The sequence below is a fragment of the Buteo buteo genome, chromosome 10 (assembly GCF_964188355.1).
Source record: "Buteo buteo chromosome 10, bButBut1.hap1.1, whole genome shotgun sequence".
Taxonomy (NCBI): Eukaryota; Metazoa; Chordata; class Aves; order Accipitriformes; family Accipitridae; genus Buteo; species Buteo buteo.
In genome coordinates, this window is record NC_134180.1 from 15451199 (window position 1) to 15523287 (window position 72089).

At 37.4% G+C, this 72089-nt stretch overlaps 1 long non-coding RNA gene across 4 annotated transcripts; it reads right to left on the bottom strand.

Annotated features, from left to right (window-relative positions):
- Nucleotides 1-29026: 29026 nt before the first annotated feature.
- LOC142035957 (uncharacterized) lies at nt 29027-46695 on the bottom strand. 4 transcript variants are annotated; one of them, XR_012652012.1, is made up of 7 exons: nt 46403-46695; nt 45405-45480; nt 42466-42557; nt 37478-37571; nt 32287-32519; nt 30362-30477; nt 29027-29264 (listed from the first exon to the last, which is right to left on the bottom strand). It is a non-coding gene; the product is annotated as an uncharacterized LOC142035957 (long non-coding RNA). The 4 variants fall into 4 exon arrangements; XR_012652011.1 differs by lacking the exon at nt 32287-32519 and having other exon boundaries at nt 46403-46664; XR_012652013.1 differs by lacking the exons at nt 32287-32519; nt 37478-37571 and having other exon boundaries at nt 46403-46664.
- Between the last annotated feature and the right edge of the window lie 25394 nt (nt 46696-72089).

The window sequence follows — 72089 nt, forward strand, 5'->3', positions numbered from 1 at the left end:
CTTACATTTTCTGTACTTACACTTTTCATATGTTTTATTTGCCTATAAATACATTCAAAACCAACATATAACACTGTTTAAGTAATAATGAATGTTCCGTGTTATACATATTGCAGTAGAACAATCATAATAAATTACCCTAATTAATTAATGGTCTAGGAGTGGAAATATGATCTGTTGTATTAAATTAGAACACTGCGATGGAAGTAGTCTAATAGTCATTCCTAGCATCTGCTAGCTTAGATTCAGTTTCTGTATTAACATGTCCAATGAGACATTGAGAATATTTTTTCCTTGCTTTTCCTTTCTGAAATCAACTCAGTCAGAGGCACTGTAGTATAGACTTAACTTACTGCAACTAAAGTCACCAAAAAGCTCACACAGATTTGAGTAATCAGCATCAAGTCCTATTACTGTTGCAGTTCTGGCCACATTGAAGTCCATGAACTTTGCCACTGACTTCTATCCAGTCAGGATTTCCATATGTAGAATACAGATAAAAATTCTATTTGGAAATATATTCTCCCTGTAATCCTAGACTTTTTGAGTCTAATATGTTTCAGGATCTTCCTTCCTTTAATATATTCTCTGTTACTTGTTGTACTCATGTTACAGGGAAGGTCACTGCAATTGTCTCTATTTTGTAACACATAAAACCTTGTTATAGGCAAAAATGGAACACATCCTATGTGAAAAGCAAGAGATCTAGTATTAATGAAATTAAAGTCTTAACAGTGTAAGCAAGGAGTTATTGTTAGTCCAGTTACAATGATATTAACACTCACAGTTCCAGATGTAATCACCTTTGGGGATTTGGGGGATTTTGTTGAACTTAAAAATGCAGAACATCTTTTTAAGATGATTGAATATAAATATTCTTTAAGATCCTTACTGGAATCACTGAGAGTAATGATGCTCATATGTTTGGTTAAGATCTGATTCTTATATTCACTAACTAGAAGAGGAAAAAAAAAAGAAATGCATAGTTGCACAGCTAGAAAATAACATAAAAACCTTAATGATGGCTCCTTTAAGACCAATGTTGCACTCAAACAAAAGGTCTTAAAATTCTCATCTTCCCTTGAAATGCCCCCAGTTCCTTAATTCTGTTTTCCCAAAGATGTCGTGATTCACAATTACTACATGCCTATGTTGCCTGATGTGTGTGGTCACTCACAACTAGAGAGTTCACTTTGACAGAATTTCTTAGAAAAGTCTACTTTGAACATATTGTTCTCCTGGACCAAAATTTAAATCTTTAACATTTTGAAAACTGGAGATTATATCTGAATAACAAAATTTTGTGAGTAGTAAAAAAAAGTCTTAAATATATTCTATATACAGAAGCAAGGAGATAAAAGAAAGTAAATCATTTAGTGAAAATTTGTTTGTTCTTGTCTACCAAGAACCCTGGATAAGCTTCGACTTTGGGTAAATTACCCATCTTTAGATCTTCCATTATTAAATTAAACACAAATTAGTTATTACATCTGTTTTAGAAAGTATCTAATAGAAAAATAAGCAACTGCAGAAATCTTTCTTCCACTTATTAGGATTTTTTTCAAGAACAATCAATAAGTGGTCTTCAGTTAAAAAATAGAATGTTCTGAAATAATGGTTTAAATCCTATTTTTTTCAGAAGCATTGGTAAATTTTAGAAAAAAATAGTACATATTTAGGTATTTTCAATAATAGACAATATGATATTTATATCAAATTTCATCCTAATGTTCTTCTGTTTTATTTTCAATCTAGTGGATCAAAGTCTTGGTAAAAAGAAAAGAAAGAACCAGAATTTTAGGAAGAATCGAAAAGGATAGGAGAAGAAAGATGGGGAAAAGGTAGAGAATACACATTCTTCACTTTTTTTCTGACTTTTTTTCTTTTCTTTCTTTTTTTTTTCCTTAACTGTACATTTCACCAGAAAAGTTGTCATGTGAAAAATTTCCCTCCAGGCAGAGCATCATGTAGCAATTCTCCAGAGTTTCAAAGAAAGATTTCAGTCCCTCACTGCTTTACAAACCTTTAAATTAAAACTTCCTAGAGAATACCTGAAGTGCATACAGTGAAGTCCAGAAATGTTTCTTTTGGGGAAAGTCAGAAAGGAAAAATATAAGCAGAAGATGGAACATATATTTGCTCTTACTGCCTTGTAACACTGGAACTCCTCACAAAGATTTTTATTCACATTTATCAAAGGGTTTTTTGTGCTTGTTTTGATATGTAATGAGTGTGTTGTCCCAAAACTTGCAGGATCATTCACCTGGTGTGCAAGCCAATAACACACAGGGTCAAGGTATTAGCTCTTCATTGCCAGTTCTGTACAGAAAGGGGTGCTAGGGGGTATCCCCGCAAAGCTAGCACAGCCAGCACTAAAACAATAATACATTTTTTACATTGTAAATTAGCATAACTACCATACTCATTATTTATCAACCTTCTACTATGCCCATAATTCCATATCTTAAAGCTGATTGGTGTATAGTGTTCTTGTTTTCATTTAAAGGTGCAGTATCTTTTAATTTTACTGTGCCAGCTCAGTGGGGGAGGGTCTTCAGGTGGAGGCAGGTGTCCTAACTTCTAGAGGTGTTGTCTTCATATTATAATTAGTTAAGTTCACCTAAAGAGCACATTTTTAACTGATTCATATGGTATAGCCAAACTTCTTGGGCAATCAGTCCACTAAAGTTTCTGTTTCCTAGTTTTAGGTTGATTTGTTCCTTCTATTCCATTGTCTTGTCAAGAGTTGCTTACCTAAGTGATTTACATTGATTACTTATCTTTTATTCCCTAAGTTCATAAAAAATTATGACCATAAAGATTTCAATATCAAGTGTACTTATATTTGAAATAAAGTACATATTTCAATGTTAAGGTTGTTCTTTGGGGTGGTGGTCGTATAAACAAAAGAACAACATGTTACCTAAGTAGTAACTGCCCTTTCTTTTCTTATTCCTAATGTTCACAGAAAACTCCCCCCTTGTGGCTATTTCAAAGTAAAAAGCATCAATCTTTTCAGAACAAAATGCATCAGTATCTCACATGATTTTTATAAATTCTTTATTAGAATAAGTATATTATATACATATTCATTCTAAAGCATATTTCAGAGATCTAAGCTGAGCGATGCTCATGTGATGCTTGACCTAATATTTTGTCTCCCTTTGCAAAATCCATGTAATTATTTCAGTTCTTTTTTTGAAGAAGTTCAGTATTTTTATAACATCCAGGCAAAAATAACAAAAAATAGTGTTCTATTCCTGATTTATAATAAATGAAAATACAACAGATGATAGAGGAAAAGTGTTCAGAATAAACCCAGTTTTTAATTTCCAAAGAGATTAAACAGTTTGCTTTTGTTATGTATGACATATATATATATACGATGAAGAAATTCCACAACAAATAGACTATCTAAATTAATATGCTTTTTCATTTAAAAGTAAGTAGTTAAAATACAATGGTTAACAAAATTGAATGGTTATATATACAGGTTTTCTTCTGGTTATTTGAGAGTGACTAAGTTTATAGAGCAGAAAACTGAGTGTTTGACAATTTCTTATTTTAATGCATTCATTTCATTCGTGCTTGTGAAGGAAATTGTCTTCATGGGTGAGAAGTATTTACCTGCTTTTTCATAGTCTGTGAGATACTGTGTCTAGGAGACAATGGCAATCACTGTAATAGACCACTTTAAAAGCACATTAAACCTTTCTCAAAAGGAAAAGCTTACTTGAGATGGTTTGCTTTTAAGTGTGGGGTTTTTTTTCTTTTTTTGACACATTTTTCTGCTATCTGTAATGTAGCTCAGACATGAATTCATCTCAAAGGGCTCTCAGCTGAAGTCTTACTTCATATATTTTGGCATACCTTAGATAAATGGTATTGAAGTCCGTGACAGTAAAATTTGGGCAGGAGAAAGCTCAACTCTTTCTGTTATGAAGGATATCCACATTCTCTTTGGGGGATTGTTGAAACTGAATATATCATTCTCTGTATATGTATTAGGGAATTAGCAATTGCTGTGATGGTATTGTTTAGAAGACTGACAAATCAAGCCAATTTTAAACTGTGAAATAAAACATTACTAAATTCCTTCATTAACAGCAGACTTCTTTTTAATGGTCAATACCTGCATAATATTAATCATCAGCATTACATATAGAAGACTTACTATTTTAACAATGACATTCAAAATAGCTGTGAGCCTACAATACCACAAAATTGATGCCATGTTGTTAGCTTTGATGACTGTAGTCCACATTGGATCTCAGTTACAGTGGTCAAGGTGCTCTGCTGAAGAGCATGTTGATGAGAGAAGTTGGAGCCCAAGTAGGCTTTTCTTCATCCATCATCTTTCTTTGCTTATGTCTGATGGTATTATGTTATTTCCTCCCTCACCAAAATAGGACTCCCCTCTACTCCTAATACTTCTTACCTTGTTTTCTTTTGTCTTGCCAGTCTTCCTTCTGTGTGTTTGGGAGGATGTTCTGCCTGTTGTCAGTCCCTTGTGCTTACTTTGTCCTTGTCTGGCAACTTTTGTTACTTGGATGCCTCCTACATGCAGCTATGCCTGTCTTTGTCCCTTTGATATTCACCTTGATCACATACTTAGGTAAAACTGTTTCTGCTGATACAGTCACATTATGTATTGTGAGTTACACCATTCTAGAATACTTGTAATTTGCAGGATTCAGAGGCCTCTTTTTTAGCTACAGGACCGTTTGATTTTTGGGCACAGTTAATGCTTCTGTTCACTTAGCAGATTCTACCCTGCTCACCCACCCTATGTTGCTTAAGTAAACTTACAATTTTTTTTAAGCACTGACTAGACGTGTATTCTAGGAGTGAAGTACAATCAGTGCATTTCAATAGGTGCTATAAGCAAAGCATCATGAAAGTGCTTAAAATCCTTTCTATATCAGTTTATAAATTTATTTTGTAACGTAAATCAGTATTTGGTAGCACTAGTTTTTCTAAAGGCCAACCTGCTGCAAGACCAGGACATTCTTACACTTGTTTTCTAAAAATGCTATCAAATAACAGTATCTGTCATAATCTCAGAAACTGAAATACACAAAGATGTGCCATTGGAAAAATGACTTGAATCAAAGATAATTCAGGCCTGAGATTAATACATCCTTAAAGATGATTTAAGCAACTGAAGATAAAGAAATCTTTTCACAAGGTAAATATTCATGTAGTAAGAATAATAACAGCTAACAGTTAAACATGTAGCTTTTCATTCTAAAAATCTTCATCCTGATAAGTTGTAAGACTGTCTACTATTTTTGAACAGTCAGCATACAAAACCAAAATAAAGTCTTTTTATTAGGAACCATAGTCGCATAACAGATTTATGTAACAAAATATCTTGACCTTTTACTATAAAGATTTGGTTTGACTCCAGCTTTAATAGAAGTGACTGAAAGTCATTCCAAAGTAGTAATTATGAAAGGTCAGAGAAAAGTAGCTTAAAAGATGACTAGCCAATTGTTGATCATGCAATTAAAAGTGGAGGTTGGGTGGGAGAAAGAGTAGGTGGCTATTTTAGTGGTAGTCTTGTGAAATGACATAGGTAATTGACTTTTCTTTGTATTGACAAATTCATTTCTAGACAACTGACAGTAAGAGTGATTTCTACATGAAGTTAGAAGATATGATCTTGAAAAACTATAAAGTTACAAATATTTTAAAACTTTAAAAAAACACTTTAAAAACTCTGTCCTCGAGATGTATTGCTTGTCTCCTACAAGTTCTACAGGAAACTAATACTATATGACCTTACTGTAAATCGTATTAAAATATACTTATCCTTGAAAAAAATACTGGAGCTTACAGAAAATATATCTAAATTAAGGACTAGCAAATAAATTCATAAGAGTGATTTTTTTTTTCTTTTGAGCACGTGGTGCTTTATAATTCTTTTAAAATACTCATTAGAAATTGTAAAAAGTGTCAAAAAAATCCAGTGTGAACCTGTTTTAAACTAGTGTGTTGGTTTTCTCTGGGATAGAGTTAATTTCCTTGATAGTAGCTAGTATGTGGTTATGTTTTGAATTTGTGCTGAAAACAGTGTTGATAATACAGAGATGTTTTCCTTACTGCTGAGCAGTGTGTATACAGAGCCAAGGCCTTTTCTGCTTCTCACCCCACCCCACCAGCGAGTAGGCTGGGGGTACACAAGAAGTTGGGAGGAGACACAGCTGGGACAGCTGACCCCAACTGACCAAAGGGATATTCCAGACCACATGACATCATGCTCAGCATATAAAGCTGGGGAAAGAAGAAGGAAGGGTGGGGCGTTCAGAGTTATGGTGTTCATCTTTCCAAGTAGCTGTTACGTGTGATGGAGCCCTGCTTCCCTGGAGATGGCTAAACACCTCCCTGCTAATGGGAAGTAGTGAATGAATTCTTTGTTTTGCTTTGCTTGTGTGTACAGTTTTTGCTTTACCTGTTAAACTGTCTTTATTTCAACCCACGAGTTTTCTCACTTTTACTCTTCCAATTCCCTGCCCTGTCCCACCAGAGGGGAGTGAGCTAGTGGCTGTGTGGGGCTTAGTTGCCAGCTGGGGTTAAACCACGACAACTAGAAATAAATTTCAGTTAACATGCTGTAGTGGTTTAAGCCCAGCCAGCAACAAAGCACCACAAGGCTGCTAGTTCACTCCTCCCCACCCCCTCTGGTGGGATGGGGAGGAGAATCAGAAAGGAGAAAGAAAAAAAAAAAAAGAACCTCATGGGTTGAGATAAGGACAGTTTACTGGGACAACACAAGAAGAGAAGTTACAACAACAACAATAGTACTAAGAAAAGAATATACAAAATAAGCAATGCACAGTGCAACTGCTTATCACCTGGAACCTGACACTCCACCACTTCCCCCACAGAGACAACACCCCCCAGACCACTCCCCACTTGTATACTAAGCATGACATCATAGGGTATGGAATATCCCCTTGGGTAGTTCACGTCAGCTGTCCTGCCTGTGCCCCCTCCCATCTTCCTGTGAAAATTAACTCTATCCCAAACAAACCCAGGACACATGCCTCTCACAAACAGAGGTACCAAGAATACTTTGTCTTGGCATTATACATCAAGATCGTTTTCTTGGTCTGTTTACTAGAAGATAGCAAATGGTATCTGTTATTAGCAACTTGCAACTTTTGAGTATAATGAAAAATCTTTTGCATCATCCTTTCTTTTGGATGGTTGCCTTAAATTCACAGTTATCTTTGTTTCAGCTTAATTTGGTAGTATCAACAGGTTATAACCATAAAATTGATATTTATAAACTTCTTTTTTGTTGTATGGGTGCTTGTTTTATTTTATTAGGTATGCTACTATTTCCCCTCCAAATACAAGCTTTCAAAAAAAGATGCAGGTGGTTTTTTTGATGTAAATTTTCCCATGTATTTCTACCTTGATAAATGTTCATGGGATAGCACATGCCCTGTTCTTTAGAAACCTATATGAACACAATTTTCTTATACAATTACTTTCATTTATACAGAGAAGCAGTTCCTATGCTATTCATTTGGTATCACCAATTTATAGAAACAAAACCCAACAGGTTGGATTAGAATTTCATTGTATAAGATGCTATAAGATTGTATTCTTATACTTTGTGTATAATGCTTTTATGTGGAACTTAAAGCTGTCATGAAGTAATAAGAAATCCACTGGGTTTTCATGGAGATTTATGTGATTTGGCAATAGCCATTTTATTTGACCTTTGTCAAGCCATATAATTTCTTTGATATTCTATTCATTGTAAATCATATTAGGGTAATAAGATTTCCTTTATTCTATCCTTTATGAGCTTTGTGTAGTGTGCAAGCTATTCTGAAAAAGGGCTGTTGCTTGCTAATGTATTTAGTTACCTTAGATCTCGAATTCTGCTAGTATCTGTAAAAACCTGGTAATAGAATTAATAATGTTATAAATATTTAAAATAGCACTCACTCACCAGGTAGAACTTCAGAGCTCTTTGCTCTGAAGGATATGAGGGTAGAAATATAAGGTAAAAAAGATATTTAGCTCCTCCAGTGGAGCAGAGCAAGTTGTAGAAAGGGATGCAATATCTTTTAGATCAAAATTACATGTCATCTTTTCATAAGAAGAGTTTGTCATTGATTCTGGGATAAGTGCACTAAAACCCAGAGTTTCTTTGCCACTACCACCTCCCTGCTTCCCTTATATCATCTGTGGAACATCATTGTTATTTTTGGTGTTGTTTTAGGCAAATTGATCATTAACTGAGAGGTTTTTACATAGAAGACACTCAATGAAATACATTCCAATTGTAAAAAAGTGATTCTACTAGAACTAGTTTTAAGCAAAGGAGGAACTATAGTGCATGACAGTAGAAGCCTTAATGGGAAACCTTTTAGATGGAATCTCAGTCATGCAAACTGTACTTTTACAAATGTTATTTCTTTGCACCATTGTCCTGGGTTTGGCTGGGATAGAGTTAATTTTCAGAGGAAGCTGGAGGGGACACAGCCAGGACAGCTGACCCGAACTAGCCAAGGGGATATTCCATACCACATGATGTCATGCTCAGTGTATAACTGGGGAGTGGGCTGGGGGGTCGAGGTGGTATCGCAGCAGGGGAAGCAGTGAAGCGTCAGGTTTGGGGTGGCGAGCAATTGCATTGCACATCACTCATTTTGTATATTCTTGTATTCATACTATTGTTATTATTGTAATTTCTCTCCTCGTGTTGTCCCAATAAACTGTCCTTATCTCAACCCATGAGGTTCTACCTTCTTTTTTTTCTCCTTTCTCATTCTCCTTCCTCCTCACCCCACTGGAGAGGGCAGGGAGGGGCTGAGGAGTCAGCGAGTGGCCTTGTGGTGCTTTGTTGCCAGCTTGGCTTAAACCATGACACCCATCCTTCTGCATGTTTATTATTATTATTATTGTTGGTGTTGTTTAAAAGAACCTTTTATAAAGAAATTAGAGAATTGAAAAACATAACTTGCTGTTGTTTCCAGGAAAACTTAAACTAGGTATTTTTACCTATGGTACAGTCTCAACTGTTATAATATTTTAAAAGCCTGATTGAATGTCAGCAAAATAAGTCATAAGTAATTTTGGAGACCTAGTTAAAATACTAAGTCAGGAAGGTTATACATAATCTTCAAGTGATATATTTTACATCAGATATTTTTTCTGGAAAAATGGCAAAAATAACCATGATCATTAGTGAATTTAGTGGATTTTCCTACAATACTCATGTCAGAAATGTTAAAAAAATCACTGAATAATCTGTAATTAGCTTCAAAGATGACAGGTTTAGATGATAAATATTGTATTCCAAACAAAAAAGTTATGTTCAGTTTCTTTTCTTGATTTTAAAATGAAGAAACCATAAAGGATTTCCTTATTTTGTAGGGCCTCAGACTAATACTACATAGACTTGCTAAAAGGATTAATAGGAGTCATATGTGACTGAACTCCAGATTGGAGACATCTCTTACATGTAACAGCAGAACTCAAAAAACTTTCCAGGAGCTATTAATATAACTGCAGCTTGTGTTTGTCGTTGATAGATAATGAGATGTTGTTGTTGTTGAAATTGGTATACTGATTTGTTTCTATGTAACCATTCAGAAGGAGGGGGAAAACCACAAAAATGCAGGATGGGGGTGAGCGGAGAGTATAGGCTTCCCACAGGAAAAGAATGAGGATTTTTTAGCACATTCTGAATCTGCAAAGCACAAAAAAAATAGTAGTTGGTTACATATTTGCACACTCTACAGCCTTCACACTCCTGACTGAATTATTGCTGTCTCTAAACTCTGACTAACACCAGCTATAAAAGCTGACATTAATTTATGTTAGTTCACACCAAAATGTGTGAAGAAAGAAAACCTAACCCCTTCCACATCAGCATATCTTATGAGAACTTACATGAATGTGGATTATGGAAAATGACTTCTGATTTCCAAAACTGCCAACTAAGCTACTAGCATCTAACAAGGGAAAATCAGACTTGGAAAGTTCCTCTCAACCACAGCAACAAAAATTTTAACAACAACAGGCCTGGAGCCTCTTGCCCGGAGTTATTGGCATGATTGTTCTTCATCAGTTCCTACTAGAATCAAATCTATAAATAAGTTTCTCAAAATTAATGTTACAAGTAGAATTCATTTAATCCTAAAATGGAAATGTTGACATGGTTAGGCCCTGAGTCAGAAGGAGCTGAAAGATAGAAGAAGTTTAATTATCATGCAGATCTGTGCATAATATATGTTGTGTTGTAGGAAAAGCAGTGGTAAATATGCTTTTTTCCCCCTGAGGTTCCCCAAATTTGCAGGAAGTTTAATGACTTTCCCATAGTGAGGCTTAGCTCAGCTATAAGGTATGAGCTCGAATTTGTATCTCCCCATATCATACAGCTCATTAAAGCAGAAAGTTTTCCACTTACTACATGACTAAATGCATTCTTAATCAGAGTAGCAGTTATTGAATAAATCTTTTTAAATTATCAGTGATACTGAAGAAGACAATTGTTCTTCATTTTGTCCGGTGGTTAATGCTGGACTATTTCTTACATAACCTGCCAAAGAAGTCACAGCTACAAAGCATCATTAAACCCAGTTAAACCATTCATCGTCTTTCAGGGAAAAATATTCATCAGATGAGAGGACACATGGATTTCATCCATTTCTTTCTCGGTGCAGAAATGGATGGGAATTAATTTAGCATCCTCTCCTCCTTGCTGTCCTATGCAGTTTAATATTAAACTTTAAGAAATCACTAACATCAGGGGTGACTGTTTTGGTTTCTAGAGTATACTTCAACCCCCAAAGCTGTCAATAATAGGGATAAGCTTGGTATGAATATAGGCTACCTGAGCAACTTCCTTAGCTATTTCCTTGTCTATAACAGCAAATTGCCATGACGTTAACAGTAAGTCATTGACTTACACTAAGTAGTTCAGTGTCTAGCCTCAGTCCCCCACACCAACTTTTTTTTCTCTCTGCAGTTTCTCCACTGTTCTATGTAGTAGTAAGATCCTGTTGTAATTCTCTGCTGACACACAGTATGATATTGCTATAATAAAAGTGCAAGGTGAGGCATGAATGTTACAATTCATTTGAATACAACTATCAGTTTGCTTGTTGGATAGCTATTATGGTTGAGGAACAAAATTTTTTAATGTGAGATCCATATAACTAAGCCTATTTTTTAGTTGGGACTTCTCTTATAGCCAGTTAATTTAATTTTTTTTTTTTAAAGGGGAGGAAACTGAAGTACAGCAATACCACAGTGACAGCATATTTGTAAGAAAAAAATATGTATTGGCATGCAAGGCCTTTTATTAAATCTGTGTTTCTTGTGTGTTCTTGTAAACAAAATGCCAGAAATTGGTAGAATACAAAAGATTGTTTAAAAAGTCCTTTTCTTGTTTATTCTTTTATTCAAATGTCAGGTTTTTAACTGGTTAGGATAGCTTAGATAGTCCTAACTTTTGTACCATTATTGAAGTGTTTAAAATTTATTTATTTTTAAACATAGATGGGATTTTTTTTGTCAGTTTTAGTTCTTCAAATAGTTCTCCTTGCCCTTCAGAATAAAAGTTTAATAATTAACAGGCTACTCTAAAAAAAAACTAAATAAAAACATGCAAAAATGCAGACTTAAGCTTACCTTTTTAAAAACAGTCAAAGTGGGGAGAGATTGTTAACTGACACACTAAGTGGAAAAAAAAACCAAGCATTTTTAGAACTCATAATTCTTCAAATTTTCTTTGTTCAAACCTTCAATTTCTTTTTCAAAAGAAAAAGCAATTATAATGGAAGTACCTTTCTTTCTTTTCCCTTTCTTTTTGAAATTTTGATATTCTGACTTCTGGAATATACTCTATACACCTCTCACATCTGAATTACATGATACAAGTTACTTACAGGCATCCAATATTTTGGTCTATTTAAATACAGCTGTGTCCCTGAAAGGCCACTGCATCTTTTTATAGTAGTATATCCAAAAGTGAGAGCAATTTCAAGCTCTTATATCAAGACCTATATCAAGACCCTGAATTTTAGGAGAGCAAAATTCCAGTTGTTTAAGGAATTAGCAGATGGGACCCCCTGGGAAACTGCCCTCAGGAGCAAAGGAGCAGAACTGCAGCTGTCAGTTCTTTAAGGACATTTTTCTTAGAGCACAAGAGTTCTTGATTCCCGTGTGTAAGAAATCAGGCACGGAAGGCAGGAGACCAGCATGTCTTCTGGTCAAATTAAAATATAAGAACAAAAATGCTTAGGCAGTGGAAGCAAGGACATCTATCCTGGGAGGAATAAAGGGATGCTACCCATGTGTGTAGGGATGGCGTCAAGAAAACTAAGGAAAGGTTAGAGCTGAATTTGGCACGGAATGTGAAAAATAATAAGAAGGGCTTCTATAGGTATGTTGGTCAGAAAAGGAAGAAGAAAGAAAATGTACCCAAAGGCACTCAAATGAAACCAATATTAGTGATGCAGGTGGTTCACTAGTGGAAAGGGATGCCATCCAGAGGAACCTTGGCAGGCTTGAGGAGTGGGCCCATGTGAACATCACGAAGCTCAACAAAGCCAAGTGCAAGGTCCTGCACCTAGGTCAGGGCAATCTCTAATATCGATACCGAGTGGGGGATGAATGGATTGAGAGCAGCCCTGCAGAGAAGGACTTGAGGGTACTGATGGATGAAAAACTAGACATGAGTCAGAACTGTGCACATGTAGCCCAGAAAGCAAATCATATCCCAGACTGCATCAAAAGAAGTGTGGCCAGCAAGTCAAGGGAGGTGATGGTCCCCCTCTACTCTGCTCTCCTGAGATACTACCTGTATTACTGCATCCAGCTCTGGAGTCCCTAGTGCAAGAGAGACATGGACCTGATCCAGAGGAGGGTCATAGAAATGGTCAGAGGGCTGTAAAACCTCTCCCATGAAGAAAACCTGAGGGACTTAAGGTTGTTCAGCCTGGAGAAGAGAAGGCTCCGGGGAGACCTTATTGTGACCTTTTGATACATAAAAGGGGCTTCTAAGAAAGACAGAGAAAGAATTTTACCATGGCCTGTAGTGACAGGACAAGGGGCAACAGTTTTAAACTGAAAGAGAGTAGATTTACATCAGACATAAGGAAGAAATTTTTTATGATGAGGGTAGTGAGACATTGGAACAGGTTGTCCAGGGAAATTGTGGATGCCCCATCACTAGAAATCTTCAACGTCAGGTTGGACAGGGCTTTGAGCAACCTGATCTAGTGAAAGATGTCCCTGCGTGTGCCAGGGGGGTTAGAGTAGATAACCTTTAAAAGGTCCCTTCCAATCTAATCTGTTCTGTGATTCTGTGATCACCCAAAGCTGACTCCAAGATTCACTGTAAAATTCTTTTCTGATTCTTGTAGCTAGTTGAGCTTGAATATATTTCCTAGAGTTTGGAAGTATTGAAATCCAGTCTCCACAGGTAACTGTTATTTCATTTCTTCTATAACTTCCAGCATTTTTTTCTTTAATATTCCAGACAGACACTTAAGCCTAGAATTGAAATTTTGCAGCTGTTTAGCAATACCTTTTCCTACTACATAGCTATGTTCATGATGTTAGTCTATATCAAAAGAAAGCCTATGCATTTGTACTGGTTTTGGCTGGGATAGTGTTAAATTTCTTCATAATAACTTATATGGGGTTATGTTTTGGATTTGTGCTGAAAACAGTCTTGATAACACAGCAATGTTTTCATTACTGCTGAGCAGTGCTTACACAGCGTCAAGGCCTTTTCTGTTTCTCACCTCACCAGCGAGGAATCTGGGGGGACACAAGAAGCTGGGAGGGGACACATCCAGGACAGCTGACCCCAGCTGACCAAAAGGATATTCCAGACCACATGACATCATGCTCAGCAATAAAAGCTGGGAGGAAGAAGAAGGAAGAGGGGGACATTCAGAGTTATGGCGTTTGTCCTCTCAAGTAATCATTAAGCATGATGAAGCCTCGCTTTCTGGGAGATGGCTGAACACCTGCCTGAGAATGGGAAGTAATGAATTGTCCTGGTTTCAGCTGGGAGAGAGTTAACTGTCTTCCTAGTAGCTGGTACAGTGCTATGTTTTGAGTTCAGTATGCGAAGAATGTTGATAACACGATGATGTTTTCAGTTGTTGCTAAGTAGTGTTTAGTCTAAAGTCAAGGATTTTGCAGCTTCTCATGCCCAGCCAGTGAGAAAGCTGGAGGGGCACAAGAAGTTGGGAGGGGACACTGCCAGGGCACCTGACCCAAACTGGCCAACGGTGTATTCCATACCATGGGACGTCACATCTAGTATAGGAACTGGGAAGTGGGGGCGGGGAATCGCCGCTCAGGGACTAGCTGGTTGTCGGTCGGCGGGTGGTGAGCAATTGCCCTGCGCATCATTTGTACATTCCAATGCTTTTATTGCTACTGTTGTCATTTTATTAGTGTTATCATTATCATTATTAGTTTCTTCTTTTCTTTTCTATTAAACCATTCTTATCTCAACCCACAAGTTTTACTTTTTTTTCCCAATTTTTTCCCCCATCCCACTGGATGGGGGGAGTGAGTGAGCAGCTGCGTGGTGCTTAGTTGCTGGCTGTAGTTAAACCACGACATGAATGAATTCCTTATTTTGCTTTGCTTGTGCGTGCAGCTTTTGCTTTACCTATTCAACTGTTTCTATCTCGACCCACGAGTTTTCTCACTTTAACCTTTCTGATACTCTCCCCTGTCCCACCAGTGGGGAGTAAGCGAGCAGCTGTGTGGTGCTTAGCTGCCTACCGGGGTTAAACCACAACTTCATTTAAGACCTTAGTTATTAACTATTCATCTATTTGTGCAGCCATCACAATGAAGATTTTATTTAATGAACAATCTTTGCAACAGAAATTCAACAAGAGTTTGTGACAAAAGAAAATAAATACTATTATAAATACAAGCTATCATTAAAGTCCATTAAATAGAAGTTAAAATAGTGACCAGGAGGGCATGTGTCAACCCTTGGCCATTGTGGAGTAGTTTTCTACAGAAAGTGGAAAAGGGAAACAAGAAGGGCAAAAAAGTATACATCTGCCTACTTGGAATCCTGAGTCATTCATTAGGGCAACAAAGGGAAGGAATGCAAAGCTGGAGTCCTGGGTTCACCAAGAATCTCTTCAGCCTCTACCTCCTCTCCTGCGGATGCAGCAGCCTGTGCTCAAGGCCAGCTCTGAGATGCTGAAGCTACCACTTTCTTGGCAGCTGCATATAAGCCCAGGCTTTTGCCGTACACTTTGTCTGAGCTGTACTGTTGTTGCCTTTACCACTCTGACCCTTACAGTGGTTTAACTTCATGGCTTGACCTTAGCCATTCTTGATCAGTGCAGACTTGTCTGGTGATCACTAGGCTGTCAGGTGACTCTGATTACTGTCACCAAAGCTGTTCTGCTTTTCTCACTCAGGTTCAGCCACTCCACCCCTTGTCAGTGAAGACACTGCATCTGCATCTGCCTTGCTGTCATCCAGCTCACTTTTCCTTGTGGAACATCTCATTCTCACTCAGTCACAAATTTTCTTCTTGCAGAGTAGTTCTGATCCCCAAATGTTGAAGCCCCATCCCTTGCTAACATTATAATTTTCCTATTGCCTAATAAATTGTCCCCTCTCAATAAAATGAATTATTCTATTTTCCCCCTCTTTACTTTTTTCTTTTGTTTTTCTTACTTTGCTATGCTGCCTGCCTTTTGCTGTCATAAACATTCATCTTTATCTGATATTGGCAGTTATACTCAATTTCACTTGTAGAAAATTCTGCTTCTTTCTTCCTGTGCATTATATTAACATCAAAGCTTTTATTTTTGTGAGGCCTAGGAAGCTATAAAATGAGAGAGAAATGGGAAAAGTTTAGGGAATACAACATGCCACTAAACAGAGTCACCATAAAATTGTACACAGAAAGACAGTGCGAATGTTAAAAGACTGCATTAGAGTACTTACTTTAGGAATTAAAATAAGCTTATGAGAAGTTTTCTGAGATCTCTGAGAATTTCTATGCTCTCAGAAAGATCTGGTAAAATAGTCTGAGACAGATCTATTTTTTTAACATTTTAGTTTTGTTTTCTGATTATATGTACCATCTTTTTTTGTTTTATTGTGTTATCTGCATGATTATTTCATAATCATTAAAGAATGTTGGGGGGGTTCAATCTTGAAATTTTTACTTTATTCTCAACTTAATTTGTACAGTTTTTTGTGTACAAATGTTGGTTGCTGCTGGTTAATATCACATTTTGGGAATTAAAAATTGTATACAACAGTCCTGTGTAGGTTGACTGTTGTGTTGTGTTACTGTTTTTCACTCTTTGTTGAATATATAATCTATTTCAAACTATCATGAATTTATTGCAATATTTTGAAGTAATATTTTTTCAATAAAGCTATTGTGCATTTGCACTTCTATATGGGTTTCCTCCACCACCTTCTTTTTGCTAATGTACATTAAAACCTAAAGTCAGTCATTTTTGTTGTGCAAGTGTTAGCTTTTCCTTTGAGAACTGGGTGCTTTCTTGACTTTTTTAAAAAAATGCATATTGTGATGACAATTTTGTCATATCTGCCAATCTTGTCACTTCAGATGATTTAACTGGGCTGAAAATGAAATGTACATATAGGTCTAGCTGTTTTGAAACAGAGGTTATTGCTTTATATAACAAAATGCCAATTAGAAATATAATAGATCTAAAGACAGTGATTTCATTGTATCACCTTGGAATATTGAACTTAGTATAGGGACATATAATTTACCTTTCTATATGGCTTATCAAACATTGAATCCTGGAGCAGCCTGCCCTCAAGGTTCCCCAGCTATGACTTTCCCTTTCCCCTTCCCTTAGAGTACTGCTAGACTCATTCCGCAAACAACTGATTTTGAATGAAATTTCACAAGGGTTGGCTATTGCCAGCTGTGTGATGTTTTCAGTCTAGCATGTGCCCCTCCTTACAGAAAGTGCATTCAGTTGTTCTCAAAGCCTCCAGAACAGATACATTTAAAGAAAAGGCTTGCTGTATGCTTCACTGGGGAATTTTATTAAGTAAAGGTGGTGCACATTGAAATGTTCAGTGAAATAAGATCTTCAGTTTATATGAAGGACTCAGCTATACATATAGTTGCCACTGAAGGAAGATAAGGTGATGGAAAACTACTGATTTTGCAAATAGCACTCGATCCCTTGCATGTGTTTTCTTTTGTTTTAATAAGAGTTGGATTTTTAGTTCACCAAAGCATTAAGCAGATGAGGTCTGTCTTTATTCATCGAGACATGCAGTTACATGTTGTACTTTTAGAAATTCTGAATTTTTATTGAAAAAAGTAGAAATTCAGTACTGTCTCACTGTTAAGCATGACTGTAAATATTTAACTGAATACAAGAGCCCAGTGGTACTATTAGAAACAGGAAAAGAGTCAAGATATCAGAATGGAAATGATAATGAAACTGTTTATTATATGGGAACAGATAGTATGAGTAGCATCAACTGAAGAAGTTATTACTCTGTAAAAACATTACTTGACCACTGTTTTCAGTCATAATGTAGTAATACTACTTATTATGACCCTAATATGTCCTTGATATGTGGGAAAGCGCCATTGCTGCTAATTCTTCTTTTCAAATACAAGCTAAACTTTGGATTTTGTCATTTCATCCATTAGCTGCTATTGTATAAGTCCCTATTTTTCTTAATGATCATAAAATTTCTACCTAATAAATGTGCTCATGAACTGTAGATATTCAATGGCAATTACTTTCTGACTTTCCTTAGGAGCATTGAAAATACTGCTAGCAAAAATCAAAATTTCAAGAATTCTTTGCCATCATCATATTCAGGCTTCTGTCTTTCTCAGTTGTTACATGTGCTTCCAATAAAGTATCTTCAAATTAACTGTTTTCTTACTTTTGGATTTGGAAAAGATATACTAAATACCTTTGTTGTTCAATACTGGTTTTGCTTTCAAGGGGATAGTTTTATTTCCTGTTAGACTGGTCTATAGACAGCTGTTAGTGATTACAAATAAAAGCCACCTAAGTTTACTATTACTTTAAAGAGTATGCTTTAAATCCAGCAAGTGATCAAACTCCAGGTTTGATATAGTTTTGGGTTTGGGGGGTTTCTTTGGGGTTTTTTGTTTGTTTGTTTGTTCTGCTCTCTGAGATGTTTGAAAGCTATACATTTTGCCTGTAAATTTAATCATTTGACAATCCATAGTTTAAAAAATCCATTCTTCAGCCTTACTCTGTCAGGGTATGAGCAACTTTCACCACCTTCGGCACAAATCTTTTCTGTTCCATGGCAAGTAAGAGGAACTCACAAGTTTTACTTTACATGTCTGCATTATATAACTTTAGCTATTCTGCTTTTGCAAAGATTTGTAACTTTGCCATCTGCAGCAACTAAGTAATTAAAAAGTATTTTTACTGCCATTCAGTCCAAGCAAGTATTGAAACTGTAGTGGTAGAAGTTTCTCTGTCAACACTTTGATTTTGACTCATCTTCCAGTGTAGTGTGGAGTTGATATTTTGACTTATTTTAACCAAACGGTGAAATAACATACAGTTTTCTCTATGGGGTTAGTAGTCTTTCAATGCAGATGCTATGTAGGATGCTGTGGCTAAGCTAAATGTAGAATTTCCCATTTCTGAAAAAACAATCATTGGGGCTATGCCTTTGAACCATACTGTATTAGGAAAAACTAAACTGATATTAAGGTAATATTTTGTATAAATCTGATGGGTATGGGGGAAAAAGAACGCCCATCATCTTCAGAGTTAAGCCCAGGAATTATGCCGATCCTAGAGTTCAAACCATGTTCCTTTACGGTGTGGGAAGCAAAACCAAAAAAAAGACCACCACCAACAAAGCACATGCAGAAGGTTAATGGTTGGACTCGATGATCTTGAAGGTCTTTTCCAACCTAAATGATTCTATGATTTTATGATTCTAAGTCTACACAGTATTTTACACACAAAGGCATATTTCTTCTACACATAAAGATGGTTCAGACTATTTTAACTGGTTGATATGTGGGACCACCTCATCTGAAGCTAAAAGAAAGAACAAGAGATGAACATATATTCACAAAATATTCATATTACAGGAAAGTGGAACAAGGAAGAACATGTGTAGTAGCATCCTAAGTTTCCTTGATCATTTGGATCTTTGCACTTCTACTGACAAGGCAATGTAAATATATGAAATTCATATTCTTGTAAATTTTGATATATACGTGTATACACGTATGTTATAGAACAGAAAAAAAATATTATTTTTGCTAGTTATGTACGTATTTTCACAGATTTCATGATAACACGATAGTTTCACCATACATTGTGCTGTTCATTTTGTTATTGCATAGATCTAAAACAACATGCAGTATGTTTTATATGTGTCCTATGAGACTGGAAATATTGGAAATAAACATTTTTTAAAATGACACTTTTTTTTTCCACCTACTAAACAGCTGTGTTTCAGTCCAATTTCTTCAGAGCTTCTTATCCAATGAGCTTTATATCCAATGTTTGTTCTGCATATACATGAACATGAGAATAATTCAAATATGTCTCGAATTTTAGTGGTTAGCTAGAAAGGATTTGTTGTCCTCTGTTCATTTTTAAGAACTTAGAATTATATGTGGTTATTTGAGGAAATATACCATTTTCAGAGTTAAGTTTTCAGTGGCTTTGAGTGGCAATGTCAAAGAAGAAGAAATACTAAAAAAATAATTGGGAAGCTAAGCAGACTATATTGTCAATAAATGTAAAAGTTGTTTTCAAAACAGAAGGGTAGCTTTTCAAGTGTTGTAGAAAGAAAAATGGCAAGATTTGGGATGTATCTGGATGAGCATGGAGAGGGAATAATTATTATGAACAAATGTGCATCTGAAAAATATTATTTTATTAAGAAATTAAAACTGTAACAAATATTCAATGAAGCTTTTTATTACTTTTCCTAGTCACATAACAAAGGAATGGCTCTCACCAGCCTTGCATATAATTGCTAATATTTTCTGGAAATATTTTAGAGGATTTCTTACATGCTAAATTTCTTTATTCTATGCCTTTTTTTCAGAAATAACATACTGGGTTTTCATCCTTATTGACTTAACCACTGCATGTCTTTCCCCACTTTCTTTTCACCTGTCACTGTACAACAGGTGAAATCAGTGGAAGTTGGAAACATTATACATCTGCAAGAAAGGATGGAAAAATACTCAGCCAAGCATTTTCTGCCACTGGAATTTTTTGCAAGAAGCAAGGGAGAAAAACTGCTTTATTACAAATAAGGTTTATGCATCTTGAAACATAGGACTGAATACATTTTCATGGAACTTTAAAGACTTACAGATTTGCTAGACTAGAGGGTACATGAAGATTTTTAAAGGCAAAAAATAAACTGATCATTGATCAAGTTGAGGTGAGAATAGAAGATGAAAAAACTGTCCCAATAAAGAGGAGTACATTGTATTAGTGGAAGACAGAAATGTTGAGGATATAATAAAGGATTCTGGTATAGAAAGTTAAGGGATCTGAAGGGAAAGTAACCATTCTCCCTTGCCTGAGGCTCAAAAAAGGCTTTTGGTCCTCCCTTATTATCTCTAGAGAAAATGAAACCTTTTAGATTCTTCTCTATCAAGACACCTCCAAATTGTGCTCTATGAGAGGGAGAAAAGAAACCTGACAGCTCTTCTGAGAGTTTAATTCAAATTTATTTCAGTACTGATAGAGGCATAGAGTATTAACTCTCATGAAAGAAGAAAACATGGCAGACTATCATTATAAACAAATGCACTTTTGCTCAGATTAAATTAAATCTTCCTCTTGTTGACTGACTTTATATTTTTGGCTCAATTTTTCTAACACATAGACCAATGGTGAAGTGTGACCTTATTTTGATAGGTGCCAGACTGTAGAAATGGACAAGTCAGGCATTTTTAGAATCTATTCATGTAAGTATGACTTGTGTAATAACAGCCATAACCACTGTCTTCTTTTAATCTCCCCCCCCAAGCCTGTGCCTCTTTTTAATGTCAATTCCATGCTGATGCACTGTTGTGTCTGTTTGGAGTGAATTACAGAACTGAGGTCTATATTTCAGTGTTCTTGTTTTCTGAAAGACCTCTCTGGCTGATCTGGTGCTGAGCCTGATATGTCTCTGAACAGTTTTCTTACCAGAAAAAAAATGAAAGGAGTTCAAAACAGTGGTCATCTAAATTTCAGTTTGCAAAGAAGTGAGAAGTTTATGGAAGTTTGAGCTAGGGTTCTGCCTCTTTCTAATCACAGTGTGAGGTTCAAGCCAAACTCTCAGAAATCTTGATTGGTAGCTGGTTTTGGCACAGGCATAACTGTCACATGTTGAAGCCTTTGTCTTTTCAGAATTTCGTTAAGACCCTCCAACTCTTGTTTCCATAGTTTAAAAGCTTGAGACAAATGCAAACTTGTGCCATGGGGTTTGCCTAACTGAATCACAAGAGGGAGTGTCAGCAAATACTAGCAGCAGGCCAGTCCACATATCGTTGACACAGAAAAGAAATTAGTTTGGTAGAGGAAAAGAATTGTCATGAATAAACTAACTCATGTACATGCACACACAAAGACACTCAAATACAGCATATATGTACATTCACACAAAGACACACAAATACAGCATATATGTACATTTATATATAAATCAGTTTACAGAGTCACAGAATATTTGAGATTGGAAGGGAGCTCTGAAGATCATCTAGCTCAACAATCCTCAAGCATAGTCAGCTAGAACAGGCTGCATGGGGCAAAGCTGCTTTCCAGCTAGTTGGCCCCCAGTGTATTCAGGTGCATGAGGTTATTCCTCCCCAAGGGCAGGACTTTGCATTTCCCATTGTGATGGGTTGACCCTGGCTGAATGCCAGGTGCCCACCAAAGCTGTTCTATCACTCCCCCATCCTCAGCTGGACAGGGGAGAGAAAAATATAACAAAAACTTGCGGGTCGAGATAAGGACAGGAGAGATCATTCACTAATTACCGTCATGGGCAAAACAGACTCAGCTTAGGGAAAATTAACTCAATTTATTACAAATCAGCCAGAGTAAGGTAATGAGAAGTAAAACGAAATCTCAGAACACCTTCCCACCACCCCTCCCTTCTTCCCGGGCACAACTTCACTCCCGGATTTCTCCACCAAGCCCCCCCAGCGGCACAAGAGGGACAGGGATGGGGTTTACGGTCATCACACATTATTTTCTGCCGCTTCACCTCCTCAGGGTGAGGGCTGATCACACTCTTCCCCCGCTCCAGCGTGGGGTCCCACCCACGGGGTCAGTCCTCCACGAACGTCTCCAACGTGGGCCATTCCCACAGGCTGCAGTTCTTCACGAACTGTTCCAGCATGGGTCCTTTCCACGGTGTGCAGTCCTTCAGGAGCAGACTGCTCCAGCGCGGGTCCCCCACGGGGTCACAAGTCCTGCCAGAAAACCTGCTCCACGGGCTCCTCTCTCTGCAGATCTGCAGGTCCTGCCAGGAACCTGCTCCAGCGCGGGTTTCCCACGGGGTCACAGCCTCCTTCAGGAACCCACCTGCTCTGGCGTGAGGTCCTCCACGGACTGCAGGTGGAGATCTGCTCCACCGTGGACCTCCCTGGACTGCAGGAGGACAGCCTGCCTCACCAGGGTCTTCACCACGGGCTGCAGGGGAATCTTCGCTCCGGCGCCTGGAGCATCTCCTCCCCCTCCTTCTTCACTGACCTTGGTGTCCGCAGGCTTGTTTCTCTTACATGTTCTCACTCCTCTCTCCAGCAGCTGTTTCTCACTCTCCCAACTTTTTTTTCCTTCTTAAAAATGTTATCACAGAGGCGTTACCACTATCACTGATTGGCTCGGCCTTGGCCGGCGGCGGGTCCGTCTTAGAGCCGGCTGGTATGGGCTCACTCTCTCTCGAACACAGGGGAAGCTTCCAGCAGCTTCTTACAGAAGCCACCCCTGTAACTCCCCCCCGCTACCAAAACCTTGCCACATAAAACCAATACACCCATTATTACATTTCATAAGTTTCCTGTCTGCCCATTTATTCAGCATGTTGAGGTGCCTCTGAATAACAGCACATCCACCCAGTATATCTAGCAATGCTGCAAGTTTTCTATCATCTGCAAACTTGTTGACAGTGCACTCATCATCCAGATCATTAATTAAAAGGTTAAACAGTGTATGATCCAGTATTGACTCCTGAGGCACACCAATAGTGCTCCTGATCACAAGGCCTGGCAGTTCAGTCAGTTTTCAATTCACCTTAGTATCTAACTGTACTTCATTGGCTTGTCTATGAGAATGTCATGGGAGACAGTGTCAAAAGTGATGGTAAAGTTGAGAAACAATATTCACTGCTCTCCTCTCAACCACCAAGCCAGTCATCTTAAGGTAGAAGGCTGTCAGATTGCTCAAGTACAATTTCCCCTTCGTAAATCCATGCTGACTGCTCCCAAACACCTTGTCCTTTATCTGTTTCAAAATGGTTTCCAGGATAAGTTGCTCCATTACTTATTTTGCCACTCATTGAGATGAGGCTGGCTGGCTTGTAGTTCCCTAGACCTCCTTCTTGCCCTTCTTAAAGGTAGGAGTGACATTTATTTTCTTCCAGTCCTCAGGTGCTTCCCCTGATCGCTACGGGCCTTCAAAGATAATTGAGAGTGGCCTCACAATGACATCAGCCAGCTGTCAGCACTCGTGGGTGCATCCCATCAGGCCCCAGGTATTTGTTTATGTTCAGTTTGTTTAAGTGTTCTCTGACCTGATCCTTCTCCAGCTAGGGTAAGTACTCCTTGCTGCAGACTTCTCCTCTGGTCGTAGGGGCCTTGGATTTCTGAAGGCTACCAGCCTTCAGACGAATGAGGAGAAGGCGGCATTAAGTAACTTGGCCTTGCCCATGTCTTTTGCTACAAAGGCCTCAGTCCCGTTCAGCAGTAGGTACATATTTCCCCTGGCCTTCACTTTGCTGCTGATGGACATTTAAAAGCCTTTCATGTTGCCATGTTGCCCTTCACATCCCACATCAGATTCAACTCCAGATGGGCTTTGAGTTTCCTAACCACATTTACCGGTCCCTGAGAAATCTTCCTAATTAAGGAATTAGAGATTACTGTTATGAAGATGCTTAAAAAAAAAACCTGAAAAACCCCCCATCAAACCAGTTTTTAGGAAATAGGAACTGAAGCAGGACTGTCTTCTTCCTTTTCTCATTTTCCTTGCTTATGCCTGATGGCTTGATGCTAATGCATCCCTCACAGAAAGGGAGTCTCTTCGTTCCTGTTACTTGATTTGCTTTTGCTAGTCATCCCTCCTGTCCTGCTTTTTTGCAGTCTCTTATGCTTTTATTGTCCTTTCCCTGTCAATTTGTTGTTACTTGAATGACTTCTATGTGCACCTACACCCATCTATGTTTGCAACTTTGGCAGTCAAGTTACTCACATACTTATGTGAAATACATATATGGTGTGTTTGGCTCTGCCATTAGAGAGTTACAAAATACATATATACTGTTGCTGGTTACACTGCTTTAATATGCTTATAATTGGGTTTAAGGCAAAATAGTTTTAATCTTAACCTAAATAATACCTATGTAAACTACAGGTGTCACAGGCCTCATAGGCTGCAGAATGCACTCAGTGGTGAGGCAAGGAGAAAAACCCCCGTGAGACACTTCCACTGATAAACTAAGGGGAGGAAGAGAGGCCAGTTTCTGTACTGTTTGTGAATATTCTGCATGACAACAAATATTTGCAAAATCAGCCTAAGATTCAAAGTAAATTTCTATTTGAAAATGAGGACATTTCATGGAAATGCTTAATAGTTCAGCAGAATCATGTATCATGGTCTGATTAATGTTTATTTGAATGTGATATTAGCTACTTTTCTACTGTAGTTTGACTCTTTTTTTTTTTTAAGTGACCTTGAGTCTTTCTGTCTGAAAACAAATGTTGAACATTTTGCAAACAAAACAGTGGGCATAAGTGTGAGCAGATGGCAAACTCTGCTGGAAAGTTTGAGTGCTGCTTTCTGAAAAGTGACAGATGAAAATGTGGCTTCTATTACAAACTCAAAAGCAAGACAGTCCTCTGAAAGTTCCTCCCTTTTTCCTCAACAGACTGATAACCTTTCAAGTGCAAATATATTCAGCATTTCTCTGTCGTGCTGTAGAACTGGATGCTGTCCCGATCCAATGTCAGGGAAGGTTTCAATATGATCCCAAGAGTGAGATTAAGACACAAATGAGGTCAAATGCCGTGTACCCAAAAGAGTTATTATCAACAGTATTAAAAGTAGAAAATAGTAGCGATAGGATAGAATGGTAGAAAAAGGCAGAAATCAAGAAAGCAGTCAGAATAGAGTTGCAAGAATAGTCACCACCACGGATCCAGTGGCGTCCCTTTGGTCCTCAGTCTTCAATTCTTCGATGGTGGGTGCACACCACGGCTTGTCTCCATGGTTTTTTATGGGGCATAGCCCGATGCATGCACATTCACACTGTTCATGCATTGTTCATGCACTACAGGTTTCATCTATCACATGACCTTCGTGTGATCAACACCAGAAACCAGTACCTTATCTCAAAGACTACAGTTTCCATGAGAATGGTAGTGTCCACATTCCTGCATGCTTTGCCAGTTCTGGCCTGTCTGGTCCCCTGGATGCCTCAGTGGCCTGGCAATCGTCCTTATTGGACAGGGGAGTGTCCTGCTTAAACAAGCCATCCCAGAGACAAATGGCTAGAGATAAACAGTTCACATTTCAGTCTTTCACAGCAAACAATACTTCAGACAAATGGCTTGAGATAACAATTCAGTCTCTCACAGATGCTGATGCAATGGTTTTATTTTATTGAGAGGCCAAGATATTTTTTTAAAACCTCATTAACCCATAGAATAAGGCTCAGATATTAGAACTCGGAGAAATACAATCAGTCATGGTAATAGAAAGAAGACCAACCTAAGAATTGTCTGTTGTGAATCAATGGTGTGTGTTGCACTCCATGAATGATCAAACTGGTTAATATATTTTAAGAATTCATAAAGCAACCTGTTCTGTCAGATTCAATTCTTAACTAAAAATTATCTCTTTAAAAAATGAGAAAACTGTTACACTAACAGGATGTGCCACGTCATGCAATTATTTTCTTAGCATCTTTGGGAGCTGCAAATTTATCACAACTGGAATCTCAAGTTCTGTCATGTTCTTGCTTGATACAGACTTTCCCATAACACTTGAAAAAATGTGTATCTTGTTGTAAAGCCAAGTCATAGGGACACATTCAATATAATACAAATAAATGCCACTGCTGCTACTAAGAATAAAGATACTATTAGTACTAAACCAGCCACATGACAAGCTAGATCTTACCTCTCTAGTGTGTCTTAAAGTTTGGGGTCTGCAGAATGATTGTGGAAAGTGACTCTGTATTTAGTTGGGGAGAATTAGATGCTCTCTCTATTTTTTTTTTTTTTCCAGTGAGAAGTATATAATGTTTCAGCCCTGTTTTGAACTTATTTATTTATGTACTGATTTACTCTTCAGCTGAAATATTTCAAGGACATGAAATACAGCTTGACTCTCAATGTGGCATTAAAAGCAATAATGTCATAGTAAAATCACTATTTTTAGATTTTGATCCTACAAATGTTACTGGACAAGCAGGCAGTTGTAGGGATATAGCAGATCCTTTGCCACATATTGCTTGAACTCTTAAAAGGACTTTTCTTCATAAATTGTTAATTTCATCATTGTGCTTTTAATAGTTTTTGTAAAATATCTCTTATGATTGTACTTTGGTATTGAAAAGAATGCTTGGACATCACTGTATCAATATATTCAAAAACCACATGCAGTTATGCACTGATGTTTAGGTAGATCAATTATCTGTATCTCTTAGGAAGTTTGTTAGAACTTGTTCATTATTAAAGGTGAGATGCTGAATTTCTAGCAAAAGGCAGAGGATGGCAGTGAAAGAAAGAAGAAATTAATAGAGTTTTATACAGTCTTTCTTGGATATTTCATTCAAAAACACTGCTTCACTCTTTTTCATTACTTTTAAACAATTTTAAGAGTTGAAAATATTCAGTGGAAATTCAAGATTATATGTGAAAAGGGTGCCAACTCCCTCCTTTTCTTGGGAAAAAAGAAAGGAGAAATGTTTGGTTTAGGAACACTTCAGTTGCTCAGTAATGAGAAAAGATCAGACCCATCGGTAAATTGTAGAAATGAACTATGTTTATACTGCAGGTCTGAAAGATGTTGAGAAGGAGAACACTGAAAAGAGAAATAAAAAGTTAAGAATACTTTGCATGTCCCAGTGTAAAGTTTTGTCATCAAGAAATAACTAGGAGATGGTCGGGTAAAGGCAAACAAGAATAACATTAGTGTTGAAAGTGCCAGACTTACCACACATTTGAACCAGTTGACCCTCTTATGGCTTTAGTGAAGTAAATTCCACTGAGTTTCATTTATTTTATTAGAGGCTGCTGAATCCAGAAAGTTAATGGAGGTGAGGCTACTGCAGCTCCATTTATTCCTAACAGGCACATGCAGAAAAACAGATGTACAACACATATACACATGGCCCACCACACAGAGCAATACACATAGAAAACACATCATTCTCTCAAACACAAACAGTGCCAACTGCCTCATTATTTCTCTTCTTTGGCTGAGCTGTGTGAAGGTCCACTAATGTATATATATACATATGTACAAGGTGGGTCCCTCCAGCAGCTGGGCTCAGACACTCAGCCTGCCTAGTAGCTGACCTTGGAATCCAGTCTCCCCAGTTGTTGGCCCCTGGACATAGGAGCCCCTGAGGCCTCATTTCTACTCCAGGTGCTGGTACAGACCCCCCTTACACACACATACACTGTGAATCCCTCCAGTAGCTGGCCTTAGACACACAGTCTGTCCAGTTGCTGATCCTAGATCCTTGCTCTTCTCATTTACTTCCCTCACAAAAGCATAAGTACGTGTGCAAATGGATGCAAACTGGGGCACACAGTCCCTCAGACCCTGCAGTCTCTCCAGCAGCTGGCCAGGATCCCATCACCCCTCTGATAACCAATTCCTCCTGTGCTCACACTCACAGAGACATAACCACACACACTTGCTCCCAGGCCACTTCACCCACTTGCCACTTGTCTGGCTTGATCCTTGATAGTGACCACACACTCACACACACCCCCCACTGTCTCCAGTCATTGGCACCACAGATGCACGGTCCCCTTTGAACCATGGTCCCACTGCAATCGCTGGACTCAGCGTCCCCACCAAAACACACATGTGCGTACTGCACAGGGAACCTTCACCAGAGAGCCCTTCCCCACGATAGCCAGGAAACAATTTAATAGGGAGACAGGACAGACAGCAGTGGTGAGGCGCAGGGCACAGTCAAGCAAGCATATCAATGTGCCATGTGCTTACACAAGACCCACCACTTTTACCTCCTTTTCTCTGTTTTCCCATGCTTGTTCCTTCCTGAACCACCTTAATTCCCCCCCTTTCTCTATCTTCCACTCCTCCTCTAAGTAGCCCATAAAAAGTTCTTGTGCAATCCCAAAATTCTCTTCCCCTACATCCCCTAATGTGTCCCATACTCCTGGGCAGTGACCCCTCTCAGTTTGTGAGGCGATGCAGGGAGCTGCTCCACTGCCTTCCATTCCATTCATATTTCTTGATGATCTATTTTAGAACATTGTGTTAGTATCTCAGTACTATATCTAAAGTCTCCTTAACTCACTGTGTCCTAGTTAATTTAAGCTTGCAGTTGGCATAGAAAACCCTGCAGTAAACTAAACAAGGACGTAGTTAAGATACAAACAGGAAAGGTCTGATTTCTGAGTGCTAAGTACAGATATTTCATGGTCTCCTTGGCCTCTAGTCACAAGCAAATATTTCAACTGTTGCAATAGGCAAATATGACAGGGCAACTACTAGTAGAGTAGAAGAAACTCTCTCAATGGAAAAGCAAATGATACACGCACACAATGTGACACTGCTAAATTTAGTTTATTAGGCCACCAGGGTCACCAGCCCACTTGATATCATGTTACACCTTTCCAGGAGCTTCAGGTATTGCTTTCTCACCAGGTGCTGGTCCATGGCCCATCCCAAGGCTCTCAGTCAGTTCCTGGGCACATTGTCCTTTTGGCCATGGATCTGTTTGCATGGAGCACTGCTCCTGGACAAAGCTCCCACATCAGAAAGTTTTTCAGAGCAAAAAAGCATCTAAACCAACACAAAGGAAAAGCCCATTAGAATTACACCATAGCCCTTTTTTAAAAGCAAAGTGGGAATTTTGCAGTCTTCAGAGTTTTCTTGGGGTTTCTCGTTTTTTTTGTGGTTTTTGCTGGAAAGCATTATTGGTGATAAAAATGGTAAACACACCAATAATGAAATGAAGGGCCAATAATAGCCAGAGCATCTGCTGTTATATTTTAAATTTAAAGAAAACCTTATAGGTTTTTTTTCATATGCCTGCAATTAACACAAGTAAGTTTTCCCCTCCTTGGTAACCCTTATAATTTCTTTAAATATAAATTAAAAAAATATTTAACATAAAATAATTTTTTGCTTTTTCTGTGATATGGCAGTTTATTGTTTGTGTTTACATCTCTGTATTCTGAGTCAAAGATGCAACATTAATTTTAGCTTCCATGCAGAGCAATGAATCTTTCCATAAAGGAAAGTACAATCGTTAAAACTGAAACTACTGCTCGCAAAATAAAGATTGGTGGGACTAGAGTTAGACTAAAATCATACAAGGTTTCTAACTCAGTATAGTTAAGGACTATTGCAGGAACAGTGTGCTGGCTGAACCTTTGTGTTGTATCTATAGCTCTGATAGTATGAGGACACTGTATAATGGTATATCACTATATTTACCTTTCATGCTAATCCTCATACATTTTTGTAGCTTTCTACACAAAACACAGCATCCAGTTCCTATAGTGATTTAATAATTTCTGTCAGTGGTGGGATTTTTACATAAATAGCTTAATCAGCACAACTCCCAAACATATAAGTGGTTATTTTAATGAAAGCTATTCATATTTGCTATAGTTCATTTCTGGTACAGAAAGATGTTTAGAACATTGACCACAGGAGTATGCTGTCCAAGTCTAATGACATCATGCCATCTATCTAAGGCAAAAAAACTAATCTTTAGTGTAACCGGACAAAACCAGTTTTTGAGGAAACTTTTAATTTTCTCAAAATAGGGTCATCCCTATTTTATTAATTAGAGTCAATTTTGCTAAGTAATTTTTGCCTTTTGGTTTATAATGGTAACGATAATGTCCTTCATTTTACCACTGAGCACTCACCTGATATGTGAGATATTCTAGCTCACTTCTCTCCTTTGCCTGAAAGGACTCAAATTCATTATAACTTCACAGTCATTGCAGTTCCTCTGGGAGACATGGACCTTGGGTAATGATGTCTATGATAATGAAGGATACAGTTAACATAAAATAGGAGAAAGTCTGGAGGAGAAATCAATATCAACACAAATACAGATACTTCATAGAGTCCAGGGCATTTTCCTAAGACAGATACTGAAACTGAAATCTACTTTCTGTTTGATTTGAGAGCAAGCATTTTGACAAAGGCAACCTGCATAACTGACAAACACCAGATTTCTAAGCTAGTGTATCATTCTACTTTTCTGTCTCAGGAAAGGATATCACCTTTAGACTCTGAATCTGTGCCTTTGTTTCCAAATAATGTTTGTGTTAATTCTGAAGTAACTTTACCAGTTCTTCATTTTGCTGAAAGAAGTTAAAAAAAAAAAATGGACTCAAGTCTCATCCTTAATTACACTTAATTAGCCAGACCAGACCAAATAATCATGAATTGATACTTCTCCAGCATAGGCAGCTCCCTAGAATTCATTCCAGTCCAAGAATTCCTGCCTTTCTGACATTGCCTTGGGACAACTGATGTGAAGAGAGACATCCATGTCTAGACTGAACTGTGTGAATTTTCCTTTTTGATTTTAAGTGTCCATCATGGTAGAAGACTGGACTATCTGGAGTGCATTGATGATAATTTCTGCCTCCAAGTGTTGGAGGACCCAACAAGGAGAGGTGCTCTGTGGGACCTTGACCTCACCAACGAGGGCCTTGTTGGGCATGTGAAAGTCAAAGGCAGGCTTGGCTGCAGTGCCCACACAATGGTGGAGTTCAGGATCCTGAGGAAAGGGAGGAGGGTAAAAAGCAAGATCACAGCTCTGGGCTTCAGGAGAAAAGACTCTGGCCTCTTCGGAGATCTGTTTGGAAGAGTCCTGTGGGCTAAGGCCCTGGAAGGAAGAGGGGCCCAGGAAATCTGGTTGATATTGAAGAATCACCTCCAAGCTCAAAAGCAGTCCATACCACTGAGCGGGAAATAGGGCAAAAATATCAGGAGGCCTGCATGGATGAACAAGGAGCTCCTGGCCAGGCTCAAACACAAAAATGAAGCATACAGAGGGTGGAAGCAAGGACAGGTAAACTGGGAGGAATACAGAGACATTTTCTCATTGTCTGAGCATGCAGGGATGAGGTTAGGAAGGCCAAAGCCCAAATGGAATTGAATCTGGTCAGGGATTTCAGACATCGGGAAGGCTTCCCTAAGTACATAGATGAAACAAGGAAGACGAGGGAAATGTGGGCCCATTGCTGAATGAGTTGGGGGATCTGGTTATACAACACAAGGAAAAGGCTGATGTATGTTGCGGAGGATCCACAGGGGACATCACACACAAACCAATGTGATCAAGTGAAGCCCATTTACTACAACGTTTGACACAGTTATATATCTTATGCCCTTGTGCACGCGCCTTATACAATACTCTAATTGGTACAATACCCCATTTCACACAACACTATCTTATTCTCTATTGGCTGCGCAAGCTTCTTCACGAGGTGTCCAGCCGTTACTTATCTCATTCTTCAGTATCCAGGTGTTGTTTGTCAGGCTTTTCTTATCTTCTTTTTTCCCAGCGTACAAGGACACAGTGTCCTTGTCTGCTCCAGCATTTTGTAAACTTATGCTTTGTTCCCACCTAATGGCTGGATTGCTCACATGCCTTCGCCCAGCCAAGAAATCCTCAACAGATGTACTGAGTACTTTCTTTGCCTCAGCCCTTAGTAGTGAGACTGGCCTTCAGGAATCCCAGAACCCAGAGACCAGGGGGAAAGTCTGGAGCAAAGATGACATAACCTTCATAGAAGAGGATTGGTCAGGGAATACTTAAGCAAACTGGACACACCCAAGTCCATGCAGTCTGATCCGAGTCACGAAGTGTTGAGGTAGCTGGCTGATGTCATTGTGAGTCCACTCTCGATAATCTTTGATCAGTTGTGATGATTGGAAGAAGTGCCCAAAGACTGGAGGAAAGCAAATGTCACTTCTATCTTCAAGAAGGGGAAGAAGGAGGATCCATGGGACTACAGACCAGTCTGCCTCACCTTAGTCCCTAGGAAGGCAATGGAGCAGCTAACCCTGGAAACCATTTTCAGGCACATGAAAGACAAGAAAATCATCAGGATTAGTCAGAATAAATTCACCAAGGAGAAGTCATGCTTGATCAAAACGATAAACTTCTATGTTGTAGTTACTGGCCTGGTAGATGAGAGGAGAGCAGTGGACATTGTCTATCTGGACTTCAGCACGGCTGTTGACACTGTCTCCCATAAGATCCTTCTAGAGAAGGAAGTATGAACTGTATGAGCAGACAGTGAGGGAGATTGAATACTGGCTGAATGCCTAGGCCCACAAGTTGGTGATCAGTGGCACAGTCTAGTTGGAGGCCAGTAACTAGTAGTGCACCCCAGGGGTCAATACTGAGTCCAGTCTCATTTAATATCTTCACTAATGATCTTAATGATGGGGTAGAGTGACAGGAGTAGCTGATATGCCAGAGGGTCATGCTACCACCCAGAGGGACCTCAACAGCCTGGAGAAATAGGCTGACAGGAACCTCATGAAGTTTAATAAAGGGAAGCCCGAAGTCCTGCACTTGGGGAAGAACAACCCCTGGGACCAATACATGCTGGGTGCTGACCAGCTGGAAAGCAGCTTGGCAGAAAAGGCCCTAGGGGTCCTGGTACACATGAAGTTGAAAATGAACTAGCAATATGCCCTCACGGCGAAGGTGGCTAACAGTATCTTGGGCTCCATTTGACAAAGTATTGCCACCAGGTCGAGGGAGGTGATCCTTCTGCTCTACTCAGCACTGGTGAGGCCACACCCAGAGAGCTATGTCCAGTTCTGGGGTCCCCAGTGTTGTCCCAAAAGCTGGGTTCTTTCACCCGCTGTGCAATAAGCCAATCAACACATCAATTTGAGATACTTGTCTTTATTGCTATACTGCAGTATAGGGTGCCAGGTCTCCAAATATCTGCACACCTTTAGAAAGAAAGGTTGAAGTTTGTATACAATTTTGTTACAAGGAAACACATACAACAAAAACTGTGATAGGCTTCACAAACTTGTATAATGAAAATATCTTCTGAGCATGTCATGCTCTTGTCCAGTTCATTATACCAAGGTGGTTTCACATTTACATACTCATTATGCACAAGTGGGTGTTGATTTTAGTATTAAAATTAAGCAAGGTAAGGCAAGGACAGGGTCTTTATTTGATTCTCATCCAGCATTGACTAATATACCGTTATCTATTCCTAATGAATAATATGTTCTCGGCTATACATACTGAACATATTCTAACTCTGCTTATCTTAAGTTTACATGATCACCTATCAGCATCTCCTAGCAGCGTCTCCATGGTATTGTATTTCTTCATACCAACTATTTCAAAATTTGTTAAGTTTTCCCAACCTTGTGAGGTAATTCTGTGAGTTACTATAACACACATGAGAGACATGGACATAGTGGAGAGAATCCAGCAAAGGTCCATGAAGATGATAAAGGGACTGCAACATCTCTCCTATGAGGGAAGGCTGAGAACACTGGGACTGTTCAGCCTTGAGAAGAGAAGGCTCAAGGGAGATCTTGCCAATGTATATAAATACCTGAAGTGAGGGTGCAAAGAGAACAGAGCTAGATCTTTTCAGTTGTGTACAGTGACAGGACAAGAAGCAATGGGCACAAATTGAAACACCTGAGGTTCTCTCTTAACATCAGGAAACACTTTTTTACTGTGAGGTTGAGTGAGCACAGGTTGCTTGGAGAGCTTGTGGAGTGTTCCACATTGGAGGTATTCAAAAGCCATCTGGACATGGTCCTGGGCAGCCAGCTCTAGGTGGTCCTGCTTGAGCCAGGGAGTTGGACGAGATGACCTCCAGAGGCTACTTCCAACCCTAACCATTCTGTCGTTCTGTGTTTCTGTGATCTATAACTAAAAAAACCCCATACAGCTATTGCCACTGAAAAACAAGCTGCAGAACTTCATAGTGTTTTCAGGAAGATATTGCATCTAGTCATCCAGATAAGCCAATTCTTAAAATGATTATTGTTTATCCTACTTTCCAGATCCTGAAATCTAGGCATACCATGCTACTTCTTAAACCTTACCAAAATAAAGAAAAAATAAAAAATTGACGAGCTGAAGAAAAAAATTGGAAAAAAATGAAGCTTAGGAACTTGGAGATGGACAAAGACTACTCGGTTTATATTTATACTTGCTGCATTTTAGTAAATCACAGACCTGAGTAATCGCACTCAAGGTTTTTCTGGGGTTTTGTGTTTTTTCCTTAGGGCTGAAAACACTGATAAAAGCCTGAAGTGTACTGCAATTCATTAAATGTTCTGAAGAGCACTGCTTTCTCTGAGGATTAAAAAGATTTGCTAAATACATAGGATTCTATTCAGCATTAATAATATGATGCAGAGACCTATCTTATATTTTTCATGGTGCCCAAATATAAGCAGAATTATGATGGTTTTCAAAAAGGGGTATTCGCCTCATAAAATCAGTTGACTATTTTTTACCCAAAATAAAATCTCAGAATGATTGAGAATGCTTTCGCAGTATTTACTCTTATAGAAATCAATGTGTTATATAAAGAGATTCTAAGATGGGCTTAGAAATGCTTGTAATCTCCTATGAGAGATTGCAATAAACATAAATAAGCATACAGAATCACTTTGTCCTTTCCTCTATATTCCTTCCTGAGAAAGTATGGGGCTTCTGCTATCTACCATCAGTTTTATCACCTATGGAAACTATCCAGATTTCCTTTAGATGTGCTGAAATTCCAGCTGTTGGAAGCTATTGGTTGGAAGGTGCAGTGAGCCACTACACACCTTTTATTACTGATTGGGCTGCGATGATGACTGCTGGGCCTTTCAGTGGAGAGAAGTTTGTTACTAATTTATACCATTGCAACTCTTTTCTAGAACGACTTACTACCACAGAATTTTAGACTTCTTAAACCAATTCTATGAAACTCGATACTGTACTAACTGGAGTGCAAGAATGACAGTATCTTCAGTGAAAATAATTCATTAATTTAAAAATATTAGTAAAAAAAAATGATAAAATAAATTTCCTAGAGTTGTAAACTTGAAATGGAGTGAGGCATAATAATCCTATCATACATAAGGAAACCTCAACAATGCGTGCTACTCAGCCAGTACTAGCTGACTGTTTATTCATTAATCTTCAAAAAAACCTACATTGCCTCAAGATACAGAAGGTAGATGAATATAAAATGCACAAACAATTTATATAATCAGCTCCACAGGTTTCTACAGTAGATAACAGGTTGTCATGAAGCAAGTTTGAAAGGCTGAAGAATAAATGAAACAAAATCATTTTGAAATTCAGTGTGGGTCATAACTGAATCAGACAGTGCTTTTTAATTTTATGCAAGTCAAAGTTAAGACAGTGCTTATTAATTTTATGCAAGTTTATGTCACAATTTTATTTAGCATAGATTGATCCTCAGTGAAACATTATTATTCTGGACTAATATTCACCACCGCCCAAAAATGAATGTTCTGGCAACAAGTTCTTTAGCATCTATTGAAAAAAGGCATTCAGACGCAAACTAAAACTTTACTAGAGTGAGGCTGATTGTGATGTTTTTGAAATGCAGTTTAGCAAGAGTTATATGTTGTCTCACAGTCTCTTTAATATTCATTGTGCAAAATTGATAGCAATTTTTTTAATGGCTCAGCTCTGTTTAGGTGCTTACATTTAAGATAATTATCAGCAAATGACAGTTCTCTTCAGGACTCTTAGATCCTAAACTCTCTAAATAATTTGATACCCCACATTTGAGATTTCTAAGAAATCTGATTACATTGTCTATTGCCTAAATAAAACTTAAATTATTTTGAAAATCTTGTTCCAGTCATATGTGCTTATTTTGAAAGTCTGTCTATATTCCAATGTGTTGGTCCTTTAAATGTGTTCCAGTTGCTTTTCTGTCTTCTAATCCACAGAAGAATGAGATTACTCATTCTCCTAATTTTACATGAAGCTTGGATTTTTCACAGAGGTCCTCTACTGACTCTACCGGGAGTTTGAAGAACCTCACCTTGACTAAGACCTGAGTGCAATGTAAACTGTGATGAGTATAATAAGCCATGACCAAGAAGACAAGATCAACAGGATCAGACTATGAGCGATGGTTTGCGCCATGCTCCAGCACGTTACAGGAGAGCATGAAGTTGTTGGAAAGATGCACTAGGATGTCAACATGGGCTGTTCACACTGGTGTCCTGGGCTGAGAACTCTGAAGGCCTTCAGAGGCAGAGATTGGGGGACTGATGGTATGCAGCTTTCAGACCCCACATGGAACCCAATGCCCAAGATGGTGCTGCTACATTTGGGAGCTGAACCATGACCTATGGGCTGACAGTCTGACCAGAGGGAGTCACTAGTTCCTCTGGCTCAGCTATGCCATCTCACAGAAGTGGTAGCCCAGGCATGTCCTTGTCAGTGGTGTGTCTGTGTGTGTGTGTGTAAGTGTGCAAAGGTGAGTGAAACACTCCCTTTGACACAGCCTATGCCATACTTGGTCTATTAATAAATGGAGCTTAGCAGTGTCACAGTTTTTTATGTTCCATTTCCTTCCATGACCTGAATAGCTTCACGTGAGTTGTCTTAGTAGCTTTTTAGAAATCTTTTTTGTGGATAATTTTAGTATATTTTCTACCTACTTTTTGAACAAGCTACTTTTTAAGTTTAGTATGTTTTCTCCTTACATAAGTTGTAAAGAAAGTTTTAAACATAATTCTTGTCTTCCAGTCAGCTACTCAAACATTCCCACCTAATCCTTTTATAAACTTCTCTAACTTGTACCTTTGTTTCTTCTTCAAAACTACCTGCATTTTTCCACTTGGTAGACGAACTAGCTTCCTTTTGCATTCAATTCTATTTGTAACATATGTTCTCCAAAGAGCATTGCATTCTTTGTTTACATAATGTTTAATCAAATTTTAGGTGTTTCAATCAAAGAGACCATTTTGGAGATGATAAGTATACTTACAGCCTTTTTCCCTCTCCTGGTCTAGTATTGCCTTTGCAGCACAATTGTTCACATTTTCCCAGCACTGGAGACTCACGTTCTTCAAGGCAGATGTCTTGGGTATTGAAATATGATAAAACAGTAGTGATTAAATCTTGTGAATATTTGGGTTTCATATAAGAATTTGCATTGCTGAAATATTAAAGAATGATGTTGACAGCACTAGTGAGAAGAGTTTGCATGCTGCTAATAAACAGCTTTTGGATCAGTTTCCTAACATGGTGATAAAAGGTAAAATGGTGACCAAAATTGTGTCATTTCAGAGATTTTTAGCAACATATAGGTGAAAAATCCCTATTAATTTTTTCCCTAAAAGATAAGGAGATTTTTTTGTAATCAATATAACAAAAATTTTCATCTCTTCACTAAAGTGCTTCACTAGTGTTATGAGTGTGAGGCTGGGTGAGTGATAAGAAGGCATTAGAAGAAGAGGCATGAATTCTGACCCCTCAAAATAAAAAAAAAAAAGAAAAAAAGAGCCTTCATTCTTCCATGGTAAGGCACTTCCAAAAATCGAAGTATTTCAAAATCTTTAGTTAAACAAGGAAAATAAATAGCAAGTCAGTAGAAATAATATTAAGTATCAACCTAAATGATTGTTGGAAACCATTCAAGAGAAGTGCTGAGAATTATGATGTAAGCATCAAACTTCTGAATATAAACATGGGCTGATGTAAACCGACTCCTGCCTGTCCCCAGAACTTTCAGCTTTGAAAGGTAAAGCCCTGTTTTCAGTTGGATGTGGAAATGAAGAGGCGTTACATTCCATTATTTTGGGTTACAAATTATAATGACATAATTTCAGGAGTAATTGAGTTTTCCACTGCACTAATTAAAACCTGAAATATAGATTAAATGAAAGAAATCAGATTCTTTAGGGACCTGCAAGTTTATTATGTGTAACATTTATAATCTGGTTCATGTAAGTAGAGTCAATTAAAGTTTCTGAGCAATATGTTTTTGTTTTTATGCCCTCTTTCTGCAGGACTTTATAACTTGGGAAATATTGGAGCTGGCTCCAATTAAGACACATTTAGCATTGGATTCTTTACAGTTTAGACATTTAATTTATTTGCTAAACCCACAATGTTTCAGGGAGCTTATTAATTGTGCCTTTGTAGAATAAATGCACTTTTATTTTAAAGCACAGTAATTCCTGAAGATGTGAAATAAGAGACAAGTTTGTAAACTGAAACCTGATGCAGATGAATAGTTCACAGAGATTAATTTAATGAGCCTTCCATCCTAACTCTCCCTCTATAGCTGGAAACAGGAAGAGAAAAGATAGTGACCTTCCTAAATACAGTTTAAAGGTGTAAGTTCTACTCCCTGTCTGAATCACCCTGGTGAAGTGAGTCTCTCCTGTAGCCAACAGAAGGATTCTATAGAGATTGGCATAATTAAGATGAAGTTATTAGCTATTTTGGACAGTTACTTATCCTAACCTCATTTATCATTCTTACTTATCATTCTTGGCTATTTTTAAATATTTGTATGATCATGCTAGTAATTAAAAGAGAATTTTTAATGGCTCATACTGCTATAGTAACATATATACATATGTTATATATGCTATAGTAACACATATTACAGACATATATATAAATCACTGTGATAGAATGCTCAAAATATACATACATTTTAAGGAAAGCAATATTTGTGTATGCCATTGTATAAGAATATATACAGCATAAGAATCTGGACAGCATATCCAGCAGATATGTTTGCATGCACATTGCTTGTTTAAATATTTTCCTGTGATAATCCCCAAAACATTTTAAGTATGTACAAAATGTATAAAAAAAACCCTAAAAGATAATAGGAAATATTTTTATTTTACTTTCCAAACATTTTTCCAATCCTTATGAAAATTATTTTCTGAACCATTTTGATTGTTATCCATGGGTGCCTTCTGCAAATAACTGATAAGTGACAGAGACAACCTAATAGCCTGTTAATGAGCTCTTTCCCCAGTGGAACTTTAAGTCTGATTCAGGAGGGGCACTGCAAGCCAAGTGTTGAATTATTAAGTATGGTAATTAATCCAGCCAAAGGCACCTATTTGTAACATTTTGAACTTGGAGATTACCAGACAGACTTGAATAAATTGTACTTTGTTTCTAGTTTGCAATGGAATTAACAAAATTAATTACTGTAGGGTAGTCAGATATTTAATTTAGACTATAAGTGAGTTGATATTTTGGTATTTTCAGTAACTCCAAGAAACATTTCTATTGTTCATTTATTAATCAAAGTAAGAAGAAAAGAGTAAGCTGGATATTCTTTTTCAGTCTTTCCTGTTTGTAAGGTGACTTTAGCAATAGATCCTAAACAGTTGCTGTTACCTGAAAATATTCAAAATTAAATTTAGCATCTGTAGGTATTTGTGTGTTTGTGTGTGCACACATTTTTCAGATTTACCAGCATCCCGTGTCTCATGGAAAAAGTAGTAATGATTTGCTGGATGCTTAGTACCATTAGATTTTGGTCTAGTTTGTAATTCCCCAAGTGGTTGAAAGCAAGTTTCAGTTTCCTCACACCTTGCCATTGTTCTCCAGGATCTGTAAATCCTGTAAGACAGATGCAAGCATTGAGCACTTGGGCTGTTAAATTTATAGAATTTAGGACATTTGGACAGTTACTAATTTTAATTTTGGAAGATATACTTTCAGTCTAGGAAGAAGTTCTTGAGCCTACTGATGAAGGAAAATCTGCACAGTTACATTCTCTTTTTTGTGACCCCAATTTATTTGGTACATGTTCTAGCAATTAGTTAATTAATTTGGACAATTTAATAATTTAAGAAGAGCTAGAGAATGAGCATTAGGGATTTTGAAGAACATACTCCATTAACTGTTGTATAGGCCATTAATTTCCTTGGGAGTCTTATGAAGATTAATGAGTCACTGTGCTTTGAAAATCTAAAGTTGCTATTTAAATGCTGAGTTATAATTATTACTACTTTTCAAGTGGTTATATAAAATCTTATTGACAAATGCATGCTTACACTTTTATTTTTTGTTTCAGTCAATCTTCCAAGGACAGAAAAATAAAACATACAGGCTGCATTTCAAATAATCATTCCTTTATATTGTGGATAAACAAAATTAACTTTAATTTAGAAAACAGGGTGTGAGGGAGATATAATAAATACCTATAAACATCTATTGTAACTATCCATTAATAAACATTGACATAAGATCTCCCTTGGATCTTCTCTTCTCAAGGCTGAACAGTCCCAGGTCTCTCAGCGTTCCCTCATAGGAGAGATGTTGCAGTCCCTTCAACATCTTCATGGACCTTTGTTGAAAACTCTCCACTATGTCCATGTCTCTCATGTACTGGGGAGCCCAGAACGGGACATAGCTCTCCGGGTGTGGCCTCACCAGTGCTGAGTAGAGCAGAAGGATCACCTCTCTTGACCTGCTGGCAATACTTTGTCAAATGCACCTTCTCCGTGAGGGCATATTGCTAGCTTATTTTCAACTTCATGTGTACCAGGACCCCTAGGGCCTTTTCTGCCAAGCTGCTTTCCAGCTGGTCAGCACCCAGCATGTATTGGTCCCAGGGGTTGTTCTTCCCCAAGTGCAGGACTTCGGGCTTCCCTTTATTAAACTTCATGAGGTTCCTGTCAGTCTGTTTCTCCAGGCTGTTGAGGTCCCTCTGGGTGGCAGCATGACCCTCTGTACATTAGTATATAGGGACTTTAAGGAGGCACCCAGGCAATTTGACTTCCTAGAAAGGGTTTTAGGTTTTCTCCATAATGGTGCCTTGTAGGTACTTCCTTACATGTAAATGCTGGAATTGACCTTGCTTAAGCCCCACTATGTGGATTTTGTGATCCATTCCTGTCATAGAATCATTTAGGTTAGAAAAGACCCATAAGATATGAGTCCAGCTGTGAACATAACACTGCCAAGTCCACCACTAAACCATGTTCCTAAGTGCCACATCTACATGTCCTTTAAATACCCACAGGGATGGTGACTCAACCACTTCCCTGGGCAGCCTGTCCAGTTATTGACTTATCTTATTAATGTCCTTGTCCTTACTCCCTTTCCCCTCACTGACAGGATTGAAGACAACACTGCTTTGGCCCCCACGCCCTTGGCTAATGCCCTCAGAGCTTTGTAGTCACTTTTCATCATGTCCAGGTTTCTCCCGGCAGTATCCTTTGTGCCCACATGGAAGAAAAGTTAGAAGGTTGGATGAGCTTCAGAGCTCAGTCTGTGTCAAAGCCTCTACCCTGGCAAGGAGAGCTGCTCCAACACCTGCTGGGGAAACCGCTTTGTACCATGTTACCACGGTACCTGAGACTGTTACTGTGATATAAATTTATCTGAGGCCCTCTTCTGTACATCCTTCTGTGTGAACTTCTGTAGAAACTGCTGCATCTCTCTTGGCTGCCTCTGTTAGCTGCATTGTGGGAGCTAGGCCTCAAAATACATAAAGTATAAAGAAATTTAATGGAAAAATCTGCATACACTGAATGAAATACCAAAACTGGAAGAAAACATTGAGAAAGCACTTTTTCTGAAAGAAGAAATTCAGCCCTATCTTTGGCTTTACAGTACTTTGTGGGCATTTGTGGTCTCTGATCAATTTCCTTACTGACTGTATAGTGAGTTTGCCTTGAAAAATAAAGCATGTTCTGTTATGGTTTATTTTGATTTTCTTTTCTTTTTCTGTTTTTTCTCTTTCCTTTTTCATTTGCCCCAAAAAAGGCTACCAAGCATCACAATAGGTTTACTTGAATTAAGCAAGGAATGCCAGCATATCTCCTACAAAAATAACCTTCTCTAAGTTATTAATATATAATTACATTATAAAATAAAATTACACTAGTATTTAATCACTATCATTGTTTTATGAATTGTTTTTTTGCCTTTAATTGTAAAAATACCATTTGCTTTCCAGCAAATGTACTTCTGCATCAGGTTAACACTTACTTCTCTCCGTGTCGTGAGTTGACCTTCACCAGTTGCTAGATGCCCAACCAGCTGCTCTCTCAGTCCCCCTCTTCAAGACGATGGGGGGAAAACTAGGATGAGAAAAAACAGTGGGTTGAGATAAGGACAAGGAGATCACTTGCATCACAGGCAAAACAGACAAGACTTGAGCAGTTAGTTTAATTTATTGTCTATTTAAAAAAAAAAAAAAAGGTAGTGAGAAACAAAATAAAAAAATAAAACACTATCTTGCTCCCTACTCCTTTCAGGCTCAACTTCACTCCTTCACTCCCTACTCCTCTACCTCTTCCCCTCAACAAGCAGTGCAGGCAGGGCTGGGAAATGGGAGTTGTGATCAGTCGAAAACGGCTCCTCTCTGAAGCTCCTTCCTCCTCACACATTTCCCCTGCTCCAGTGTGGGTCCTTCCACAGGCTCCAGTGTGGAAATTTGCTTTGAGCATGGTCTCTCCACAGGCTGCAGGGACATCTCTGCTCCTGCACCTGCAGCACTGCCTTCTCCTTCTCTCACCTTTGTGTTGCAGGGCTGTTTCTCAAGCTTTTTCTCCTCACCCCTCTGTCTGTTCAGTATTTTGTCATTTCATTTCACAGAGGTGCCACCAGTGTTGCTGACGGACTCAGTTGTGGCTTCTGTGGCATCATTATAATACCATCTGGAACCAGCTGTGTCCGGCACAGACAGTTCCTGATCTCTCACAGAGAACCCTGCACTCCCCTGATGTCAACACCTTGCTAAATACACACAATCCATCTTTGCATTTCTTTCAGTATTTAAACCACAGCTAACTATTAAGTACAGTGCACTACCAAATCAATGAACTTGAACTGGCTAGTTCTCAAAAATCTTCTGATTTCATATTTTGGTGTTATTCTTATTCTTGTTAGCTTTCCAAATGAAAATGGTTGTCACAGTTCATTTTCAGTATTTTAAGAAAAGAGGTCAAAATATAAATGTTGTGTTTATTCAGAACGCATCACTTTACCCATATATATTTTTCCTTTTTTTGCAGTTCCAAAATGTTTTCTAGACTTTGATTTTTATTTTTTTTTATCCTAGGAAAAATTTTGGCAACTCAAAAAAAAAAAAATTCTAAGAAGAAACCATCTCTAACACAGTTTTAGCTATTTCCTCCTTGATTATTTTGAAATAATGGCATAGTCAGCTACTATGTCTTGAAATACCTAATGATATAGATGATAAAAGTAAATAAAAATATTTTTATATACCCTAAATTGATCTCCCCAAACAGATTTTAACAACTTTCCAGGAGATGTATTCATTTGGCTTATATCCAATCTTTAATTTTAATTAACTTTATTTGCATGACATTTTTAAACAGTCTCCAGATTTGATCTGGGGTCCATTTTAAGTTTTTTGAACATCTAAGGAAAAATATTTTTGATTTACATACACGTGAATAAGATGAAAAATTCATTCCACTTTAAACAAATGCCTGAACAACATTGCCAGATGGCCTTGAAAAGCAGTCAGTTCCCTAATAAGATATAATACTTGTTGAAATAAATTAGAGTTAGTTGAAAAGCCACTTCTGGGCATATGCAGAGACCAAGTAGCACAATCTAAATGCAGCATAAGGAACTTACTGTGAAAATTAAAATACTGTGCTTTATGGAATTTACAGATAAACTCGCAGATCTTATTTCGTGTTTTATGGAGGAGATAATGTATTTTCAGTGAATATACAACTGAAAGGGGGTAGATTTAGTTTAGATATAGGGGAGAAATTCTTCACTCTGAGGGTAGTGAGGCACTGGAACACGTTGTGCAGAGAAGTTGTGGATGCCCCATCCCTGGCAGTGTTCAAGGCCAGGTTGGATGGGACTTTGAGCAACCTGGTCTAGTGGAAGGTGTCCTTACCCATTGCAGGGGGTTTGGAACTAGATGATCTTTAAGGTCCCTTCCAACCCAAACCATTCTATGATTCTATGATATGATAATAATCACTTTTTTATTGCTTTTGTTTGTTTGTTCTGGAGCATAAAGTATTCGGTATGATGATCTGGAAGCATGAATTGTTCAGAATTATTCAACAGCTCGCAGTTAGACCTGGCTTTTTAATCATAATGTAGAATCAGAAATGCTAACTTTAGTATAACTGAGAATGTTTGGACAAGTTACAGGAGGACTGTGCAAAATGGTCACTGAAATGTATTGCTTTAGGTTTTGTAGGGTCATTACGATGTTACTTGTGTGGGGTTTTTTTCTTATTAACAGCTTCTTGTTATTCTGTTCTTCTTTAAAAAACTTCTGAATAACATGGAAGTACTTAATAAGTCTGGTTTTGTTGGGTTTTTTTTATCAGAAGGGCTTGATTCCCTAATATTCTTATTATCATAACATCTTCAGGCATTATTGATCTAAATGCATTAAGTAACTTAATTTTAATTCTAGTTTAGAAACCTAATTAAGCAACCTAAGTTTTGTTTACTTAAAATTCATTGCAATATAAATATATAACATTTCTGTAAATATTAACAGATAGTAAAGATTATTTGTCTTATTATTAAGGTTATATTTACCTACTACTGTTGGGTTTGGGGTTTTTTTTTTTTCATTTGTGTCCTTAGAATTTGGGTTTTCAGGACCTACAGGTTTTCCACTTAAAAAAAAATAATCATTACTGTTTACACAGATTTTAGATGTTGACAGGATTCTTACAAAAAACTTAACTATTAGATTTTTTTAAAAATTGGTTTAAGCATAAAAAAGTACTAATCAACTTGAAAATGTTTGTCATTTTTTCAATAAGCTTTAATACTTGAAATGTATTTTGCTTTACTAAATCAGGTGTTGACATTCATTTTAACATATGCAACTATTTCTTAGCCCCCTAAAACTACTTGTAAAAAAGAAAAAAGTGGTATTCTAGTTAGATTGTTTTAAATGTGTTTGAACTTACTTTGAAGGTATTCAAAGCACTGTGCCCTGAATTCTGTGGTTGAAGATGGTCCATAAAACAGAACAGTTTTTCAAACCTATGAACATAAGAAGACACAATGTCAATTTACATCCCATGCAAATCAATTGGCATTTTGTTCCTTTTTCATCAGATGGGAGTGCTCACTGTGACTACTTCTCAATCAGAGGACCAGATCTGCCATCTAATACTTACATGTAACTGCTGTTGATGGTAATGGAAATTGTGGACGAGTCTCAGAGGACAGAGTTTGGCACAGAGTTAAGTAATGGAAAAACTCTTTTACATTGTGCATAGAATTCTGAAAGATGATAAGCTTTTATCTTCAGAAAATCTGTATCCATAAGAGAAGGGATGAATAGTGTGAATGAAACAGTTTTGTCATGTGTCATGAATGAGTGGTTTGGGCTGCTTAAAGAATCACCATCAAGGGTATTAGCAAAAGTTATTTAATAGGAGTTTATAAAAGTGCAACTTCACAAAGTTCGATGGTGAGATTCACTCTATTACTTAATACATGGATGAAGTGTACAAAGGAAAATCAAGTTAGAATCAAACTAGAATGATTTATACAGAGACTGAAGATGCAAAAGGGCAAGGCAGACCTGCCCATTGAGTCACGAGTTTCAGAGAAGACGCCCTTGCTTTCTAAACTCCTGATGGATCTTAGGTGTGGCTGGATCTACTCCTAGTGCCAGACTTGGTCAATGGTTTATGTCTTAAGGGATTATATGTGTGTAACAGCAGTCTAAGGTTCATTCACAGTTTAAGGTGGATCACAAGATTTAGCAGCACTTAATCATTGACTAATTTAACATTTACAAAGTGATTCAATAGAAATTACTACAATCACAACAGTGTCTTAATTATAGATTTGAAATGGCAATATTTATATTATACTTGCTATTGGATACCTAGGTCAATTCACACATGCACACACAGAGACACAAAGTTATATATATATATAAACAAAGGTATACCTGTTAAAAATTCCCCTTGAGTTCAGTGAAATATTCACTTCAAATGTCTCAGCATTTCTCAGTGGGCAAGGGTTGAGCCTCAAGGAGTGAAGGGTTTCAGCCCAGGTCCCCTCCTCAGCTTTCAGCGACCATCCTCCAAACTTTGCAAACTGGAGAGTTCACATGCTCTGAGAGGCATCCCACTCAGAGGGAGATGCTGGTTGCAGCTCACTGCAGTGCAGGAGAACTCAAAGGCCCTCACTTAGGACTGCTGTTTATAGGTTCACAAGATGATTGGTTTTAGTCATCAGCAAATTACTGGAATTGCAGTAACACTGGTACTGTTCCACTCAAGCTACTATCCAGATAATGGATGTTCCAAGGCTGTCAGGGACATGACTAATTATTCCCGCTCTCGTTCTGCACCTCAGCCAGAAAAGAGGTGTTCTTGATACAGTCAGTGCCACTCCCCACCATTGTCATGCAAGAGTTCCTAGTATGGTGAAGGGACGCTTAACCACCCAACTCATTACACAAAGGCCAAGGCCTAACAGGAATTCCTGAGATTGCAGAGCAGCCCAGGCGGCGGGGGGAATGCATCACCACACCATGCTGCTGCTTTAATTTACTTGGCAAAGAGATCATCCTGGGAATGACAGTGTAACTCACCGTCATCCTCCTACTGTGCTTTATAGCTCTGGAGTTGATCAGCAACAAATATATTGGAATAAAGCAATAGTTTTATTAGTAGTAACTCCCCCCAAATCCCGCATAATCATTACTTACCAGCCTGGGACAACAGGTTTCATGGCCTCTACTAGGGACCAAGGCCTGTTAAAGAAATGAGCTTACAGATTTTGAGGTGACATAATTGTTTATTTATTCATAAAAGGAGTAAATGTGAGCCACAGCTCATGTTCAAACACCTTCAATTTTTAGAAATGCATAATCAAGACCCAAGTAACTCACTTGTGCTGTGTGTGAATATGTGCACATGCTCAAATAGTGTTCCAAGCACAGTTTTTCGTTTCTGAATAGCTTCCATGTGAAAATGTTACTGATAGGTGTCATACATTTTGCTGAACAGACATGTTGTAATTGAATCTCTTTATGTTGCCTTGGTAATCAAATTTTATTTTAGTAGGGCAATGTAGAACCAGCTGACCTTATATCCCCCCCATTTTATTGTCATATGCCACATGCTCTACCAAAGACTTTAAATAATACAGAGGATCAAAACTGCAGATCTATAAATGGTTAATTTTTGCCATTTGACGGGCAACTCTAAAGAACAGTACTAGTTTCATGCAGATTGACTGGAAAAAGTTGAGTGTCATGGGACTTTAAGCAGTGATGAGATTTGACATATCCATGAAATTAGTTAGAACCATAACAAAGAGACAGTGCCACTTATAAGGAATCTTATTTAGAAAGCAAATAGCACATTTACTTGTTTCTACAGAGAGCTGATAGGGTAAGAGTATGAACTGCAGTAACAAAATTTCAGGCATATAGGCATACTGCTACCTTATTGTGTGGTTTACCTACAAGAATAAATAAAAGACAAGAGTTGAGAAAAGTCAACAAATTTGCTCAGCTTTTTCTTGTTGCTATGAATGTAAAAGTGATGAAGAATTAAATGGATTCCAGAAGCAGAAGATCACTTGCTGAGATAATTATGCTAATGACAATATAGCAAGGCTTTCAATTATAAAATATCCTTTCTATATCTATCCTTCTTATTCTTGGATGAAACCTGGCAGATGTATGCTGCACTTTAAAGGACGTTTTTTACATAAAACTAGGATATTTTTCTGTCATCCTTGTATTTAAAGATCTCAGTAAGATGAATTTAACACTCAGGTATTTTTTCACACTACTATAGTATGGTTCAGTAAAGTTTCTTAGCACTAATGTAATGGGATTGAAAATACTGAAGCTTAATATTTAGCTATTCTCATTCACACTTAGTAATAGCTTGTACCACAAGTTTGCTCAGCAAAGTGAAAAGGCTATTTCTAGTATTTGGATATGTTCAATAGAAGTAATTTTTAACAAGGACACTGCAAGGATTTGAACTGATCTTTATTAAGGGTTGATGAAAAATCAAAGGCACAAAAGTGAAGGAAAAAAGTCTTTTTTTATGTTAGAGCTAGAATTCTGGAAAGACATCAGAATTATAAAATCTGTGGTGAAACTTTCTATGATTTGGATATCTAATATTTACCTAATTTAGATATCTATATTTACCTTGCTACACGTGTTAAAACTACAGCTTCTGTCATATTTCTCACTGCTACTAAATTTACCATCATCCAGTTAATCACTGGGAAAAGCATCTTGATCTGATACTTTGAGACTTCTTATTTTTAATAAAGATGAATGGGGTAACTAATTGCAGTTCTAAATCAGTATTTTAGGGCCCTAGAAGGTGCTTTGTGTACCTGTGTATACTCATGTGACAATGACACACATTGAGGAGAGAGCAGTGGATCTCATTTACCTTGGCTTTAACAAGAACTTGACACAGTCCCTATAGTATCTTTATATCCAAATTATTGAAAGGCAGATTGGATAAGTAGACTATAAAGAAAATTAGAAAATTGGCTGGACTGTTGAGCTCAAAGGGTTTTGATCAGTGGTACATAGTTCACAAAGTTCAGCTGGCAGCTGATTTCTAGTGAAGGTCCTTTAGTGACCAATACTGGGGCCAATATTATGTGTTATTTTTATTAATGACCCGGATAATGGAATGGAGAGCACTCAGTAAATTCAAGGTCAAACTGGGGCAGCTGTTCAACATGCTGGAGGGAAAAGATACCATTTAGAAAGATGTAATAGGCACAAGTTGCTTTAGGAGTAGTTCTGTCTAGATATAAAGAACAATATTGGAAGAGGTTGCCCAGATATGTGGTGGATTGTCCCTCACTGGAAATAATCCAGACTTGGCTTTACAAGGCAATGGATAACCTAACCTAATGCCCTGCTTCCAACAGTTTGGACCAGATGATCTCCAAAGGTGCCTTCCAGCCTAGACATTTCTGAGATTCCATAATTTCTATTCAGAGGGACCTTTCTCAGACCTTTACTGAGATAGTACAAGAAGCAACAGACACAAGTGGCAACAAAACAAATTCTGGGCTACATATAAGAAAAAACATTTTCACCATAAGAGTGGTCAAAAACTGGAACAGGTTACCAAAAAAGGGATTGTTATCTTTAGAGATATTAAAGTCCTACTGGACCAAACCCTGAACAAATTAACTAAGCTGACCCTGCCTTAAGTAGGTGGCTGGATAATTTCACATCGAAAGGACCCTTCCAACCTAAATTATTATATAATTCTGTGAAACTTTATAATCAGAAATTATACATAAAAATGGACTATGACCTTGCACATAGTCCAGACAGCAGAGAAGTTCCCTGATATGGTGGGTAATGCTGCCTTATAAAAATTAACTGTTTCAGTAATTATAATATCCTCTTCCCTGCAAAAAATATAAAACTGAGTATGAAGATAATCTATGGCAGCAAGTTTTCTATTTTTGTTTTTGAAGCAGGCAAGATTACCTAGTCCATTTAAGCTAGAAATTGGTAAACTGTCTGGGCACCAGGTAGACTATGATAAACAGTCCTGAAAATCTGCTGTGTCTTCCACTTAGCAAAAAGGTAAGTTTAATTTACCTTTTATATGTCATTCCATGAAGGAATTATAAACTAGATGGTAAAAGTTGATATGAAAGGGAGTGACAGATGTAAAGGTTTTCTAAGCATTTCTGGTATTCCAGAGATAAGACATGAAAAATGAGGAGGGAGGCTTACTTGATAGAAAGATCTGACTAATAAAAAAATCTGGCTGTTTATTGGTAAACTGCAGTGTTTTATACAATCTAGCAATATTAACAAGTTATTTTACGACTGAGATTAGAAAGGATACTGCTCTGTAGTAAATTGCTGCTACTTCCATCGTGCCCTAGTGTTAGAGGCCATGTCATTGTAACACCAGTAAATCAATACTCTCTGCTTTCCTCTTCATCTTGATAAACTGGAGAATTTCCAAACAGAAAAAAAGGTTGGTATGATCCAAAGATTAGTCTACATTTTAGACTGAACTCCCGATATACTGTTTTTCTTTTTTTGTATTTGAAAGAGCACTCGGGATGATGAGATGGTTCCGAAGCAACTGCAAAAAAGGAACTCTTTATTGTCTCTTACAACATACTTATATGTTACTAACACAGGAGTGCATATGTGGCTCAGCTGGGATGTTTGCCAGTCCTCAGAACAGTTAAAGATAAAAACATTCCATACACATACTCGTGACTGTCTTCAGCCACGTCTTCCCAGACATACACCAGGCCATCCTCCAACCTGAGCCTGTAAAACTAGTTCTTCAAAGGCTTGGCAAACATGGAGCACAACAAATTCTAACATTCACTCTGGAAAACAAATGCCAGGTGTTCTGAGCTGCTCCCACAGTATTTATGTCCCTAACAAACTACCTCACTGATATTCCATCCTAGGTTTCTTGTAAATCAAGGGATAGGATCATCTTGCCAACCTGGCTGAGTTCCTGTGATGAATACCTGCTGGACTGTCTGCACTAGCATTTGGATCCCTCCTTCTCTTAAGTTGGTGGAGTTGGGCAGCACCTAAACTGTGTTGTCATCTGTGGACTGGCAGTCAACCTAAAAATAATTGCTTTTCTTACTCTAAGATGTTTCCATTTGAATGGGTTCTTAAAAGTTACCTGATGTTCTCTTCCTCCTAGTGAGCATCTGAGGTCTCCCTTGAACTGTTAAGGAACTGCAGTTAGACATGAAGGCTGGCAGGGCTTTTATGAAGGTACAATACATCTCACAGTCAAAATAATAAACCAGTAAATTCATCTATCAAACTGCATTTTATTGAGAGATATATATATATGCATGTTTCTGTTACAGCTAATGTAGAAACAGCAATATTAAATTGCTATTTCTGTGCACTTGATAAGAAAACATCCTATTTTTCTGACCACAGAAAGGTAAGTATTGGACAAAAAGCTTCATTTGCACAGGCTTTTTACCTAGGAGTCCTCTGGCAGCACCTATCACATGTGGACCAGTGTTATTCCAAGATGGTGAAAGAGATTTTTTCTGTATATAGATCCAGTTGCAAAATAAGACATAGCTTAAATGGTGCCTTAAAGACACAAAGTAGTTAACTGGATTAGGTGGCAATACCTCCAGCGTACTCCAGCATACAGGTACCTAAGCTTGTTCCAAATCATACTACTCATTCATTTAAAATATGCACGGAGTATCATAGATCAGAAAAAAACTAGTGGAATAGGAAGGATATTTTACTCTCAATTCATTCATGTATGATTCCCTGAGATTTGCAATATAGAATACTTATATATCATATTGAAATGCTATTGAGCTCACTATGTGATTGATAATTATACTGGGTCATTTGGAGTTCATAATAACAGCATTGTAGTTACTTATTTGGCAAAATGAACCTTAAATATTTTAAATCCATTGCTATTCAGTATGGTGAGGTTTATGTTTATAAATATAAACATTAAGCTGAAGATTGCAAAGATTTTCTTTGCTTTTGATCCACAGAGCCACTGATGATACAGAATAAAAAGAACACAGAATAATGCATTGCTTAACAGCTGAAATGTTGCTTATTAATAAAGGTACTATCTGTGTAATTTGTTTTTTGAGCTACTGGTAATTGCTCTTTCTATGAACTGCACTGAGTAAAGTGTGATTTATGAAGGAGGAAATTTAACAAAGAAATAAATGCTTTCAAATTTTCCAGGGCTTTTATATAATTTCCTACTTTTCACAAGCATATAATGATAATGCCAATCCCTTGTGAGGCATATTTTTACATTTGATAAAGTTTAAGTAGTAACATAATGAATAGATTACTCATAACAGTAATGAAATATTTTATGTTCATTAAGCCACCCTTGGAGGATAATCAGTGGTGGTAAGATTTTTTTTTTCTATACTTATCTGATGTAAGTACTAGCAATTTATCTGTTTGCTAATAATCACTTGTTGCGACTAGCTGATAATATTTTCTAGAGGGAAACAAAGCAGTGAATGGTAACTCTACTAGCCCTGCTGCTTGCAGGCAATGTACCAATGAAAAAATTTGCAAGAAGCTGGCATCTGATAGTTCGGATAAGGTTTTGGTTTTTTGGTTTTGCTTTTGGGGGTTTCATATTTTTTGTTTTTGTTGTGTGAGGCTTTTTTATTTGCTTGTTTGAAAAGAAAAAGAAAGCCTGAAAGAGCTTTGGAAGATTACTTTTTTCAGAGTAACTAATAAGGCTGTATTCATACATTCAGTTGAGCAGATGTCCTTCTGATTCCATATCCAGGTTTTCTTTGTGATTAAAAAAATTCCATTATTTATTTCTGCTTCATGTCTGCTCTCCATCTTAGTCTAATCCAGTACTTCTACTGGATGGTCTTATTATGAAAATAGTTTTCAGGCAATGAATGACAAGATCTATTATACCACTAGTTAATATTGTGCTTCTGATTCTAGGTCCAGAAACCTTTGTGCATGTGTCTGCATGGGCTGAGTGTGTACTTAGATTTACATGGTCATGTCAAAACATGGTGGATTGACCTTGGCTAGCTGCCAGACACCCACCCAGACACTCTCTTACTCTCCCTCCTCAAGAGGACAAGGGAAGAACATAAAATGAAAAAACTCATGTGTTGATACAAAAACAGAGAGATCATTTATGGATAACCATCACTGGCAAAATAGACTCAACTTGGAAAAAGTTTATTTAATTTATTGGCAATTCAAAAGTAAAAAAAGGATGATGAGAAAGAAAAACTAAACCTAAAATACCCTCACCCCTTTTCCAGATTCAGCTTTACTCCTTTATTCCCCACTCCTCTACCTCCCCAACACTCAGGAGCACAGGGGGATTGGAAATAGGAGTGTTATGGTCTGTACACAGCACTCCTCTCTGCCACTCCTACCTCTTCACACTTTTCCCCTGCTCCAGTGTGGGTCCTTCCACAGGCTGCAATGTGGATACCTGCTCCACCATGGTCTCTCCACTGGCTGCAGGGGAGTATCTGCTCTGGCACCTGGAGCACTTCTTCGCGACCTTGGTGTTTCAGGACTGTTTCTCACACTTCTTCTCCCCAGCCCTCACTGCCTGTGTGGCATTTTGTCCTTTCTTAAATAGATTTTCACAGAGGTGCCATCAGCGTCACTGACAAGCTCAGCTGTGGCTACGGTGGGGCCATTGTGGAGCTGGCTGGGGCTTGCTGGGACCATCATGGTGCAGCCCCTGGTCTTTTCTCACAGATGCCTCCCTGCAGCCCCCCCCTTCAAACGTTGCCACTGATACCCAATACACCAACTCATGTACTAGTATTTTTTTTCTACTTTTCATTTTAACAGGAACCCTTGGATCAGATCTTTTATTGCTCTTGTTGGTAGCAGAAAAATTAGGAATTTTGCAGTATTATCAGCCTATGAACTTATTTTTCCTAATCACCTTTGTACAGAACAATTTGAAGGCAATACATTCGCAGTTCTAGCCCCCAGCAGTACAGATACTTATAATAACTTATTTGTTCCTGGTTATTGGCCTGAGGCTTTCAGAGCTCAGGTTTTTCCCTATAATAAAAGCAATAAAGTAATACTTTGTCTGCCTAGTGCATGAATTTAGTTTCATTTCCCCATACTTATTATTACTCATAAAAATCATGGTCACAAGATTGTTAATATATGAAATATGTAAATAAAGAGTATGTCGTGGTTTAACCCCAGCCAGCAACTAAGCACCACGCAGCTGCTCACTCACTCCCCCCCATCCAGTGGGATGGGGGAGAAAATCGGAAAAAAGAAGTAAAACTTGTGGGTTGAGATAAGAACGGTTTAATAGAAAAGAAAAGAAGAAACTAATAATGATAATGATAACACTAATAAAATGACAACAGCAATAATGAAAGGATTGGAATGTACAAATGATGCACAGTCCAATTGCTCACCACCCGCCAACTGACACCCAGCTAGTCCCTGAGCGGCGATTCCCCTGCCCCCACTTCCCAGTTCCTAAACTAGATGTGACGTCCCATGGTATGGAATACACCGTTGGCCAGTTTGGGTCAGGTGCCCTGGCTGTGGCCTGTGCCAACTTCTTGTGCCCCTCCAGCTTTCTCACTGGCTGGGCATGAGAAGCTGCAAAATCCTTGACTTCACACTAAACACTACTTAGCAACAACTGAATACATCAGTGTTATCAACATTCTTCTCATACTGAACTGAAAACATAGTACTGTACCAGCTACTAGGAAGACAGTTAACTCTATCCCAGCTGAAACCAGGACAGAGTAATATTTGTTAAAGATCTCAGTGGCTCTTTATTTTTACGTCCAGCACCCTCTCATCCTCTCCTTCCCAGCTGATTGCGAACTCAGTTATTATACTGAGCAGCAGCAAAAAGCAGTAAACAGACTTCCAGACTTGTAAAATAATTAGATTCAAGCATTTGTTTCAAAATAGTTTCAAAACATGATGCAATCAGGCAATTTAACAGCACATATTAAACAGAAAGCATAGCGAAATCATAGTAGAGATTGTTAGCACACTAAAAAAGAGTAAGTCAAATACATAAATCTCTGTTGTACTATTACCTTGAGAATAACTGGTACTAAATAGAGCAAAGGCATTTCTGTTGCTCCATCACCTTCCCAGGGATGGAGGTGAGGATGACCAGCCTCTAGCAGACTGCATCCTCCTTCCTGAGCTTCCTGAAGCTAGAACTGACATTTGCTTTCTTGCATTGAAAGAAATGGATCTACAGTGAAGTATTATGCTGAAGATATGAGCAGAAATTCCATCTTGAAGTTTATGGTTTTCTCTTACAAAACAGAGGTGATGATAGGTTTCCACTTGCCCTACTGTAGATTTAGAGAAGTGTGATTAATTTTAAAAAAAAAACAGTCTTGTTTTATCTGTATGCATGTAAAAGCGGAGTTTGGTGCTAGTGTTTTTGTTGTTGCTGCTGCCACTGTTGGTTCTTTCATACTATATAGTTTCAAAAGGTGATTACAAATTGCAGTACTACATTTGTGAGCAATTTTTAGCATTTACAGTTAATTAACCAAGCAGTGTGCTATCCAGACTTTATAGTAACACCCCCCCAACTCTGACTCTAAAAATCCTGTCCCATTGAGAGACAAAAAAAGTTACTACTACCTCAGGAAAGAAAGGTCTTCCATTTTTCTGTTTTTTTCCAGTATTTTCTCCAGTCTCATCCACATTCCACACCAGTAGCAGCAGAGAGGAAATACGATTACAATGTGTCAATACACGCACATATGTTCTGTGTAAACACATAGAGCATTTATAAGAACTACATAGGTACATTACATGAATGTACTCATATTTTTGGTATAATACACTCTTTTTATTTTAAAGAAATATTAGTGCAACTGCATGCTATGTTCAGTATTATTATGTTTACTAATCTGTGACATTTAGTTATTATATTTGGTTAGGTCTCAGAATCAGCTAAGTCTCAAAACAATTATCATCCTTGCAAGCATATCCAAACCCTGAGAATTACAAATGACTAATGAAATCCTCAGAAACTTAGAAATATGAAGATTAAAGTGATGCAAATTTCACACAGTAGCACTGAAAACCTACTTAGTATGTAAACAAGAGAAACTCTGGACAGTTTTAGCCTCAAAGTTATTTCACAGTAGAGACATTGCATACCGACAAATTAGTTGTAAAGCACAAGTATCTCAAAAGAGGTTTTCCAAGGAACACTACATCTGTCAGGTTGTTCTGGTGTTTTTACGTACTGAAACCCAGACATATTCTGCCACCTTGGCTCTATCAACACGAACATGCCTTTTGACTCTCAAATTCATACTCAGTTTTTTTTCAAAACAAAATAAACAGCAATGTGAATGTTCGTATAACATAAACTATCCACATAGAAACTCTTCCATGCTAGTAACAAATTCTGTGCTTAGTTCATGCCATAGTAGTATATTAAGCCATCCAATGGAAAAAAAAAAAATCCACTGTTTTTATAGTCCATTAGTTTTCCCAACCAGCCCAGACAATATGATCTGAGACCATTTTTATGAAAATCATCCTTCCTTCCTCTGATTCCCTGTTACTGGCCTTGGATTCTTATTTGGATTGTGATCTTTACTGATGAACAGATGTGAGAGAACACTCCTTGCCCCAGCTGAACACTTCAAAAAGTCTAGGAGGGCAAGAAGTTCCCCTCATCAGATCATCTCAAATCAAGTTATATGTAATGACAAATTAATCATTAGCTACTGATTATTATCACAGAATTCTTTAAATGATTATTATCACAGAGTTCTTTAAAGACTGAAACATTAAAGGTTCATCTGTAGAAACAAGAAATTCTGAGAACAAAATAACCCTTATATTTTTAGATCTTAACTTAAATAGGTAAGAACAAAATAGATATAAGGAGACTTACTAAAGAAATCAGCAAAATTTTGGAAAAAGAATTCTGGAAAATAAGCTGGTAGTTTAGATTATGTAACTAACATTAGACTCTCTCCTGGCTCCAACTTCCCTGTTAACATAGCATAGTTTAGATTTTTCTGTTCAAAACTGGATCCCAACTATTTTTATATCCACTAAACAGGAGAAGCAGTTTCAGGATTCTAGTTTCAAGGCAGAGTCAAAGTGACGGGACACAATTTTTAAACAAGTTAAAGGTGCAAAATATTTTCAGGCAAATATATGTGGTAAATGTTCTGTAAAGACCTGGTTGACATCTACTTCAACTTTTTGGCTTAAGTTTGATGAAAGTCTTTGGCATTGGAATTGCATGCAATATTTGCAGGACTGAGTCCTGGTTATCCAGAAGTAAAGCACCTAAGTAAACATGGAAGGTTTTCAAGACCAGTCTACCAATCCTTGTGGAAACTGGTCTGACCTCATTGCTGATGCTGTTTTGAGCCAGAGTTTGGACTAGATAACTTCTGAGGTCCCATCCAACATGAATTGTTCTATGATCCTGCAATTATTATTCATATCAGTTTATGTTAGACTGCTTTGCTCATGTTCTCTGACTTAAAAGGTTACAAAGACCTGTTTCCTGCAGTCCTGTTATATGTCATCCATAAATCAATAAATTGCTTGAAATTTGATTTGGTTAAACTCTGAGAACTGAATAATTTTTCCTTGCCACAGACTGTAACTTGAAAATACTTAACAAAATTATTGATAATTTTCTAGTATGACTCACATTCAGATCGCTTGGCAAGTATCCATATTATAAACCATGGCATCCTTGTTAGGACTCTGCCAAGTTCCCCTGTCTTGTGTGAGCTGAGCTGCATGTAATGAATAACTGGATCATCCACTTGCTGGTGTGGTGATAAAATAAGCATGGAGAAAGACAAGAAAAGTCTTGATATATTTTTAATATTGGAATTGACACTTCACAAGAAGTTAGGGTTTAGTTATCTGATTGGATGTCTTTCTGAAATTTTAAATGCTTTTTGCCATCTGATCTATGGATTGTTCATTTCCAAACTTTCTAGATTTATTCTTGCTGCCTGCCTCTCCCTAAACCCAGAATATTTTATGTTACAGGAGATGTAAGTTCTACTTCAGTTCTGTAAACCTAAGAAAATAAAGGCTCTTGTGTATATTTCATGTTGACTTCTCCCATTTTGTTTTGAAAGAGAATAAACAAAGAGGAAGAAACACCATCTGCTGAGTACAGGAATGGAAACAATCTTGACTGATTGTTTTCCTGAATAAAACATGTAACTCCCAAAGGTAACATGAAAGTGGGAAATGCTTACTCTGTTAATTAGCAAGGTCTATTTAATCTCATACTTCCATTAGTATGCCAGAATAAGATTGTGATACTACACTTCGGTGAGTATGCTATTTTAAGGCACTTATCTTGATAGAGCTTACTATATATATTTGACATGAAATTTCCTTTTACTTAAATGGGAATGTCTCTCTCTCTCTCATATTCTAGAAATAGAGGATATATGAGAAACTACAAATTATAAATTTTAAAGAAGTAATTTTCCCCATATTTTCAAAACTTGAAGTATTTCAATGGCTTGTATGAATTTGTCTTATCATCATAATTTGAAATTAAATTTTAATGTGATCTCTAAGATGAGAAAAAACATAAGGTGATTTATTACATACATTCTAAACTAACTTTTCTGAGATTTATATTGACATATTCATTAATCATGACTTCAGGATGACACTGCAGTAAATTTGAATAACTCAAATACAAAATACATTAAAATTCAGTACCTTTGGTGTTTAATACTCTCAGCTCTACTTGTCTTGTATTCAGCTTTTATTTTTTGAAACAATATCAAAACAATGTTATGCTATGCTATCTTAAATGATTCATCTGTGAAGACTGAATCATGGACTCAGCACTAAATATCTGCTTAAGTAAGTAACCCATTTCAAAGATATTTAGGTAGATCATAAATAATAATAAGGGAAGAGAAAAATATTCAGAAAAATAACTAAGCAACATAACTGTAAAAAAATCTCTTGACAGCACACTTTCTGAAAACATTTTTGACAATTCCATTTTTAGATGCAGAATTTTTTTTTTTTTAATATTATTGTACATGTATTTCCTCAGAAGTGGAACTAGAGGGGAGAAAAATTAATCTACTACTTTTTTCAGAATATTAAGAAAAGTTTGTATTCAGTTTCCATATGGGAAAAGACTGACAGCTATTTTTATTCTTAGAGGCAACATTTTACTCAGACTTTCACCTGGAGTAGACCAGCATATGTTGATGCCAATGAAGTTACATAAATTCTTCTCCAGTATCTAAATACTTGAAAAGACAAAGAAATCTGCACGTTTTTATTCAGGGTTTCTGAATATGATAAAATATAAACATAGTGCAGAGGGCATTCTGAGTAATACTTTGCAGACTAAATGTATGTGCATATCACAAAAAAATATTAGGCTGAGCTCCAATATTCTAATGAGTTGATGGGGGGGGGGGTTTCTCCAGTTTTCACATCAGTGACTTTCTGCATAATTGAGATATTGAAATGCATTTAGGAAAGGCACAAAGAGTCATGATAATTTTATTCTGTCAAGGCTAAAGAAATCCTGACTGAGCTCTTCTGAATGAATTGGAAAACAGCTCACTGAAACACTACTTCCATGCTCGAGTGCTTCCTGTAAGAGCGGAAGGCTATGCATGAGTATATGGGCAGGCAGAAAAGAGTAAGGCAGATGGCCTTGCAATATGATAGCTGGTTACGTTACTGTTCTCAGCTCATTTGCAATGTTCACTAGGGGAAGTAGACAAAATGATGCATCTTTAATGGGTACATAATCTACAAATCTGCATCATATGTCTTTTAAGTGTTTTAACTATCCACAGTTTGTTACATATAGAAAAAGAATGTAGTTTCGTGAATAATACTCTTTTTTTGTGTGTATGTATTTTTTTCCCTTAAAATTACATGATGAGTACAGAATGGATTCTTATGTTAAGAAAGGAAAGTCAGAAGGAATGAGATAAACCCACTATTACTTATTTCAAAAAAATTATGTACTTTTCTGTCTCCAAGGAGAATGTTCTTGAGTGTCCTTCACCTGGACAATAGTTGGCATTGCTGAAGCACAAATATATCCATCTACTATCTGTTTATCAAAAAAGTGTACACATATGATATGCATATCAGCATAAAACATTCTTTGTCTGTTATGCTAGTACAGGAAATAGAGCCTATCCTGAAAAGTTTTGCTCACTCACTTGTAAGTCAATTGTAATAATTATGCTGTGCTCCTAGGCTAAGAGATTTTATTATAATACATCAGACTTTTCCATTCTTTTTCTTTGTTTACTGCTGAAGCTTTCTGGTTTCCATTTCCTTTCATATGTGCAGACATTGTATTGCTAAGTTGAGATTTCAAGATACCATATGGTGAAAAGAAGTATGAAAAGACCTGTATATAAAAAGACCTTTCATAAAGCCTAATTTTCATTCTCTACTATGTTGTAATTGTCATGAGATCTAGAAATGGTATAGTGACTTAAGATCAGGAATACTTATTTATGATGGGATAATTGTGTTTTTGAAAGAGAATGTTTCATTTACATATCTTACATTTTATTTTACCATTTTAGATCCTAGGGATGTTAGTTGGGTACTCTATTGTTACCTGTTAACTGACATTCTAGTGCAACCACAACCTATACTGAATTACTCTACCAAAAAACCCCCACCCCAAATTTTTAACTAGAGGTGAACTCACCTTTGAGGTGAGTTCCTACTGTTTGATTGCATCAGAGCAGTCAAATCAGCTAGGATAAATAGCAGTTCATTTGGCACATTGACAAGCAGAGGATGAATCTGTTGATATCTTTGGACAACGTTAAATACCTGCCTCCCTGAGAGAAGGGCTGACTTAAGTCCAATGAAAAAGATTCCATGAATAGGAAAGGAAGACCATTCCACAAAGATACTAATTGATAGTTTTCCTGAGCTTTTTACCTGTTGGCTGCCTTTTTTTGTTGTAGGAAGGAGGGGTGAAGCTTTGCTGTTTTCAGCCTTCTTATTCAATTCCTGTCAATTGGGAATGTTTGTTCATTACGATAATTTTGAAAAAAATAATTTTGGTTGCATGGATTTATGGATAAAAGTTCCAAAAATATTATTTATTTTTAGGTTGTTTCAGCTAACCAAGTATTTCAATTGCAGAAGCATTCAACAGAATTATGTAATTCTAATGTAAGTTAAGCATAACTGTTAATTGTGACAACTGTGAAGAATAATTAGTACTTACTATACTTTAGCTGGTCAAAACTTTTCATTAACTCTAAAAAAGTTTATTCAACCATAATAGAGTATTTACACTTCTTTGTCTTCTCTTATAGACCAAAACCAAGAAAGACTCCAGCTGAACAAATGAAAGGTACCATTATTTATTAGCAAGATATGCAATGGTTAAGCAGTTTGCAAACATTAAAGAAAAGTCATGATACAGAAATGAATATACATTGGTAGCAATTCTTAATCCACATTTTCAAATATAAAATAAAAACTAGCTTTGTATGATAATGAACAGATCTATGAAATCAACTTCTTGAAAGCAAAGGCATATGTATCTCGTCACAATTCTTCCCATTTTTCACAGAGATACTGTAACATATGCACTGCAGCTAATGACAAAAAGTTTAAAGAAGGGACACACTGAGACTAAAAAACAGCAGCAAAATTATTTTTATTTATTCTGAACACATAATGTATTCTGTGCTGCAGGTGGCAATGAAATTAATGACAGAAATCTACTGACAACTTCCTATAATGAGTATCTCATTTTCCTGAACATGAATTTTGAAATATTGCTTGGTTACCTAAATTCTTCAGCCTGTCTTCTGAAATTGAAGCATAAGGTATGGAAGGTTGAGATAGAGATCAAACAACTGGAAATCCCTACATAAAATATAGGAGTTCCCAAAATAATTCATTAATATTCTACTGTATCAACAGTAGAAATTTCTCAGGGATTGTCCTGGTTTCAGCTGGAATAGAGTTAACTGTCTTCCTAGTAGCTGGTACAGTACTATGTTTTCAGTTCAGTATGCAAAGAATGTAGATAACACTGATGTTTTCAGTTGTTGCTAAGTAGTGTTTAGTCTGAAGTCAAGGATTTTGCAGCTTCTCATGCCCAGCCAGTGAGAAAGCTGGAGAGGCACAAGAAGTTGGCACAGGCCACAGCCAGGGCACCTGACCCAAAGTGGCCAACAGGGTATTCCATACCATGGGACGTCCCACCTAGCATAGGAACTGGGAAGTGGGGGTGGGGGATCGCCGCTCGGGGACTAGCTGGGTGTCAGTCGGCAGGTGGTGAGCAATTGCCCTGCGCATCATTTGTACATTCCAATCCTTTTATTATTACTGTTGTCATTTTATTAGTGTTATCATTATCATTATTAGTTTCTTCTTTTCTTTTCTATTAAACCGTTCTTATCTCAACCCACGGGTTTTGCTTTTCCTGATTTTCTCCCCCGTCCCACTGGGTGGGAGAGGGTGAGTGACCGGCTGTGTGGTGTTAGTTGCTGGCTGGGGTTAAACCACAACAGGGATGCATCACTTTTGTGTTTGGTAGAGAGACCATACTGTAAATTGTGTGGCTTAGAGAAAAATTATATTAATTTCCAAAGGAAGGAATCAAGCCTGCAAATACATTTTCTCCAGTTTGTATTTTTCAGCTGTTATGTTTTAATATGGGTACAGTATTTGCATCCTGGTACTGAAGCAACATCTTTGCAGATTACTTACAATGAAATTTAAAAAAGCAAGGGAAGTAGAAGTAAAATTCTGTACTGCTATAATTACCTTAGTTGTACCCTTTTTATAAAACCTCTCTGACCTAAATGTTTTGTTTTAAGACAATTAATCTAGAAGAAAATAATAATCACTTTAAATTCATGAACTCTGATTTTAATCTGTAACTAGACAAAATGTCCAGACTAAATTGACTCAATACATTCTAATCTTCAAGATAGCCTGAGGTTCTACCAAGTGAAACACTTGGAGACCATGCTAATCCATGCATGAGATTGTAAGAAGAACAAAACTGCAATAAAACATAACGTGTCTTTAAAAATAAGCAGGCAGAGATAGAAGCAGTTCTTATGCTAATCTTGGTGTTTATTATTAGTATGCCTTAGAATAATAGAAAAATTCAGGTTGGAGAGGACTTTTGGAGGTCATGTAGCCCAGATGCCTGCTCAAAGCAGAACTAACTCCATAGAGTGTGAAGCATTGCTCCACAAAAATGATATATGGCACTTCTGTAGCAGTTACATTTCAACGTGAAAAGATGCTAAGCTGTATAAAACCTTTAAATTCAGTTGTATTTCAAATGCCTATGGTTTAAAAATACCATAGGTCACATCCTTTGCCGCTATATTATTCTATATCAAATATGGTCATTTTGCCGGTCTGATGCTATGCTCCCAAATTCCCCTTCAGTTCCTAAAAATATTTTTCCTTTTTTATGCAATATTATGAATAACAAAGATCCTACAGGGAAAAACATGAATTCAGTTATACTGCCTCAACACAAGTCCACTGTTACTGAGTACCAAGTAGATGTATGCGAGAAAATATTAAGATGTGTTCTCTAGGGAAATAAAATATAGCAGACCAAATCTTAATAGCTACTGGGTTGGTTTTTTTAAATCTGTGTAGGATATGACTTTCACTGTTTTAGCCACATGCCCAAAGGATACTGGATTGAAGCAAGTGAAATAATTGCAGTTTATGATCTATGCCTATTTTAGCATAAAAAGGAAAGAAAGCAGGGAACAGTAAGCTCTCATGTCATCCAAAAAAAAACCCCAGAAAAATGGATTTGCTTCCTTGGAATTGATTCCACCTCGTCTGTCCCCATCTGATAAGATCTTTATATATGTTTTTGATAACCAATAGTGAGTTCTACATTGGACAGGAAAAGTGTTTAATTGTAGATAAAGAAGTCCCATTTCAGCTGCTGTGGCTATATTTACAAATGGGTAAAGGTAAAAATATTGTGAATGCAAATACTTAGGTATCTAAAAGAAGTCATGCAGGCTTTGAAACAACAAACCAAATATTTATTAGTTTTTCTATTCTAATCAAGGAAGCCTTTATAGACTTTTAATAGATATGATTTTAGGCAATTCAGGTAAATTGAATTGTACAGCTTTGAGGATGACAAAAAGGTAACTCTGAGGTAGGATGCTTGTGTGATGCCCAAACTTTTTGTTGTTCTTGAAGGCAGACACTAAAAGGATCCCTTACTTTTACCAGGACTGAATGATGTTCCTCAGTCCCTCTCTTAAGCTTTCTTCTCCTTTCTGTCCTGATCCAATGTCGAGCAACGTTTCGATATGATCCCAAGAGCAAGATTAAGACACAAACAAGGTCAAATGCCGTATACCCAAAAGAGTTTTTATTATCAAAAGTATCAAAAGTAGAAAATAGTAGTGATAGGATAGAATGGAAGAAAAGGCAGAAATCAAGCAAGCAGTCAGAATAGAATTGCAAGGATAGTCACCACCATGGATCCAGCGGCATTCTGTTGGTCCTCAGTCTTCAATTCTTCAGTGGTGCGTGCACACCACAGCTTGTCTCCATGTTTTTTATAGGGCATATTTCAATGAGGCATGCACGTATGTATTATTCATGCACTGTTCACGTGCTGCAGGTTTTGGCTATCACAAGACCTTTACATGACCAAATCTTATCTCAAAGACTACACTTTCCGTGAGAATGGTAGCCTCCACATCCTTACATCCTTGTCGGCTTCAGACAGTTTCCTCTCCTGAATGCCTCAGTGGCCTAGTAGTAATTTTCCTTATGGACGGAGGAATGTCCTGCTTAGACAGGCCATCTCAGACAAAGGGCTTGAGATAAGCAGTCCACAATTCTTGAAATGAATGGCTTGAGAAGTCTCTCACACCTGACAATCTTTGAGACAAACAGCTCAAGATAACAATTCAGTCTCTCACACTTTCAATAGAACCATGTTGGTGGCTGGCCCAAGCATGAAATTCTGAAGCCCTCTCTGTCGTGCTATTTCTGCTTCAAAGGGAGAAAACTGTGGAGAGTTGCTCTGTTTGTTGAATCCTTTGCTGATTTCTGCTCTCCTCCTGTGCTTTGTGTGAAGCTGAAGGTAACTGAGTGGGATTTCCTGTATCGAACATGGCAGAATGTCTGACCGTTAATGGGGCTTATTTCCTCCTCCTAGCTGTCTGCTCCTTTGGGCAACTGCCTCATCTGCATGTTAGTAACCCTGGCTTTGCTAATGTGTGTTGGGAGCCTCGCAGGCAGAAGACATCATTGTACTTGAGGAGTTAGTGACATTGAACAAGCCATGTCTGCTTAAGTACAAGCCACATCATGCCTTGTACTTAGGGCTTCAGAAACCTGTATGTATATAATCTGTAATATATAACTGGGAGAGACAAACTATGTGGATCAAGGGGGAGGACTGTATTGATCCTGACTGACAGACCGTTGCACATTTAGGAGTTAGTGATACACAAAACACTCAGCCTGAGCAGTCGCAGGCCTGTGCCATGCTGCATGGACAGCATGGCCTTCAGGCTGTGCTGTGCTTCACAAATTCCTTGGCCACAGGATGAATTCAGTAGCTCATTACAAGCGAAGAGCTGCAGGCAGTTCTCTCTCAGTACTGGTGAATATGCCATCTGTGTGGCTGTGCATTTATTAACAGTGTAGCTAGAAGTTGTCCTATGAACATCCCTTAGGAATAGAGGGGTTTTTTCTTGTACGAAAAATATATGATAGCTTGAATGACCAAAAAGGAGGAGGTTCCCTCTCTCCATGGATGGGATCTGCACAGACTGCCATGGGAAAATCCCTCTGGAGTCCATCTAATGTTGCATGAATGCAGGATATTCAGCATCCAAAGGGATGTAAGATTTACTCACTACCTATATTCCTCTTCTTATTCTGTCTTATTAAAACAGCTATTTTACTGAGCCATTTGATGTTGGGCCTTTTTTATTGAGACCCAGAAAGAACCCTGCACCGTCTCTTTCTCCTTCATCTCAAATCAGCTCTTGCCCTGACACCACCCCACCCCTCCCCTCCCCCCCCCCCGGCAAAACAGCTTGTTAACTGAGCTTGAAATAAGAAGTGCAGGCTAAATAATTTCAGATTTTAACAGGAAATAGTGTTTAAGAAACAACAGCATTTGTGTTTTGCATAAAGATCATCACAGGAAAAAATTAGATGCACTTCTTTGACAGTGTTTTGGAAACCCTTTTTTGTGTAGAAGTTCTTGTGATATTGTGATGTTGCAGAGTCAATGCTGCATTCAAAGTTTTGTTCTAAATGCTGTGAAGTGGCTCCATTTTCCTTTCTGGCTTCACTATTCTTTTTTACATAGAAGAATGAGTCTAACAGACTGAGACAAGATGGGATTGTTGAGACAGAAATGTCAGAGAAGTTGAAAGAAGGTAGTGCAAATGCTTCTCCCTTAACTGAGAGAGATTTACAGTCTTCAGGTAGGTTTTCCTGGAGGTTCCAGACATGCATCTAAGAACATACTGTAGTTCACTTGTCACCAGATGTCACCATTTCATTAGGTCATACGCTTCATGGACAGTTCTAGTAAAGTCAGCACAGTGTAAGTATTCATTTCAATGGGCATACAACAAAAGGTCAAACTTTGCTTCTGTGTAGGAAACTTTCAAAACATCTTTAAGATTCTGAGCTTTAACTTTTTCTTTTTATTGTTTGAGACACTCTTTTTTTTCCATTACATGTTAAAAAGCATGGACGCTTTAACAGAGGTCTTTTTCTTCCCCATTAATCAGTCAACTTCAAAATACTTTTCTATAAAAGCAACTATAATTATTATTAGAATGACTAGTAATTTAAATGATACTTAAGAAAAGGATTGATACTTCTTTTTAACAGAATGATGACTGCTGTCCCTCTGAGTGGGGGATTTGTTGAAACACTGACAAATATCTAATCAATTGAGCAACTAATACTTAAATAGCTTCTTATTGTAGCAGTCAGTAATAATGGTAATGATCTCAGTATATTTTTTCAACAGACATTGTACTGTTTATATAGTTAAGGCTTTAGGGAGTTATTACGTGACGCTTGCACCAAAATAAAAAAAAATTGCAAAATAACATCTGTATTGGGTCTGGCTGAGATGGAGTTAATACTCCCCGTTGCAGCCCTCATAGCACTGTGCTCTGCATCAGTAGCTAGAAAGGTGTTGATAACACACCAATGTTTTGGCTACTGCTGAGCAGTGCTGGCACAGCATCAAGGCTGTCTCCCCAACATTTTTGCCCTCCCCTCAATGGCAGGCTGGGGCAGGGCAAGATCTTGGGAGGGGACACAATCAGGACAACTGACCCAAACTAACCAAACAGATATTCCATACCATATGACGTCAGCTCAGATATAAAAGCTAAGTAAAGGGAGACAGAGGGGGGGCATTTTGTCTTCCGGAGCAACCACTACGCGTACTGAAGCCCTGCTTCCCGAGAAGCGGCTAGACATCGCCTGCTGATGGGAAGTAGAGAATAACATCATTTGTTTTTTCTTTGCTTTCGTGCGCGCGACCTTTGCTATCACTGTATTAAACTGTCCTTATCTTGACCCACGAGCCTTTTACTATATTTTCTCCCCCCCGTCCAGCTGAGGAGGGGGAGTGATAGAACGGTTTTGGTGGGCACCTGGCATCCAACCAGGGTCAACCCACCACAACATCTCAGAGAAGCTTATCGCACTTCAGAACATTTGAGGACTAAACAAAAGCTTGATACATAACATTACCTAACTCTAGGTATTTTTATTAATGTCAAGTAATGATTTTGCTTCAGTATATGTTCTAAGAATAAAGTAGAATAACTCCAGCAGGTTTATTTGTGATTCATGCTAGAATAGTGAACATAAAGCACTACAGATACTCCTTTGGAAAACTGCCCAACTCAAGCAATGTGTACTTGAAAAGAAATATTCTGTATTTCAGGAAGGTGCATGACTTGGCAGGCTGTTGTACTAGGACATAGTTATGGGACATCTACTCACTGCAAAAGTATCTGGCAACGTCTGCCTGGAGAGCTACCTTTCAAAAAACTGGTTTTATCCCTCTCATGCGTTATTGCAAATGTCACAAGTTTTAGAAATGGCCATTAGACAATTTGACTCTGCCATGGGAATATTCCCATTCTGAGAAACAAAACTATCCTCCTTATTTGATTAAAAAATTTTAATATAATTAAAAAATAATAACAGGAAAGACAGCAAACACTGAGGAATTTCCACATGTTCTGTTTTCAGAATTTGCCCTCATGAGAAGTGTTTTAGTGATTAAAATACAAAAACAAAAGGAAGAAAAAAGTAAACCCTCAGCAGCATGTTTACTTAAAAGTGAGCTTATTAAATTATTTATTTAAATGCAGTAAATGAGAAATATGTACTGCTTTTGGCATTAAATGAACATTTGTTAGGAAGTTCATATTCCAGAGAACTTTTTTGTTCTTTTCTAGCCCTCAGTTGCTTTCCACCCTCTACTATTCAGTCTTTCACTTTCCATTTGTTGTTTTCTGTTGTTATTCTTTCCTATGTCTTTCTTTCTCCAAGCTTCTCTCCCTGCAGACTTCTCCCCATATGCTTTGGTACGTTCGGATCTGTTCCTTCTGGAGTGATTTTTTTCTTTTAATTACTTGTTATTTAGTAGCAACAAACTGGACAACAGGAAATACCTCAAAATAAATTCTAAAAATTGTCATGAATATTAATGACCTAAAGAAGGTCTCACATCTTGGAATATTATAAATAGAACAGTGTTTTAGGAGAAGGCACATTCATATTTCATAGCTCCTCTCATTTTCATTACTTTCTCTTCCTTTTCTGTTCTATTTATCTTTCACATCTTTTCACTCTTCTTTTTTGTTGATCTTTCTATTTCTTGTTCTGTTTATGTCACCTTCAGGTTCTTTAACTTTTTTATTCTGCATTTCTTCTAGTACTTCTCTCCTCTGCTTATTTCTTTCCTTTGAATTTTTCATTTTCCCTGTTTCTTTTAAATATGCATTTTTTCTAGTTTTACCCCCATATTTTCTAACAGTCCTCTCCATAATTTTCTACTGCCTTCTTTTTTTCCTCATTAGAGCATTTTGTGCTTGAAATATATAAAAATTTGTAGTTGTATTATAGTTCATTGCAGTTACTTAAGGCCTCATAATTTCCAAAGATACATTGGGACATGTCTCCAGGTGCTGTAATCAAAGGAGCAATGTCTTTATACCTCCTCTTAGCTTTGCTGCTTAGTACTTCACTGCAGCATGTCTTCTGTAGTATCCTGCAGCTTCTGCACCTTTTGGTATAATTTGCCATATAATGATGGTAATCTTTCTCAAAGGAAAGATAGGGGTTATTAGACCAAGTCAGCTTGAATCAAGTCTTCTCTTGAACTAACATTCACTGAGCTCTTCCTCACCTTTCTAGCAGTGCCATCCTCTGCTGTGCCTGAATTTCTTTCTTTGTGGTTTTGATGTTTGCATGAAACTACAGGAAACAACAGAACTTTACAAGACAGATAAACAAGGAAAGCTCACATGTAATCAGGCTACATAAGGGTTTAATAGTGGAAAATTTAGGCACACATCCTTTAAAGAATACCCCTGTTGTCTTCAAATGGAACAACACAACATCACAAAAAAGACTCTTAAGAGTCCCTGAATTTTTATGCAGCCACTTCTGGGAAAGTATATGATATAGCCCTAATTGAACCAATTGAGAACAAATGCAAAGTAAACATAAGGTAAAGATGCATTACTTCATCAAACACTACATCTGGAAAATAAGTCAACCTTAATTGTACAATGGTAGGTATATATATGTTGTTCACATGTAATAAAACAAAAGCTATTAGAATTTTAAACATAAAAAAGTAAAAATAACAATTGAGTAAAACGTAATAAAGAACATTAGTGAGCACAATAAAATTGCATAGAAATTACTGGTTTTGCATATTTTATTTATTGGTGTTTATATGATACACTGGACAGACAGAAATAATACCTATGGAAATAAATAATGTCAGATATAAGCATTATTAGTGTCCTTGAAATTATTTGTTAGTTTTCACAGCCTGAGAATCTAGCCTTTATCTACCATTTTCATGCTGTTGTTGCTTAGTACATCTAATGCCACAGATGTATATTTTTAATACTTTCTCTAGGTTTAGTTTGACTTTTCATTGTACTATAAAGAAATTCTGATTCCTTCCCTTTTCACCATGCACATGTGAACATAAAGTCAGGGAAAGTTTTTGAACTTCCATACTTTACACTAATGTAAAACTGTTAAAAGCAGGAAGAGAACCAGCATCCAATTACACGCTATCAGTCCACGGTTTAGCATGCTGTCCCAGATTTGTGACAGCTACCTCTTGGCTGGCCACCACAGCATATTCTGTCATACCCTGTAGACTCAAGTCCACTATTGGAAATTAGAAATAGTAACTCATGTCTGTCTGTGAGGATCCCATTTTTATGTCTCCTTATGAAGCTGTCATTGAATCAGATTAAGAATAAATTAATTGTTATCTATGCTGTTTTATCAATAACAGGATTGCGTAGGTTAGGAATCAATAGTTAGGAACAGTGTATTGGAATTCTTTAACTATGTAGGAGCTAGTATACACACTGAAGTCTCATTTCCTTCATTTTCCAGGAATACTTTATTCTGATTTGTTTCTTTATTCTGTCTTTATTCTTTATATGACTTTATTCTCTAAGTCAAGAAGTTACATAATGGAACAGGGTGTATAAGTCTTAAAAAAGACATGAAATTCTGGAATGTTTAATTTTTTAGAAACATCTTAAAAGCTGGCAGTAACCTATTGTACATTCAATTCAAGGCTGTGGATTACATTATTTTGTATCACTCCTAAGTGACACAGCATTATATGCTCAGAGTCTGTCAAAATGATATGACAAGATGACTAAAATCAGGAAACTAGATTAAATGATTTTTTAGCTCAAATGCTTAATTTCAGTTGATAAGATTACCCAGATGCACCATTATATTGCAATTGTTTAACATATACCTTCTTTAAAAGAGGCATAGGTTTATAAAAGAACTGTTGTTTCAATTTAATATTAAAGTCTGGAGACTACTCCTACTCTGGGGAATTGTTCTGAGTGGTTTGTAAACTAAAAAAAGTAGATATGCCACATAATTTAAATTTACCTCAATGCACTTATTAACTTTGCTCCTTAAAAAGTGTGTATATAGTATTTTAATATATATGAAAATTTTATCTGATACTCTTAGTATTGTTTTTCTATCAATGCTTGGAGGCCTTCATCTAAAACAGTGTTTCTAGCTTGCCAATGATGGTGATAACACACTGTAATTCCTTCTCTGATGCCATAAGTTTACTATAAAGAACAAAGCAAGCAAGCCATCTGGCACAGAACACAACCTGGAGAGCTAACTCAGGAAGAGTATTTACAATTCTTCAAAGCTACAGGCAGCCATCCTCTCGAGGATCAAAAAGCTGTACTTTAAAATGTCTACTGGACATATTTGTCTTCTCCATAGGTTCAATACTTATTCAATTAGCACTTCTTTCTCAGGATCCTTGTGGAAATCTCACTGAAGAGAACATGGAGCTTGCAATGACTTCCATAGAAGACAGATCACTGTAGATATGGATTTGAAATCGGTTTGCTTTTTCAGCCTGCTTCACCATTATTTCAAATGAAAAGGAAAAGGAGAAGGCTTTCCTCAAATCCTCAAATATAGAAGCCCCATTGGTTTCTCTATGGGGAGGGGTGTTCCAAATGTAATCTCACATTTTATTCTTAGGAAATGCTAGCTTTGGAAGATTGGAACCAATGTTAAGCATTTTTTCTCCTTGGAATTGAATGTTTGACCTGTAAGTTCTGTGAGTGGCAGGAAAAATTATTTAAAATGGGCAGGACAGCACTAAACACTGAAAGCTCTAAGGATAAATGCTGTATTTGTTTAATAAACTTTTTAACCTTTTGTCCTGTCCCACTTCATGGGCTCGAGGGAAGTGATCTTTTAGATAGTCCATTGCCATACACAGGAGTCACAACAATGACTCAGGAGGGACAGGGAAAATTTCAAC